At 40.1% G+C, this 72,089-nt stretch overlaps 1 protein-coding gene across 1 annotated transcript; it reads right to left on the reverse strand.

Annotated features, from left to right (window-relative positions):
- Positions 1–7,763: 7,763 nt before the first annotated feature.
- On the reverse strand, positions 7,764–46,350 carry IMPL1 (myo-inositol monophosphatase like 1). Its single transcript, XM_087664347.1, has 10 exons — positions 45,901–46,350; positions 45,106–45,173; positions 44,892–45,025; positions 44,715–44,803; positions 44,570–44,627; positions 44,345–44,397; positions 44,157–44,255; positions 43,962–44,075; positions 43,078–43,179; positions 7,764–8,305 (listed from the first exon to the last, which is right to left on the reverse strand). Exons 1-10 carry the CDS (start codon positions 46,195–46,197, stop codon positions 8,207–8,209), a joined length of 1,113 nt encoding a protein of 370 aa, XP_087520473.1. The 5' UTR covers positions 46,198–46,350; the 3' UTR covers positions 7,764–8,206.
- Between the last annotated feature and the right edge of the window lie 25,739 nt (positions 46,351–72,089).

A 72,089-nucleotide genomic window follows, 5' to 3' on the forward strand; every position in this document is an offset into this window, starting at 1 on the left:
TAAGCAAATTAATCATAGGACAAAGACCCAAGACCTAGCATGATAAAATAAACAAAACCTGTGAACGCCTATTTAAAAAAAGAGCATATTGTGTAAATAAACTCAGCACATGATACTATTACCTCAAAATCAGAATAAAAGCAAGGTACTCTCACCAGTATTAGTGGCAAAAATGAAGAACTTAGAATTCTAGTGACCCCTAGTTGCAAAAATAGAGACCCAACCATGCAACAATAGGCATCAACAAACCCACCAACCATTGCCTAAGTGCCAAAACTAGCAAGTCCAAGAAAAAGGAGAAGAGTGTTGAGGGACCATCAATGACTACCACTTTCCTGTATCTACTCAATCTTCAACAGCTACACTTTGTTGAAGTCAGAGTCCACCAAAGTGGCAATCACCAAAGGCTACTATTTTCTCCACCATAGCCTACCCTTAATAACAACAATCAATGTAGGCAGAGACCACACTCACACTAGAGGAATGAAAAGTTCAATCTCAAGCAAAACCTTTTTCGAGGTTAGGTAATCATGACCATTAAGTATGTGGCACCAAACTAGACCCACCTCCAAGATTGCATCCCTTGTATAGAAGACCCTCAATCCTAGCATTACTTGACAAATATGGCTAACAAGATAGGTGAAAGCTTCGTCACTAGCATCAAATACGTTGATAGTACTTTCAACATGTTTCTTTGCAACTATGAATGCTTAGACCTAGGCCTTCTAGATGATGACACATACTTAGACACTATGCAAAAAGACCTTAGTGTCTAAGTACTAGCCATCATTGGGTGTATCTGTAGGCACTTGTATTGCATGGAAGATTGATTTATTCAATACTTATGTATGACCTAGCACTTCAAATTTTAGTATAGCTTCAGAATTTGAATCTATTTCTCTCTATTCTTGGTCCTAAACACTTTTCATAGTGATCATTAAGCCATCAACCTTATTCATAGAACCCATGAGTACCTTAAGTAGCTTTGTGTGGACCATTTCTTTCTTCTTGATTTGTCAAACTAACTCAAATAATCTTACATCAGCCCCTCAAGGTATTAGAATACCTTACCTACCCTCTGAGTATTAGAAAGATGAATACCTTGAGGGCTTGTAGTCCCACTTTTGGCCACCTCTAAGTCCAACCATGCACTCCATTAACTTGAGATTGTCACGGAGCCTCCATAATATTTTGGATGTAAAGAAACTTGCCTTGCTTAAAGGAAGCTATAAGCTACTTGCACAAGGATCCTTGAGGTATTGAGAATTGGGAATACCTTAAGACCTCGTATAACTTTTTATACCAAAGAGACCCAACAAACCACTCATGCTATAATGTAAAATAGAGTGCTTACTTGCTCCAATGAAAAGAGACCCCCTACAAGCCTTGAAACCCCTAATGTATTAGCATTTGGAATACCTTGAGGGTATATCTTGCATGCTATACCACCTCCTAGAGCTTTGACAATAAAACTAAGGCTTTATTTAAACCTCATAAAGCTCCACTAGCAACATCCTTGAAAGTCTATGTGCTTATTCTTGCAAAGAGAGGCCTTGTAAGCTTGAAAGAATGTTCATAGTATAATGAATAGGATAGTACCTTGATTCCTTTTATTGGTAGCTAGAAGTACCTTAAACATCACAAATTGAGCATGATGTGACCTAGACTTGTGGACTAGTGAAGCAACTTGCCTTCAAGACCTAGTCGATTGTTTTGGAGAAACTAAATATATATTTTTACCTTGACCAATACCCTTGTTGGAATATAGATCAATTGCCAAAAGTTGAGTAGGAACCCCTTGTGCTAGTACACATTGTACAATCATATACAAGGGAAGGTAATGAAGAATAGTAGTGATATAAGTACCCATCAAATCTCTCTCTCTCTCTCTCTCTCTCTCTCTCTCTCTCTCTCTCTCTCTCTCTCTCTCTCTCTCTCTCTCTCTCTCTCTCTCTCTCTCTCTCTCTCTCTCTCTCTCTCTCTCTCTCTCTCTCTCTCTCTCTCTCTCTCTCTCTCTCTCTCTCTCTCTCTCTCTCTCTCTCTCTCTCTCTCTCTCTCTCTCTCTCTCTCTCTCTCTCTCTCAATTGACTTTGCATCCCACTATCTTATCCTCTCAACTAACTTCAAAGTGGCATGTAATAAGCAAGCTTGGAATCTAGTGTTAATCGAAGTACTACTACAATATGCCCTTGAAAAATGACCAATTCAAGTTAATTCAAAGGCCTAGGATGTTTAAGCCATTTTTCTAGATGGCTACCAGTTCTAGAGGCTATTAAGACTATTAGTCTAATTAAAAACTCCTCCTCTTCACCTCACTACTAGGGTTTCAACCATCCTCAACTATTTTCACACTAAGCATAGGAAAAACAAGTTACTTGAAGGCTATCTTTCTTGAGATAAATATCCAAAATTTTGCATGAAAACTTGACAAAAAGATTGGGATGCATTGAAGAGTGCTTGGGCAAATTGTAGTCATGTTTATCTTATTGGCCTTGTAGTTGATTGTATCTTGGTTAATTGTTCTTTGACATATATTGCAATGCTTACACCTTCTTCTTTTGCTTTAGAAAATTCATTTTTAAACTTTGAGAAATTGGATGTGAAATTTATCTCATATTGGAAAGAACATATTTGCATGGTATTGGTATAAAGGAAGCAAGTTAAGCCTATAAAAATGCAAAGAGGAAAGGCTCGAAGGCATGGAAATAGATGTGTAGGATGAGATGGATGACCTTGCTCTACCATTATATTGGCTCTTTCTAAATCTATCAATTCAATGTAAAGCATAACAAGGGTGGTGCATATGGAGTTTGGAAGAAATAATGCAACCTCTATGAGAAGTAAAACATTGCATGATAGACTTATTGGCTAAAGAAATTCATTGACCTTTGTATAAAGAAGGGGACTTCTATATAAAATCATTTGAGTGAGTTAAACACTACCTTTAGCCCATTGTCAACATAGAAGACTACATTTGAGGACTAAGTTTGATGATGCCTCAAGTTGCGATACTTTCAAAACTTCACTCAATAAATTGTTACGTACTAGTGGATTGACTAGTGCTAATATGGAAGAGGTGAATACGAAGAACAACACAAGTCTCAAGAGATCCATTGCATTTACAGCTATAGGGAAGTCAAGTGCAAGGGGTAAATCCCATGATAAAGGAAATTCAAGGAGTAAGTCCCACATAAGGAAGGACATGGAATGTTTTTACTATAAAAAAACCAGTCATATCAAGGAAGATGATTTCAAGTGAAAAACAAGAATAAAGGAAATCAAAAGAATGATGGGATGGCAAGAAAGAGAAGAAATAGAAAGAAAATATAGAAGATCTCAATACTATAAGTAGTGATTATTGTGATGTTCTATGTATCTCTATAGTTAGAGATGATGGTATTCATGTTGATTAGATTCTTGATTCAAGGATATTATTTCATGTTACTTCTCATAGAGGGTGGTTTGCTACATATGATGCTAGTAGAAAGGGATGTGTCTAGGAATTGGCTTTTCTTGTAGTATTGTTGAAGTGGGAGACATGGGCTTATCACTTGTTAATGGTTCCTCCTTCGTACTTAAAGCATATCCATCACATACTAAATTGGAAGAAAAGTTTGATAAATGCTAGATTGTTGGATGATTGTGGTTACTATATTGTATTCGCTCATCATGCTTTGAAGTTATGCAAAGTGTAATATGCAATCACTAAAAGGCTAAAACCTGGCACTTTGTCCTCTTTTGTGTATCTAGTACGAAGGATCACATTGTAGTTGTTCACAGAAAAACCATTTGTAGTATGAATTTGGCATTACCATTTTTTAAAAGTCACTACAATAAAAGTTTTTTCTTATTTACAATATTCATTTTAACATTTTTTATTTTGAAATGTGTGAGCACTATATGTATTGCAAATAGGCTATAAAAGTGGTGTTAGTACTAGAAAATATGAGTTTTTGAAATTGGTACATAGTGATGTATATGGGCTTACACCTATGGTTTCTTTGGGTGGATTATCGTGTGTAGTAACTTTTATGAAGATGCTACTATGAAACTATGGCCATTTTCTATTCATAAGAAGAGTGATGTTTTGATACATTCCAAAGGTTCCTTGATTATTCTGCAGAAAATCAGTTAAGAGATAAGCTAAAATACTTGACAACCAATAATGGTGAAGAGTATACCTCACATTTTTCAAAAAAATTGTGACAAAGCATGGTAATCAAAAGAGAGTCGATTGCTCCTAAATCTCGATTCAAAATGGATATGGAGATTCAGATGAGATGGATTACCATCTTTGGGATCTTAAGCTAAGAAGATAGGTCACAACCATTGTGTTACTTTCAATGAGGAGAACATCAATGGGTTACCATTTTGAGATCCTAAATCCAAGAAGATAGGCCAAAACCATTATGTTTCTTTCAATGAGGAGAAGATGCATAAACAATCCATCAAGATAGTTGAGATATGTAGGGTAGTATTACAACCACCATATGACTAGCATGTATGACCTATATCACATGATGCAATGGTTGGATGGCTAAGAAATGTTGATGTGGGAGTGCCACAATCAAGTGAGTAGCCTCATATTGGGTAGGATAAAACAATTGGGACAACCAAAGGCTCAAGTTGATCCAATGTTGAGATGATCTACAAGAGTCTCTAAACCACCAAAGAGATTTTTACCATCTCTAGAATATGTCATAGTTACATATTGCAAAGAGCCTTAATTTTATGTTGATGCTATGATGAGGTATGATATCCATAAGTGAAAGAAGGCTATGTAGTCAAGGATGGACTCTTTGGTTAAGAATGCCATTTGGGAATTGGTTCCTTTCCCTAAGGGCAAGCATGCATTACCATATAGATGGGTCTACAAGTTGAAAGCATGTAGTCAAAGATGGACTCTTTGGTTAAGAATGCTACTTGGGAATTCATTCCTTTCCCTAAATGCAAGCATGTGTTACCATATAGATGGGTCTACAAGTTGAAAACACCTCCATTTGATGCATTACCTAAGTTTAAAAAAAGATCCGTGGACAAGGGCTTTAAGCAAGAGAAGGGCATATGCTTTGATGAGATCTTCTCACCAATAGTCAAGATGACCATGCTCCGGACGGTGGTCACATTAGTTGCCAAGGAGGACATGAAGCTTATTCAAATGGATATCAAGATAGCTTTCTTGCATAGGAATTTACATGAGGATTTCTACATGCATCAAACAAAAGAGTTTTTTGTGCAAGGAAAGGAGCAATTTGTAATTCCACAAGAGCTTATATGGAGTAGAAGCGGCTCCCAAGAAATGATATCATAAGTTGATACCTTTATAAGGTCTCAATGATACACTAGGAGTGAGATTGATTATATCTTCTATAGACACAAGGCTATGGATGGTAACCTTATGATCTTGATCCTTTATGTGAATGGCATGCTCATTGTTGCTAGGAAGTCAATCATGGATGTGGATGCATTGAGGAAGGATTGTGTCAAATCTTTAACATGAAGGACTTGGCATGAAGGATTATGTGAATGACATGCTCAGTGTCGCTGGGAAATCAATCATGAATGTGGATGCATTGAGAAAGGATTGTGTGAAATCTTTAACATGAAGGACTTGAAAATGCATATCACATTCTTGGCATGAGAATAATGAAACACAAAGACAAGAAGATTCTCTATTTGTCTCAAAAGAAGTACATTAGTGAGGTGCTTGAGTGTTTCAATATGGAGAGGAGGAAGGCTATCAGCTTGATATACGCTATGGTCACTACATATCCAAACATTGCTTATAAAGTGGGAGTGATTAGTAGGTTTACAAAAACCCTAGCAAGACACATTGAGAAGCAATCAAGAATATCATGAGTTACTTGAATGGCACTAGAGCTATATGCATATGCCTTGGCAAGATGGGCACATCTATCCTTGGGTATGTAGATATTGATTTTGTAGAGTTTATGGACTCTAGGAAGTCTATGATAGGTTTTGTCTTCACCTTCATAGGAGGTATAACCTCATGGGTTTCTTGATTGAGACCATGTACATCTTTATCTGCCACCAAGGCACGCAAGGAAGCTCTATGGCTTACTTGTCTAGTGGGAGATTTTGGTATTACAAGAGAGATGCCCATTTTGCAGTGTGATAGTCACACGATCTTATCTTTTGCGCAAAGACAAAGCACATTGAGGTGAAGTATCACTTCACCAAAGGAGTTCTTGAGGATGAGAGGATTGAGCTTGTTCAGGTTCATATGGATGATATCCCTAAAAAACTTCTCAGCATTTTGCACATTGCAAAGTATTGATGCGCATTGGATAGTATCTTCACTAGTTATTCTCCCTAAAGGCACATTGTCCTTTGACTAGGAGGTTTTTAGGGCAAAGGTTGAGTAGGCACCCCTTGTACTGATACACATTGTACACACCTCTCTCTCTCTCTCTCTCTCTCTCTCTCTCTCTCTCTCTCTCTCTGTGTGCATTGGCTTCGCCTCTTGCCATCACTTTTCTCAACCCCTTGTGGTATTGGGGAGCCTCAAGGCTTTAGTTTGTACACCCTACACGACTTTAGACCCAAGCAACTACCTTTAGACATTGCCATTGTATCCTAGAGACCACCCACTCTTGTTATACCTTGTGAGCACTAATCTTGAGTTGGATAGAGACCACCAAGGACCTAAGAGAGCATACTCTCAGGTATTTTTAGCTTAAATGCCTCAAGGACTCACATCTTGACACTGTGGACCTTCTACAAGAAATAGCCAATAATTCCTTGAATTTTCCTTAAAGACCAAGACAACACTCAACTAGTCATAGTCTAAGGCTATATCTCTCTTTAGAGTTAAAAAAGACCTACACCTTGCAAGAGTTCCATTGAGTATAGTTGACAAACCACACTCACTCACAATCATCCAAGTGGGTCATGAACATTTGCTGCAACCTTATTGATATACTCTTCGTTGGCTACAAGTTCATGCTCACCTCACTCCCAATGGCATCACAATCTCAAATTTTCTTAATGATATGATAATAAATCCAATTTCTTCTATGAGAAGCAAGATGATTGCTATTTGCCCGTAAACTTCGAAACATTCCTACCTAAACGCATTACATGTAGAGTTTTTATCAAAGGAACATGCATTATGCAAATTCAACCATTGAATCATTCAAACAAGCACCTCTTAGAATGTTTAAATGTATGTCTTCCATACTCTCTTGATATGGAGAACTCCATGGAAATCGACCTCAAGCAAATGCAATTGCACAAGTAGCTTCCAGCAAAGATTAAGGTGTGATAGAGCCAAGGATTGTATCAATCTTCTTTAATGGATAGCACTAATTAATCCATGTATGTCCTTGGTTTTCTACTCATTTGATTCCTTCGAGCTTGACACTCTATAGGCAATGAAATTCCACAAGGTTTCAAGACAACTTTTTAAAGGACATACCTTTCCCTATTGAGCAGTCCAGCTTTTTGTGTTCGACTATACCTTTCAAAACGAAAGCTTGCAATAGCCAATTTCAGCCCGAAACAGGATGGTGTTTTTGTCTTGACCATATGATTGCCTTTTGAAACTAAAAGCTTGCCATTGCTTATTTATGTAGCAATGCTCAACTTAGGAGTTTGAAAGGGATTGAAAAATATTAGCATATAGAAGGTTGACTTGGGACCTAGAGCAAAATTGTGAAGTGGCTTTAGAGTTTGTAAAGAGAACTCTCTCGAGATTCCATTAAAAGCATCTTATCAAAAGAGTTATATTCATGACACATTGATAGTGTTAATCTAGATAAATGGCGCATTATGCACAAGAAATTGATGAGTTTTATGCTTGATGCAACACAAATGCTACAAGTAATGACTATAACATGCCATGAAGCAAAATTGAGGCCTGATATTCAAGCCGTGATTGTACTCCAAAGGAAAACTGAGATGGTGAAGGATACCAATACCTTGGGACCACAATCTAAATGGAGTTTCAAAGCATGCAATATGATGCTTGGCATTAGCAATCAGTTTGCCATGTGCGCTTCAATGTGTGTGTATGAGATATCTGTTAAGATGATCCAGATCAGGTGCACAGTTTAAGGGATTCAGTATGCAAATGGTTCAATAGTAACCCACTTCCCTCTTCCACAAGAATGAAAAATTTTCATCGTATGCATGGTGATGAAAACTGTGCTGAAGCCTGCATACATGCGCTCCATTTGCAACATGCTCACACATCTGATTTATAACCATTGGGTTTCAACCACTGGGAAAAATCATACCCTTTTTTAATCAAATTCTTGCTCGGAGGTGCAATTATGTCAAGCACCTACATCACATACAACAAAAATAAGTAAATGATACAGACAATAGCTATGATCTCTAGTAACAAAAATTGAGAAGCACCTTTTATTAGCATGTAGCAAGTACACATAAAATGCTAATTTCCAACAAGATTTATGGACTCAGAGCTGACAATATCGGCCATTTACATGGTGGAAAGCCCACAAGCAGCAGATGGCTAAACTGCTGACAAGATTTATGGACTCGAGAGTTAACAATGTTGATAGATTTTTGGAGTCCTGGTTATGGTCAAGTTACGACCAGTTACACCATCTTTAGAGTTCAGACTTTAAGCAACTTGCTCTAGGTAGCAAAATAAGTGGTCATTCAAGGGAGCCTGAATGCCATCGTGCCCATTGGGTGTAATTGAACCTTGAAGCTCAGCTTGTGCCCCAGGATCTCTACTCTACTTTTGTGTTTCTTCTCAAGTTTAGACTCTTACAAACAAGCAACTAAAGGAAACCAAGGTGACCCCAAGAGGTTCCTCTACAACTACATTTAAGCAGCCAACAAGCTGAAAACTTTTTGAGGTCCCTAGGAGCTAAGAAGCAGCAGCATGGGCTGCCTCAAAAAGCAGTCTTAAGGCAAAAGAGGCATATCTCCAGACAGTCTTTGTTCAGCTTGTTTTTCACTAATGACCACCTCCTTCAGTTGTGCTTCAATGTGATCTACAGCTGCAGAACAATCTCAACTGACACAAACAGCAGGTGAATGACCACCATAAACTATGATAGCTGGGTATTTGCAGCAGGAGGGCAGCCTCTGTTAGCTGCAATTTTGCAGGGGGGGGCAGGATCTCCTAGCTGCATTTTCTACAGCAAGAGGGAATCAGCTTTTTCAGGAGATTTTTGAGGTGTATTCTCACTTGTCATATTTCCACACCATGTGAAAATAGCTCTCAACTAGGAGATCATTGGACAAGATGTTATGGATTACTTGGAAAGCCAGGAGGGAGATGACAGAGACCAAAATCCAGGGTATATTGCACTAGGTCGAGATCTTTTCTACAGAAATACAAAAGTATTTGAAAAATGCAAAGATACTTCAATTTTCTCTTTTAGGAGGTCCAAAATATCATAGGACAAATTGATCCACTTTGAAAAAAGATTGGGGTGTTTCTTGATGCCTAAATAAGGTAAAATTTTGAGAATACCCAGAATTGGTGACAACTTGGATCGGTTTTAGAAGCTTGTGTGCCCAGCACAAGTGACTTGAAATTGGATAAAATTGAATCAAAATTACAACTCGGATTGATGACAACTTGGATCAGTTGTAGAAGCTTGTGTGCCCAGCACAAGCAGCTTGAAAATTACTTTCAGATTATATAAGAATTTGATGCTGCCTTTGAACTCACAAATGCTCTGTAGTAATCGATACAAACTTTCAGCCACATTGCAAGTATGCAAATTGCAAACCCACACTGCATATTTTGAGTGATTTTGAATGGCCAAGTGGCCTAGTCTTAAAAACGACATCAAGGCCCTTGTGATACACTAATGACTTGGCAATGCTCCAAAATTACTAGCAGCCGTTTTCAATGCCATCTGAACCTTTGAAAGATATTGCACTTCAGATTTGATTATGAAAGTGCCAAAGTCAACAAACAGGAATCATGTCATATGGATAGGTCAACAAAATGGATACTTTATTCAAATAAAGAAAACCATCAAAGCTTCACGTATGGAAAAACTCTGTGGCCTGGATCTTTGAACTGTATGAACTTACAAACTCAATGATTGGAGGCATACATCCTGAAGACTATCACTTTGTTCTGGTAAGCATTGTATGATCATTTGGTCGAAGACTCAAATTTTGCCTCCATAGCATCCAATAAAAATTTTACAATGTCAAACAACAAATCTTTGAATAGTTAGCAGTCAAATGTTATTGACAGTTAAAGGACAGGTCAAGAACTGTCAATTAGAGGTCTCAGATGAGACAAATAGAAGTTGCAGAGAAACATCAAGAGGGAGATCAGGTTTTGCTTATATTTGAGCGAACCCACTTAAGAATACAGACAGAAAAAGGAACGCCTTTGTAAAGATTTTCAATGAATATTATAGACTTTCTAGGATCCCACAAAAAATGAGATCACTTACAAATTTGTTGGGGCAAACAATTAGAAGATTCACAAAGCTTTCCATGTGACTCTATTAAAGAAATATGTCAGCAAAACATTAGATGAACTAGTGGTTGAAGATCCACCACAAGTGGACCAACCATAAGTTCTAGAGCTAGAACAAGTTGTTGTTATAAAGACCAGGAGAGAGTTGCAAAAGCCAAGATTTCTAGGAGATACTTAGTGAAGGTCAAGAATTATTCTACCAAGTGATTCTAACTGGATGAGAACCCTACTTCCAACTTCCAAGGATTATCCTCATTTGCTGCAGACTTATAAACATGGTTTTCACTTGTAAGTAGAAGACGAAGATGAGGACCAAGTTACTGCAATTGAGCCATAACAACTAACAGATTGATCTACAAAATACTTGAGTATTAATTCATAAGTATCATGTTGCAATTTGGTTTACTTTGGACACAATCCTATTTGTGATGGGAGTTTGAAAGATACACGACCATGTCGGTGATTGAACCCAACAGGAAAACATCATATCAATGATTCAAACTGAGGTAAGACATGTAAAGGGACAAATATCAACTACATTGTGCATTCCATAATAGATCTTAACATTGTGAAAGACATGTAAAGGGACAAATATCAGCTACATTGTGCATTCCATGATAAAGTTTGGGGCTTTTCCCAGATTTGACATCGTTTATGGCTATCAATGATTTTCGAGTCAGAAATTACAGACATTGCGAGTGGTGACCTCAATTAATTTGGGGATTTTTCCAAATTAGTCAAAATTTTGCTCTTTTGAGCAAATTTAATTGACACTAGATCCCAGAAATTTGGGTTTTTTCATGTATTGGCAAAGTTTTGCTCAGCTGGGTCAAATTGGCTAACATTTATGCAATCTTGGATTTGAAATTTTGGGGATTTGCACATATTTTGATAAATTTCTGCATTTTTGCCCGTGTGGTGGCTGTTTCATGTACAAACAGCAGAGATTTATTTCTAGTTGAGAAAGAACAGTTGTGTATTTTGCTATTTCAGCTTGTACTTCTGCAGTTTAGTGCATTTACTCGTGTTCGTGATAAAATGGCTGCAACTTCTTCCAGTTCAAACATCAAGAGTTTGATGGAGATCAAACAATTTGATGGTCATGGCTTTGACCTTTGGAAAGATCGTATGCAGGGCATTTTGTTCCTAAAGGATTGTGAGAATGCTTTGTAGGAAGATAAACCCGCACTAATATCTGATGCAGATTGGGCCAGAGTAAACAAAAAGGTTGTGGCTTACATTAAGATCGGTGTCACTGATGACATCTAGGGTTTAGATACAGGTTATGCAATATGGGAGAAGCTGAAAACTACCTATGAGATCACCGCACCTGTTAATCAGGTGCATTTAATGCGCAAGTTGATGAATATGGGACTGGATGAGTCAAAGCTTGTAACTGAGAACTTGAGTGCATTTATAGGGATTCTAAATCAGCTCAAAGATGCAAATTTGGACTTTGATGATAAGTTGAGGACGATCTTTTTGATCATGACATTGCCTGCTCTTGGGAGACCTTAGTGGTTTCACTCAGCAATAACCCCAATCTCTCATATGATGGGGTGAGGGGTTCTATCTTGAATGAAGAAATTAGACGTATGTCTAGTGGGGAAGGCAGCAACTCAGCTTATAATGTAAGAGGCAGGGCTGAAAAGAAAAATGCAAATGCAGGACAGAGGAACAGGAGTAAGAGCAAAGGAAAGGAAAAGAGTGACATTACTTGCTATCATTATGGTCCGAAGGGCCACAAGAAACCTGATTGCAGGTATTACAAGAAGGAACAAGAGAGAAAGAAGAATACAGCAGATAAAAAGAAGAAAGAATATAAGACAGATGCATCTGAGGCAACCAAAGGCAAAGAAAAGCCCAATGTGGCCACTAGTGTGGTCATAGAGGAGCTTTCAGATACAGAGGCTGATGTATTATGTGCGGTTGATTATGATGCCCTTGTATGTCACATGCAAGATATGCAGATTACCAAGGCTAATGTGATTGATGCACTCTTGTCAGTTGATGATGGTGTCACTCAGACTTTGATTGTAGACTCTAGTGTCTCTTTCCATGTGACTCCTTGCTTGGAGTGTTTTGCTATGTTCAATGTAGACAGTTATGGAAAGGTATATCTTGGAAATAACCATGCTCGCAGCATTGATGGGATTGGCACTCTACACTTGTCTTTAGACAATGGTCAAGAGCTTGTGTTGAAAGATGTCAGATATGTGTCTGGCATTAAAAAGAGTTTACTATCTGTTGGTCAGCTTGACTTGCATGGCTACACCACACTGATTGGTGGTGGTTTGTGGAAAGTAAAAAAGGGTTCCATGCTGATTGCAAAAGGAACCAAGAAGGGCACTTTGTATTGTTTGCACTGTAAAGCCTTGAATGGCAACTTTCTTGTAGTTGCTGAAATTTGCAGCCACTTGGGAGTTATGGCATAAGAGATTAGGCCATATGAGCCAAAAAGGACTTGATGTCCTTACCTCTCTGAAGAGGGTTGATGGAAAAGGTTCTAACCTTGACTTTTGTAATGAGTGTCAGTTTGGAAAGCAAATAAAAATTTCATTTTACTCTAGTGTCTCTCTTAAGTCCAATGTCTCGGACTTAGTGCATTCTGATGTATGTAGTATGCCCGTGAAATCGTTGGGTAGTGCTGCATATTTTGACTCCTTTATTGATGACTGTTCCAAGAAGATTTGGGTATACTTGCTGAAAAAGAAAAGTGAAGTGTTTGCTGTTTTTAAAACTTTTCATGATTTGTGACCACTCAAACAGGTAGAAAGCTGAAATTCTTGAGAGCTGATAATGGGGGTGAGTTCACATCTACTAAATTCAAGTCCTTTTGTGACTTGCATGGTATTAAGAGGGAGCTTACAGCTCCTTATAGCCCTTCTTCAAATGGGGTGGCTGAAAGATATAACAGGACTTTATGTGAAAGAGTGCAGTGCATGTTGTCCACTGCTAATCTCCCTCGTGAATTTTGGGGAGAGGCACTCCAAACCGTAGTTCACATTTGCAACCACTCTCCAAACAAGTCCTTAAATAATGGCATCCCTGAGGAGGTTTGGTCTGGCAAATCAGCCTTATATGACCATTTACGCATATTTGGCTGTGATGCTTTTGTGCATGTTGGGGATGAGTTGAAGAACAAATTTTACGCATATCCACCAAAGGCATTTTCATGGGCTATGGTGATAAGGGTGAATTTGGCTACAGAGTGTGGTTACCTCAGTCCAAGAAAATTATTTGCAGCCGTAATGTTGTGTTTAATGAGGCAAAATTGCTGAAAGGTACTTTAGCCTCTAATGAAGATATGAAAAAGGTGAAATTTCAGAGTTTGCAGCCACCTATTACTTCAGAAAATGAGCCTCATGGTGCTGTACCACAGGCTGAAACTGATAATCAGCCAGTTATTTTTTAGCCAGATGATGATGGACAGCAAATAGGAGCACAAGGAGGTCACGGACAGCAAGATAGGCTTGCTGATTATGAAAATGCAGGTGCTGGAAATGAAAATGAAGGTGTTGTACAGCGTGAACAACATGCTGAAAATGACTTACATCAGCCAATAAATGCTGAAAATAATATACCTCCAGATGTAGACCCAATGTAGGGCAAGGTTAGGTACGGAGATCGAGGTAGACAGTCATTACGCGCAGTGAGAGAGACAGAGAGAATGCGAGAGAGCAAAGTAGAGGGTGAACACGTTTTCCAGTACAATGATGAGTGTACCACTTTAGGTTTTTAGATAGATATATATATATGAAAGTACAATGTGATAAGGATGTGTTCACACCTGTGCACATATAAAAGGCATGATGGACCTTTATTCCCAACAACCTCCCACCTAAAGGCAATGTACCTTAAGAGGAGAAAAGAATCAACTAAGTCTAGGTATGTACAAAGCTGAAATAAATATATCTATCCAACTCCCATCATCTGTCGGCAATGAGCAAACCGCTCTGCTAGAAGACCCTTCGTGAGAAGGTCTGCAGGGTTATCATCTGTATGCACTTTGACAAGCTCAATGCTCTTGCTGTCAAGTACATCTCTAATGAAGTGATATTTCACCTGTATGTGCTTTGTCTTTGCATGAAAGACAAGATTCCGTGCTAGCATGATAGCACTCTGACTATCACAATGGAGAACAGGTAACTCTGTGATGCCAAGCTCTCCCACCAGACGCGAAAGCCATAAAGCCTCCTTGCATGCCTCAGTGGCAGCTACATACTCTGCCTCTGTAGTAGACAATGCAACACACTTTTGTAGCCTGGAGATCCAAGAGATTGCTCCTCCTGTGAAAGTAAACACATATCCAGAAGTGGACTTCCTGCAGTCCACATGACCAGCATAGTCTGCATCTGTAAAGCCAACAATAGATGCCTTCTGCTTTCCAAAGCAGATGCACAACTCCCTTGTGCCTTTGAGGTATCTCATAATACCTTTCACTGCATCCCAATGCTTGTTGCCAAGGGTTGCCATGTATCTGCTAACCACTCCCACTGCAAAAGCAATGTTAAGACATGTAGCAACCATAGCATACATCAAACTGCCAACAGCTGAAGCATATGGTATCTTGGCCATTTCAGCCTTCTCATCATCAAATGTAGGGCTATCCTCTGCACTGAGTTTCACATATAGAGGCAATGAAACCCCAATGGTTTCCCCCCCCCCCCCCCCCTCCTCCATATTGAAACGTTGCAAAACTTTGGAGATATACTCCTGCTGAGATAGATAGAGTAAGCCTTTAGATCTATCTCTGAGTATTCGCATGCCAAGAATGTGATTTGCATCACCCAGATCCTTCATATCAAAGCTGCCATGAAGACTTTGCTTCAATGAATCCAAGGCATGAGTATCCTTGCCAGCAATCAGCATGTCATCAACATACAAAACCAAGATAATCAGGCTGTCATCTGCTGTCTTCTTGGTGTACAAGCAGCGATCCACTTGACTTCTATGAAAGCCTTGGGATTGCATGAATGTATCAAACTTATGATACCATTCTCTTGGTGCTTGTTTCAGCCTATACAAACTCCTTTTAAGTTTACATACCATTTTTTCTTTCCCTTGTTCAACAAACCCTTCAGGCTACTGCATATATATGTCTTCATGCAGATCACCATGTAAAAACACAATCTTTACATCCATCTGTATGAGCTCCATATCCTCAAGTGCAACCAAACCCAAAATGGTTCTTAATGTAGTCATCTTGACTACAAGAGAGAAAATCTCATCAAAGTCAATTCCATGCTCTTGCTTGTACCCCTTTGCAACCAATCTTGCTTTGTACTTGGGTGAGGAACCAGAAGTGACCTTCATCTTGTAAACCCATTTGCATGGAAGGGTTTTCTGCCCTTTAGGCACCTGCACCAAGTCCCAAGTGCCAATTTTTTCAAGAGATTCCATCTCTGACAGTATGGCTTTATACCATTTCTTGCTGTCCTGTCTGTCCATTGCTTCCTTGAAGCAAGACGGTTCACCACAGTCTGTCAACATGACATACTCAGCCACATTAATTGCACCAGGAACAAATCTGTCAGGTTGTCTAGTAGCCCTAGACGATCTCCTAACCCAATGGTCATTGTTTGCTAGCTGTTCCTGCAAATTTCCATTTTCAACATGCTGTCCTGGCATTTCAGCCTGCAAATCAGCATTAACAGCTTGCTGTCCTGGCTGTTCTTGCACATGTAATGGCTCATTTTCATGGGCAATAGCTGGCTGATCATTTCCAGCATCATTTCCTGCATTTAGAAGTTCATTTACAAAAAATATTTGCTACTGTACAACGGGCACATTTTGCTGTCCAAAAGGTATTTATTCCCGGAATACAACCCTACGGACCTCCTCAGTCTTTTCGGACTGTTTGTGCATGTGATCTTCTCGGAAGATAATGTCATTGCTGCATACTATTTTTCTTTTCTCGGGATCCCATAATTTATACCCCATTTCACCCTCGTCACCATATCCTAGGAAAATGCATTTATAGGACTTTGGCTCAAGTTTGCTGTGTTTTTCTTTACGAATGTGCACAAAAGCCTCGCAGCCAAACACTTTCAGATGAGCATATGAAGGTGGCTTGCCCGACCATGCTTCTTGGGGAACTCCCCCCCCCCCCCAAAGACCTATTTGGTGACCGATTAATCAAGTGAACGGCTATCATAACAGCCTCTGCCAAAAAACCATGGGGTAATGCAGCATGAGACAGCATCGTACGGACCTTATCCTGTATGGTCCGATTCATATGCTTTGCAACTCCATTTTGGGGTGGATTATGAGGGGCAGTGAGCTCCCTCTTTATCCCTTTACTGTCACGAAATGCCTGAAAGGCTTTGGATACATATTCCCCACCATTGTCAGAGCGAAGACACTTAAGTGTCTTATCTGTCTGATTTTCAGCCAATGCCAAGAATTTTTTAAACTTGTCAAGCACTTCATCCTTGCTACGAATAGGGTAAACCCATTTCCATGTAGCATCATCGACAAAGGTGACAAAATATTTCTTTCCCCCTGAAGATAATCCTGGCACTTAACATACATCCGAATGTACTAACTCTAGAGAAGAAGATTTCAAAGAAAGAGACTTTTTGTAAGACGTTTGTACATGTTTGCCATAAATGCAATGACCACAATGCTCAAAATCAGCATAACGAAGACAAGGCAAGTAACCCAAACATGAAAGCACTTTCATTCCTATTTGACTCATGTGTCCCAACCGGCCATGCCACAAAGAAATACTTGGCTGCTCGGTCACGGCAACAACATGGTCATACACACTAGATACATAAAGTGGATACAACGTATCACTCTTGCAACCTCTGGCAATAACCCTAGATCCCTTACAGATCTTCCATTTTCCATCACCAAAGGTGGTATGAAAACCATCATCATCTAGCTGCCCTGTGCTAATCAAGCTCTTCTTAAGCTGAGGTACATGCCGTGCATGGTGAAGTGTAAAGACAGAGCCATGCTGAAACTATAACTGCACACTGCCAATACCTGCAATCTCACATGCATAGTTGTTCCCAAGATGGACAACACCGTGTCGACCCCCTGTATAGGCGGAAAACCACTCACGATGAGAGTGTGTTCACACCCGTGCATATATAAAAGGCACGATGGCCCTTTATTTCCAACATCCAATTCTTGAAAATGTTGATCATTGGATACGCAGGTCTACATGCGTAAGAAGGCAACCACATAGGTTTGACCCCTCCTTGCATTATGTGATGCTTACAGATGAGGGTGAGCCTCTTATATACAAAGAGGCCAAGTCATGTGAATTTAGCAATAAGTGGGAGCTTGCTAAGCAGAAAGAGATTAAATCTCTATATGCAAATGATACTTGGGATCTTGTGTCATTGCCCAAGGGAAGGAAGCCGCTTCCAAACAAATGGGTGTACAAAGTAAAGACAGTTGATGGGAAACCCAAGTACAAGGCAAGATTAGTTGCCAAAGGGTATGCACAAAAGGAAGGGATTGACTTCCAAGAGGTCTTTTCACATGTTGTGAAGATGACCACTCTATGTGTGCTTTTTGCTCTCACTGCTGTTTTAGATTTAGAGCTGTATCAAATGGATGTAAAAACAACTTTCTTGCATGGTGACGTTGATGAGGAAATCTACATGAAACAGCCCGAGGGCTTTGTAGTTCTTGGAAAAGAGCAAATGGTGTGTAAACTAAAACGCAGCCTGTATGGGCTGAAGCAAGCACCACGGCAGTGGTACAAAAAGTTTGACACCTTTATGCTCTCTCATGAGTTTACACGCAGCCATGCAAATCATTGCTTGTACATGAAAAAGGATACAGAAGGCAGCCCCATCATACTTGTTTTGTATGTGGATGATATATTGCTAGCTGGGAAAAGAAAGACTAGCTTGGATACTCTCAAAAATTAGCTGAAATCAACCTTCTCCATGAAAGATTTGGGGAATGCATAGCATATTTTGGGCATGAGGATTCATAGAGATAGAATGCAGAAATTGTTGTTTTTATCTCAAAAAAAGTACATTGAAAAGGTACTAGACAGATTTAACATGGTTGAAGCTAAGCCTTTTGGGGTACCCTTATCTCCTTAACTAAAGCTTGCAAAGCACATTGGGAGGCTGTCAAGTGTATTCTTCGATACCTTAAAGATACACAAAGAAAGTGTATTTGCTATAGATAGGGTGCACTTAGTTTGCAAGGTTATTGTGATGTAGACATGGCAAGTGACTTGAATACTCGTAGGTCCACCAACGGGTATGTCTTCACAGTTGCTAGTGGAGCTATTTCTTGGTGTTCCAGGTTGCACAACATCGTTGCACTGAGTACCACTGAATCTGAATGCATATCAACTACTAAAGCTTCTAAGGAAGCTATATGGTTAAGCAGACTTGCAGAAGATCTTGGCATGTCTATATGGGTACTGCAGTTTTGGGATGTGATAGCCACAGTGCTGTGTATCTGGCTAAGGATGCCATGTATCATTCACGCACAAAGCATATAGATGTGCGATATCACTTCTTCAGACAGATTTCGGAAGATGGTCAACTCACATTGACCAAAATCAAAACACAAGATAACCCTGCAGATGTTCTCACTAAAAGTCTAAGCAAAGCTCAACATGAGCATTGCATACGACTAGTGGGAGTTGGTTAGTTACACATCGGACCTTTAAGTGGAAGCTTGTTGGGATAAAGGCCCAGTTTAACCTCCCGTGTATAGTACACCCACATTGTACATGTGAATCCACCCTTACATGCCCTAAGTATAAATACATTTTATTCTTTGTGTACCAACACATTGTTGGTACACTCTAATAGAATCATACTTGACTTTGCTCTCACTCTCTCTCCAGCCGTCACACTCTCACACTCACTCCTCTCGAACTTTTGTCACTCTCAACTGAACTCCAACAGGCAGGAGAAGATGACCTGCCTCAATTGGCATCATCCTCTGGAGATCATGATGCCAATTGAGGATGCAACGCCAAGTGGAGCAACAGACAGGGAGCCAAACACAAGCTCCAACTGCCTATGATGCATACACCAGCCGATGGAAAAAGACACCAGCTAAGGAGGAAGCTATTGCTACGTAAACACAAATTTAGAAGGAGATGATTGATGTCTGGCAACATCAGATGGAGATGGTGGAAGAATAGGAGAGATGATGGTATCATGAATGAACAAAAGAAGTGTGTAATGGGGTGATGAATGAATGGGTGGTGCCATATATATAGGCACAGACAGTCTTGAGTCTTGCCCACCAAAGTCCTTGAGTGGTGTTCCAACTCTCTTGGGAGGCACCTAGAAAACCTTTTTTGGGCTGGAAATGGAAACCAAAAATGGGAATGAAGAAGGGAACTGATCTGAATGATGTGGTTTCTCAACACATCAGCTGTCCAACACGGCTACTACAGCTCCACTTGGCAACCTGATTTCTGTTGCTGCCAGCGACCTACCAACCCTAGGACAACAGGCTGCAAATTGCTACAAATTTTGCCATATCAGCAGAGTCACTTGTCTCCTCAATTTGCTGCCTGTGTTTATCACCTATGCAGACCACTCAAAAGTGAAGTCCACAAGTCATTGACTTGCGCATGGAAGCTGAACTAACTTTAGCTAGAACTCAAACATACAAGTCGATGGTAGGTCCTAGCTCTATGTTTTAGTCATGATCATACATTTTGTGTTTTCTCAATGCAAACCCTAGCATATCTTCACACCACTATAGTCTCTCAAGACTCAAGAGACTGCCTCTATTAAGCTAAAAAAGATTCATTTCACATTAAATCTTCACTCTCTCTTTAAAACAGCCCCAAAACTCATTTTTTGCCAAAGTTTCTATGTCCATAAGCCAAAACCCTATCTTTGCAAGGATCCACATCTATAAATAGGAGGTTTCCCAACCACTTTGTTTATCCATTCTTTTGCAGTTCAGCCATCAGCTCATTGCTGCCACACCATCATGAGTCCAAGGCACCCTGTTTTCAGCTGCTGTCTATTCTAGCTGCTGCCCTACAGTTAGGCAACCTCTCCCTTAGCTGATGCCTTCACTCTGTTGCTGCTCCTGGAACCAGTCCATTACTCACATAAAGCAGTAGTTCCTTCAATTAACATCTACTCTTTTCACACACACACACAAACAGAGACCTCACTCCCTCGCTCAACACCAAATTGGCCCCGAAGACCGGCGCCCCTCTCGGTATTTCTTTATCAATTAAAAGATGGAAAGTTACAAAAATGAAATGTTCCAAAATACATAACCTATGAACAGTTGGTTTTCATCTTTTTTGAGTAAATCCCAGCCACATAAGGACAGTACAACATGACCAAAACAACATCCCTTTTAGGAAAGCATTTTCTGTGACCATAACTCAATAATTCATGTGCAGAATTGCAGTTTGCAGAACTCTGTATTTACTGTTCTTAGTGTCCAGCATATCCAGAACAACATCCCTTTGAGGAAAGCATTTTCAATGACCATAGCTCAATGATTCATGTGCAGAATTGCAGTCTGCAGAACTCTGTATTTACTGTTCTTACTGTCCAACATATCCAGAACAACATCCCTTTTACCCTCGCATCATTCCAGCAATAAAACAGTCCCACAAACAGCACTAAATCAGAGCTGAAAATGTTCTTGTGTGGCATGGTCATCACTTTCTTTAGTTCCTGCATTGGAGAAGCCAACAGCTGCTCCTAAACCTAGACAGTGAGGCTCTTGCCTCAGCAGAAGTGCAAAGAAAACACAGAACAGTACCTTTGATGGAATCAGCCCATCATGCAGAGCATTTCCTCTGAGAATAGAGAGAGAGTTGACCAAAGGGAGCAAGTTCTACCTCAGTACATGAGTCAAAGACGAAGAGGTACTCTCCATAGCTGATGAACTTACAGCAATCTACCCTCACCTCCTCAAAACTTCATTCTCAGTTCTGTCCCTCATGCCTATATGTTTTTTTTAAAATGCTCTCTCTCTCTCTCTCTCTCTCTCTCTCTCTCTCTCTCTCTCTCTCTCTCTCTCTCTCTCTCTCTATATATATATATATATATATATATATATATATATATATATGATGTTCCTGGCCAAGAGCCTATGCCACTCCCCTCAACCTCAAGACCAGCAAATTGCAGATCTTTCATAGAAAAAAAAGTGAGGAATGCCATATGGAAATTGAAAAATGGAAAAGCCCAAGATCATGATGGTTTAGTGGCTGAACACTTCGCGCATGCCTGTGATATTTTGGCACCAACGCTAGCTCACATCTTTAATAGGGCAGTTTGTGAGGGATTTCCAACTTGCTGGTCAGACCATATTATTGTGCCACTCTTTAAGAGTGGAGACCCCACGCTACCTAGTAACTACCGAACTATCATGATTGGACACATGCTGGCCAAGATATATGGCTCTATCGTGGAACAAGCATTGAGTGAATGGGCCGAGATACATGGCCTGAGATCAAAAGGCCAGGCTGGCTTCAAGAGGGGATATACAACTCTAGACCATATCTTTACATTGAGGGCAATCATTGAAGAAGGCAAGGCATTCAAGAAAAAGATCTACTGCTGTTTTGTGGACTTTCGCAAGGCCTTTGACACAGTGCCACGTGCTAGACTCATGAGAAGAATGCAAAACATTAATGTGCCTGTAGAGATACAGTGAAGTATCTATGCCTTGTATGAGACAGTGACCGGGCAGAGTACGAACACCTGAGGGCATCTCAGATACAATCAATAGCACCATTGGGGTGAAACAAGGCTGTTCACTTTCACCGACACTATTTGGGCTATATATAGATGAAATTTCAGAATATGTGGACAGGACTGGTGGGGCCGGAGCCAGCCTAGCTGGAGTGCTGATATCATTACTGCTTTATGCCGATGATATTGTACTTATATCTGACTCACCTGAGGGACTAAATAGACACTTGGATGCATTATCAGCTTTTTGTAGAGATAGAGATCTTAAGGTGAACCTTGGGAAAACTAAAGTTATGGTATTTAACACTTCAGCTGCTTGGGTGACAAGAGCTTAGCACCAGTTTACTTTTGATGGAGAGCCAGTGAAGATGGTTAGGCAGTATGTCTATTTGGGGGTCACATTGAAGGGACCACAGTTCTCTTGGAGAGAGACATCAGAGGCTCGTTTGGCAAAAGCATATGCAGCCTTAGGTGCATTGGAGAGGCAATGTGCTCACATACAATTTCATGAACCGCGCACCAAATTGTGGCTTTTTGACACCCTGGTTACACCCACACTCCTATATGGGGCAGCTATTTGGGGTCTGAGTCTCTTTCACACGAGGAGACAGCCTTTGGGAGACCAGGATGGACCAGAGAAGGATTACTATGACGGGTGGGAGCATATGGAAAGACCACTGGTCATGATGATCTCACGTATGATACGAGCGAAGAGCTCAACCCCACATGAGATTATCAGAGCTGAGTTGAAAGCATCACCCATGGTGACTGAGGCCTTGGTCCAAGCAGTGACTTTCATACATAGAGTATGGGAGCTCCCCCAAGATAGATACCCACGGCTAGCCCTGGCCTCTTCTAGACAACTAGTAGCAGATGGTGACAGACATTGTTGGTATGCTCAAATGAGTACATGGATGAGTCTACATGGGCTGCAGATTGACAGACTACCCCCCTTTGACTATAGCCTGGATTTCCCTACACTTGACCTAAGCCGATCAGAGCTAAACCATGTGATCAAAGCAAACATACTGAAGTTAGATACAGAGAAGACCTGGATCCGACCCCCCTCCCCATGGCACGAGGATGGTGGCACACTACCAGACCCACTTCCTTCAGGTATCTGAATATGGTTTCATCACCCGACCCAATTACATGGACACACGGCTGCCTCATAGACTACGCACAGTTATTGGTCAGATCCGCACCTCATTCCACCACCTGAGGATTGAGACAGGCAGATGGGAGGATATACAGACAGAAGAACGCATATGCCCACTATGCGACAAAGAGCCAGAGACAGAGGAACACTACATATGCCGATGCACTGTATATTATGGCATACGAGGTAGATACCACTGTCTGTTTCGAGAGGGTTTTGGACCCCTGAGACGGATCGTGCAGTTTGAGGATCAGAGATGCTTGGGATTCTTCCTCTTGGAGCTCCAGAGGCGTAGAGCAACAATTCTACGGAGTAGGAGGTCCCCACAGCTCGGCTCACATAGACAGAGAGCAGTCACTGACTTTTTCATTGATAGACGACAGAGTATGGCAGATACCACTACTACTGCCACACAACCTACAAGAGTGCATCATCATTGGACCTCATCTTCTGTAGGTGTCCCTTTGGATAGAGCAGTGGCACTTAGCCGGTCTAGGCGCCCACGTCCACCCGGACGAAGGCCTAGACATCCACACCACAGACAAATTAAAGTCATCATTGAGCACCACAGGAGATAGATGCCGAGACGCCTCAGCCATGCAGAGATACATCTCCTTAGAGAACAGACATATCGTTGATGGAGAGTTTTCCTTTTTCTACTCTCACTTTTAGATCATTGACATGTTTCCCTTTTATAGGACACTATTTTATTTTTTCAGTCTTATAGGCATGTTTTTCATCTTTTTCTCGTTCCAGATGAGAAACACACCACCATTGTATGTATTGCTTTGGTCTCATAGGCCACATTGGCCTTTTAGAGACGTTAATATACTCTCTCTCTCTCTCTCTCTCTCTCTCTCTCTCTCTCTCTCTCTCTCTCTCGGGAATTTGTGCCACATGGCATACATGTAACAATTTTCCCGTTTAAACCTTCCGGTCTAAAATTCTCCATGATTGGTGCAAAATTTGACCTCAGCACAAACCAGAGAATTAATCCTCGTGCAAAAACAAAGATAATGACGTGAGCAAATTCTGGGGTCCAAAAATAGTAACTCCCTAAATTTTAGGGATGGTGACCCTTGCATTCCTCAAGTTGTTCTGAGCAACCTTTATCATTGCAACCACATCAAAAAGTGTAATGTGACTCAATTACAGTGACTTTTATTCCGTGAGCATTCTTACATGTGCATCTTCTGTCTTGGCCAGGCTCATTGTCCTGCACCATCTCCAGTGGCTAAGCACACAGTCCCAAACCACTAGCATCTATTCTTCAATACCCATTCAATATGGAACCAGTCCTAAGGCTTAGACAAACCATTAGTCCAATTTGTCCCAATGGCTGCCTCTTCTGGCCATGCAAAGATCCCGGCTTAATCCAAGAAAAATCGGGGGGTAAAAAGCAACAACAACTAAAGAAAATAAAAATAAAATATTTATATAAGTAAATAAGGAAAGCAACTGCTAAAAGTATCACCACCTGGTGACATACCCCCCTCTTGAAAGAAGCAAGCGACCTTGATTGCATGCCACACATGCTAATGGATGACACAGGATGATAACAAGATTCTCCATGTTATTAGTGTCATCACATGTATCACTTACTAACAAATGACATGGGGTGATGGTAGGAGTTTTTCCCACTATCATTTGTGTCATGGCAAGTTCAAGTCTCACATAGGTGGAGGATCACATCCTGTATTCAACTATGATTACTAGGAGCCTTTCTAATATACATGTTTCTGGATGCAACATAGGTCGATAGCACGTATCCTCGAACTATTAGTGTCACTACATGTATAATCATTCAAGTAAAGTGTAACAAATACAACTTCAAAGCACTGAGATTTCATTCAATGATACACATGTTAATGCTAAGTGTAAACCATACATTGTGCATTATTCAATGAGATGCAGTATTCAACTGTACAATAGAGAATGTACATTGCTTCAAAAAGCATTCTAAGTCATTGTAGATTCTAGTAAGAAAGCTTCTCGATAAAGTTGCAATAACTAAGGCGAATCTACCAATTCAGCCTCTTCCATCCATTTAGCATCCATTGGTGAATAGTTCTTGAACTTCACCAAAAATCTTCTTATAACTCTACCTTTCACTTTCCTATCCTTATGTGCCAGGATCTGCTCAAGAACTAGAATCTCATCTAATTCCTCTACTTCAGGTTGTTCCTCTTGAACCATATCTTCTGGCACTTCACCAATAAAAGGCCTCAATAGGCTCACATGGAATGCATTATGAATTTTCCAATTCTCTGGCAATTTCAACCTATATGCCACGTCATTGATCTTCTTTGAGACTTGAAAAGGGCCATAGTAACACATACTCAGCTTTGGAAACAAACGTTCCGTGCCCTTCTATTTTCTCAAACATACCTTTTTAAAACGCAATAAGACCCAATTATCCTTTTTGAACAAGAGTTCCCGACGATGACTATCAACAGCTCTTTTCTGTTTAGCTTGTGACTTTTCTAAAGCATACTTGAACATTTTATATGCTTCTTCCCAATCTTTTACATAATGATCTGCTTCAAAAATGTTATCTTTTGTTTGCAAAATGGGAGGCAGTTTTTTTCCACCTTCCACAATCTCAAAAGGTGCTTTGCCAGTAGATGAGTACAGTATATTATTGTATGCATACTCAACCAATGGCAAGTAGTGTTCCCAAGAAGTCTTATGATCTGAAACATAACACTTCAGTAGATCTAAAACAGTTGAATTTGCTTCTTCAGACTGTCCATCAGTTTGTGGATGGAAAGAATATGAAAATTTCAGCGTAGTGCCCATGTTTTCAAACAATGCTTTCCAAAACAAGCTAGTCATTCTTGGGTCCCTATCACTGACAATTGACCGCGGCATTCCATGGTACTTGAAGATATTATGCATAAATATCTTTACCATGTGTTCTGACTTAACCTTTTTCCTTACAGGAATGAAATGTGCCTGTTTACTGAATCTGCAAATGATAGTCCACATTCCATCATTCCCTGAAGAAGTTCTTGGAAGATCAAAAATGAAATCCATGGCAATACTTTTCCATGGCCTTTCTAGAATAGACAGTGGTTGCAATAACCCTAGTGCCTTCTATCTATCAAATTTGACCTTTTGCCATACAAGGCAAGATCTAACATATGCATCAACATTAGATCTCAAGGCTGGCCAATAAAAGAAAGTCTCTACCGCTTTGGCTGTAGCATCAATGCCACGATGTCCTGCATACAGTGGAGCATGGCTTTCTAATAAAACTTTTGGCCTTAGCTGTTCTATAATGCAATCTTCCATGCATCATGATAAAGCCTTCTTTGAATACATAATGATCATGATGTTAGCCATTGATCAACTGTTCATAGATTTCAGAGAAATCTTCGTTATCAGCATACTGCTCTTTTATATCATCCAATTCATGGTGATAAGAAATGGAAACAACTGACACCTATGGTTTGCGAGATAAAGCATCTGCAACTACATTCTTCTTACCTTCCACATGCACTATCTGAAAATGAAACATAGATAGGAAATTTGCCCAACGCATGTGTTTCTCTGACAATTTAGCTTGTGTTAGAAAGTATCTAAGTATTTGATGATCTGTTTGCACTACAAAATCAACACCAAGCAAATAGTGCTTCCAACTAGAAAGTGCATGGATCACAGCCAATAACTCTTTCTCATAAATTTGGTAAGTCCTTTCAATGACAAAGAGTACTCTACTCTCGTATGCCACAACTCGGCCATTCTGCATTAATACACCACCAATGCTATTTTCACATGTATCACACTGCACTACGAATGGCCTAGATAGATCTAACAAAATAAGTATTGGATCTGTAGTCATTTTTCCCTTCAAACATCTAAATGTTGATTTCTCTTTGTCAATCCATTGCCATTTGACATCCTTCTTTTCAAGCACATGTAAAGGAGAAGCAATCTCTGCAAAGTGTCTTACAAATCTTCTGTAGTAAGAGCATAGGCCAAGAAAACTGTGAACATCATGAACGGTTTTCAAGTCTGGCCAAGAGACAATTGCTTCTATCTTTGCAAGATCCATCTTCACACCATCTTTAGAAACTATGTGCCAAAGAAAGTGAATCTCTTCCAAAAAGATTTCACTCTTCTTGCCATTAATGAGCAATCTGTTATGCTTAAGCTCATTAAAGACAGTAACTAAGTGTTTTCTATGCTCCTCTTCATTCTTTGAAAAGATAATCATATCATCAAAGAATATGCCAACGAAACTTCGATAAGGGCGGAAAATCCTATCCATCATCCTGTTAAATGTAGGAGGAGCATTGGTCAATCCAAACAGCATGACTAAAAATTCATAGAGACCAAATGTCGTTCTAAAAGCAGTCTTATGGATATCCTCTGGCCTGATTCCAATCTGATGGTACCCACTTTTCAAATCTATCCTGCTAAACATTCTTGCTCCCTATAATCGATCAAGAATGTCATCTATCCTCAAAATCGAAAACCTATTCTTGATCGTATTCTTCTTCAAGGCTCTGTAGTCAATACGCATTCCCCAAGAGCCGTCCTTTTTCTGAACTAGCAACACAGGTGAACAAAACAGAGAACTACTCGGCTGAATTAGTCCCTCCTCTAAAAGCTCATTAACCTGTGTCATAATCTCTTTTTGCTGCGCTGCACTGACCCTGTATAGTGGCCTATTGGGCAGACTAGTCCCTGGAATAAGATCTATGGTATGATCTTCAAGCCTCTCAAGGGGTAACTCTTCTCGTAACAAATCTTAGAAACATTCACTGAATTTATCCAAGAAAGCTCTTCTACTTTCATCTAGTACAGACACATTACTGTCAACTTCATTAACTTGCTTTGCAAAAACCAAGTACGCAGAAATATGATTTTTCATTACAGAAGTAATTGCAGAAGCAAAAACAACTGGGACAAACTCTCCTTTAAGCTTCACATCTAACACACGAGTCTTTCCCCTATGTATAAGAGTAATCATTCTGTTGTAAGTATCCAAGATAGCATGCTTCCTGTGGCACCATGGAATACCCAACAGAACATCACAGCCCTCTAAAGGCATAATATGGAACTCCTCTGTGTCCACATAGCTCTGAATATGCATACGGAGTTTGCCAAGAATGGGGGTGATAGGCTCAGTATGTCTTGGGCATGCCAAATCAGCCTGTCCAACTAGTCCCATCTCCTCAGGATGTATACCCAGTTTAGCTCCCAATGCTAGTGAGATAAAGTTTGCACGAGCTCTAGGATCAAAGAAAATAAGCACTGTGGAATCTCTGATCTTTCCCCAAGCTCTGCAAAATTCTTTAGCATCATCAGCTGATTGATATCCCACCATATCAAACACTAAGTCAATGTTGAGCTTCTTTTTACTTGGCACATCTTTATCCTCCGCATCTTTAGAAGATTGCTGTGGGCACTTAGAAGCAATATGGCATTTTTGTTCACATATAAAGGATTTCCCAACCATCATTAAAGCCTTTCTTTCTTCAAATGATTTGCCAAAAAGTGGCCTCTTCTGTCCTTTGCCCTGTTTAAAAGAAGTTTGAGGTTGCTGCTGAAATCTTTTCTTCCAAATAGACTTCTTTGTAAAATTGGTCTTTTTTGGAAATTGCTTCTTCTTCTTGCCAGGATCCTTCTTAAACTAAGAATCCTTCTTTTCAGTGCCTTTAAAGCTATCATCTTTATCTTTCAACAATGCATTTGCCACACCAGCATTTTCAATTAACTGTATCATATTTGTAACCCTGGTCTTGGTAAAATAATCCTTGGTGGCTTCGGGCAAACCACAACAGTACTTTTCAATTTGTTCTGACAGGGGCGCTGTCCTATAAGAACTCGTGGGGAAAAGTGCTTCCCAAAATTTCTTATTGTACTCTTCTGAATCCGCACAATTTGCAACGTCCAATTTATGCCATGCAGTCATGACATCTACTTCAAACGTGTTAGTTAACCATGAGGCTGCAAACAACTATTTAAAATGGACCCGAGTGGCAGGTGCATATCCTTGCATCAACAATATGTTCCACCACTACAAAGCATTACTTTTCAAAAAAGTTACAGCCTTCTGCACCATAGAAGTCTCAGTAAAATTTCCTCCAGTGTAGGCTGCATCAAACTGCTGTATAAATGTCAAAGCTTTCAACTTATCTTGCATACCACTGAAGGTTTCAAACTTTAATGCATGATCACCCTCTTTATAGTCTTTAGGCTTTGCACTTTTTGGTGTCAGGTTGTCATAGACAGGTGGCTGTAAAAAGGGGAGTCCCTTAGGTGCATTATCAGCATTAATTTCACCTGTCTTAGGTGCCATATGCCCACTAGGCTAGAAAAAACCACCTGCTGCATTTTGTACTCCAGGCATCAAATAAGGACTCTGCAAAGTTTGATAACTGGGCTGTAGACCAATATTAGTATGAAGTGGGTTCACTACCTCAATCGGCATCATTCCTGGTGGCCCTCTGGGCAAGTATCCCTAATAACCAATGGGTAATCCAATCATTGCTTGAAAAACTAACCCACCACCAAAGTAACCAGGATAAGTAGCAAACTGAGGAGGAATAGTTTGTTATGTCACTTGTGCATAACTGCCTTGACCATTCACTCCTTGGTCCTGTGCTTGCTTCTTGTTGCACTGGACCTATCTCCATGTTTGGCGTCTTTTCCACATACTCACGCACTTTAGAGGTTTGCTTTGTTAGCACTTCATGGTTTGATGTGATGACTCAGCCTGAGAATCCTCATTATGTGACTACAAAATTTTTTGCATCCGAGGATTCTTTACAAGCTATTCGAAAGAGCCAACCATACTAAGAAGTTGTGCCATAAACAAGTCCTCATGTTCTTGCTCCTCATCCTGTGGTTCAATCTCGGTTTTAGAAGGTGCTAACACCTGTGCACCAATACTCTCTCTTCAGTGCCTATGAGTAGAAGAAGAACTCTCTTCTTCATGGTGGAGTTTTCCTTTGCCTTTATCCATGTCTACCATCTCTAGTCATGTATCCAGCAAATACTGTATCCAAGAAAAATCTCGTAGTCTTTCTCACCTATAATCTTTGTAAAATACTCTGTGTATGGCCTTTTCAACCAAAACTGTCCGAGATTAAATTCTTATAGAAAAGAATTCAAATCCCCGGGATGGAACCATGGAACCGGTCTATGACTCACATAAAGCGATAGTTCCTTCCATTAACACCTAGTCTTTTCACACACACACACAAACAGAGACCTCACTCCCTCGCTCAGCACCAGATTGGCCCCGAAGACCGACGCCCCTCTCGATATTTCTTTATCAATTAAAAGATGGAAAGTTATAAAAATGAAATGTTCCAAAATACATAACCTGTGAACAATTGGTTTTCATCTTTTCTGAGTAAATCTCAGCTGCATAAGGACAGTACAACATGACCAGAACAACATCCCTTTTAGGAAAGCATTTTCTGTGACCATAACTCAATAATTCATGTGCAGAATTGTAGTCTGCAAAACTCTGTATTTACTGTTCTTACTATCCAGCATATCCAGAACAACATCCCTTTTAGGAAAGCATTTTCTATGACCATAACTCAATGATTCATGTGCAGAATTGCAATCTGCAGAACTCTTTATTCACTGTTCTTACTGTCCAGCATATCCAGAACAACATCCCTTTTACCTTGGTATCATTCCAACAGTAAAACAGTTCCACAAACAGCAATAAATCAGAGCTGAAAAACCCTGTTCCTGTGTGGCATGGTCATCACTTTCTTTAGTTCCTGCATTGGAGAAGCCAACAACTGCTCCTGAACCTGCACAGTGAGGCTCTTGCCTCAGCAGAAGTGCAAAGAAAACACAGAACTATACCTTTGATGGAATTAGCCCATCATGCAAAGCATTTCCTCTGAGAATAGAGAGACAGTTGACCAGAGGGAGCAAGCTCTACGTCCGTACATGAGTCAGAGACGAAGAAGTACTCTCCATAGCTGATGAACTTGCAGCAATCTGCCCTCAGCTCCTCAAAACTTCATTGTCAGATCTGCCTCTCATGTCTATTACGTTTGTTTTCTAATGCTCTCTCTCTTTTGGGAATTTGTGCCACATGGCATACATGTAACAATTTTCATGTTTACACCTTCCGGTCTAAAATTCTCCATGATCGGTGCAAAATTTGACCTCGGCACAAACCAGAGAATTAATCCTCATGCAAAAACGAAGATAATGACGTGAGTAGATTCTGGGGTCCAAAAATAGTAACTTCCTAAATTTTAGGGATGGTGACCCCTGCATTCCTCAAGTTGTTCTGAGCAACCTTTATCATTGCAACTACATCAAAAAGTGTAATGTGGCTCAGTTACAGCGACTTTTATTCCGTGAGCATTCTTACATGTGCATCTTCTATCTTGGCCAGGCTCATTGTCCTGCACCATCTCCAGTGGCAAGTACACAGTCTCAAACCACTAGCATTCTATTCTTCAGTGCCCATTCAATATGGAACCGGTCCTAAGGCTCAGACAAACCATTAGTCCAATTTGTCCCAATGGCTGCCTTTTCTGGCCATGCAAAGATCCCCGCTTAATCCAAGAGAACTCCAGGGGTAAAAAGTAACAGCAACTAAAGAAAAGAAAAATAAAATGTTTATATAAGTAAACAAAGAAAGCAACTGCAAAAAGTATCACCACTTGTTGGTGACAGCTCCAAGCTGCTGCATTTACTGCTGCAGCAGGCCACCTTCTATCGAGATTCCAGCACCCTTGACGACAGTCTCCAGCCTGCATTTTGGCTGCTACACAAGTCTTCCAACATCCAACTACCCTCTCCCAGTTGTCGCCCAAGTCCATACCGGTGCATGTGATTGGCTGGGCACTCTTTAAAGCAGTACATTGCTGGATTTACTAGTTCCAGCCCTCTAGACTACTACATTTTGGTTTCCAGCCTGCTATCTTTCCATTTTCGTCATCATCATCATCTCAGCTCTAACTAGTGGTTGCAGCCTGCTGGATCCGTCTTTGGTGGACGTCACTCTCCGACTACTCCCTCAGCCCGCTCCCATGAGAGTCATCAGCTGTTGGACAACTCTGCCTTTGAGCATCTTGTGCACTCTTTCATTCGTTTACAGCATCCATTCATTTACTTCAAAGTTATCTTTCTTTTCTATTTGTGTTTTTGCATTTTGCAGTTTGTCTGAGTTATTGTGTTTTAGTCATGTTCATATGTTCTATATTTTCTCCATGCAAAACCTAGCATATCTTCACATCCCCCTATATGCCCAAATGGATCTCCCCATTCCCACTCCCCAAGGTCCCAATGGAGTCTCTCAAGAGGCCGCCTCCTATTCACCCAATACTTCTAGCTGCCCATCATACATATCTCAAGGTTTGGATCTAAGCACCAAAACCTATCATAATGAAACACAACCCTAATACTTTGCCAAGAGCATTATCCTACAAACTCCAACCGCTCCACATCCTCTCTCTTAAGTTTGCCATCCTATCAGCAGCAAAGTGCATGAGAATCGAGACATGCAATGCTACGGTTCGCATAGAGAGAGAGAGAGAGAGAGAGAGTATAGAGGAGAGAGAGAGAGAGAGAGTACAGAGAAGAGAGAAAGAGAGAGAGAGAGAGAGAGAGAGAGAGAGAGAGAGCACAAGACTTGATGTGGGTACAATCTCAAAAGTACCACTTTAGGTTTTTGATAATATATATATAGAGTACATGTGTAAGGGTGCCTACACACCCGAACACCGTAAAAGGCACGGTGACCCTTTATTCCCAACAACCTCCCACCTAAAGGCAATGTGCCTAAAGGTAGAGGAAAGAATCAACTAAGTCTATCTATGTACAAAGCTGAAATACACATATACTATCCAAACCCCACCATCTAGCGGCAATGAGTGATCCGCTCTACTGGAAGAGCTTCGTAAGAAGGTTTGTAACGTTATCATTGGTATGTACCTTGACAAGCTCAATGCTCTTGCTGTCAAGTGCATCCCTGATAAAATGATACTTCACATGTATGTGCTTTATCTTTGCATGAAAGACAAGATTCCATGCTAGGATAATTTGCACTCTAACTATCATAGTGGAGAATAGGAACCTCTGCAATGCTAAGCTTTCTCACCAGACATGAAATCCATAAAGCCTTCTTGCATGCCTCAGTGGAAGCCACATACTCTGCCTCTGTAGTAGACAATGCAACACACTTCTGCAGCAGCCTGGATATCCAAGAGACTGCTCCCCTTGTGAACGCGAACACATATCCTAAAGTAGACTTCCTACAATCAGGATAACCAGCATAGTCTACCCCGTGAACCCAACAACAGATGACTTCTCCTTCCCAAAGCATATACACAAGTCCTTTGTGCCCTTAAGGTCCTCATGATACCCTTCATTGCTTCCCAATACTTTTTACCAGGATAGGCCATGTACCTGCTAACCACTCCCTCCGCAAATGCAATGTTACAGCGTGTAGCAACCACAGCATACATCAAGCTACCAACAGTTGAAGCAAAGGAACCTTGGCCATCTCAACCTTTCCATTATCAGATGTAGGGCTATCATCTGCACTAAGTTTCACGTATGGAGGCAACGGTACACCAATGGCTCCTCCCCCCCCCCCTATATTAAAACACTGCAAAACCTTAGTAACATAGTCTTGCTGTGACAAATAGAGAAAACCCTGCAATCTGTCCTTGAGTATATGCATGCCAAGAATACGATTGGTCTCACCAAGATCCGTCATATCAAAGCTATTGTGTAGGCTTTGTTTCTAAGGAGTCCAAAGCATGAACATCCCTGTTTGCAATCAGTATGTCATCCATATACAAAACCAAGAAAATAAGGTTGTTGTCTAAGGAGTCCAAAGCATGAACATCCCTGTTTGCAGTCAATATATCATCCATATACAAAACCAAGAGAATAAGGTTGTTGTCTGCTACCTTCTTGGTGTATAAGCAATGATCAACTTGAGATCTATGGAATCCCTGAGATTGCATAAATGTATCAAATTTATGATACCATTCTCGTGGTGCCTGTTTCAACCCATACAAACTCTTGTTGAGTTTACATACCATATGCTCCCTCCCCTTCACAACAAAACCCTCATGCTGCTGCAGATAGATCTCCTCATGCAAATCACCATGTAAGAAAGTTGGTTATACATCCATCTGTATAAGTTTCATATCTTCACATACAACCAAGCCCAAAATGGTTCGCAAAGTAGTATTTTCTGTACATTTCTTTCTTGAAGCATGACGGCTCACCACAATCCTTGCATTTTCATGGCCATTTACAACAGGTATTTGCTATTATCCAGCAAGCATTCTTTGTTGTCCTATCGGTACATCTTCTCGGAATACAACCCTTCTGACTTTCTCAATCTTTTCAGGCTGTTTGTCCATGCGATCTTCTCGAAAGATAACATCATTGCTATATACAATTTTTCTTTTTTCAGGATCCCATAATCTATACCCCATTTCACCCTCATCACCATATCCTAGGAAAATACATTTGCAGAACTTTGGCTCAAGTTTGTTGTATTCTTCCTTGCGAATGTGCACAAATGCCTTGAAGCCAAACACTCTAAAGTGAGCATACAAAGGTGGCTTACCCGGCCATGCTTCTTGTGGGACTCTTCCCTCCCCCCCCCATAACACATGTTTGGTGACCGATTAATCAAGTGTACGGCTGTCATAACAGCCTTTGCTCAAAATCCATAAGGTAAAACAACATGTGACAGCATTGTATGGACCTTGTCTTGAATGGTCCTATTCATACGCTCTGCAACACCATTTTGGGGTGGATTGTGAGGGGTAGTGAGCTCCCTTTTAATCTCTTTGTTGTCACAAAAGTCCTAAAAGGCTTTGGACACATATTTTCCACCATTGTCATAGTGAAGACACTTTAATGTCTTGTTGGTCTGATTTTCAGCAAGTGCCATGAATTTTTTAAATTTATCCAAGGCCTCATCTTTACAACGGATTGGATAAACCCGTACCGTACTTTACGTGTGGCATCATCAACAAAAGTAATGAAATACTTCTTTTCCCCTAGAGATAACCCTGGCATCTCACATACATCTGAATGTACCAACTCTAAGGGTGAAGTCTTTAGAGAAAGAGATTTTTTATGTAACATTTGAGCATGCTTATCATAAATACAATGATCACATTGTTTAAAATCAGCATATCTCCAATACGGCAAATAACCCAAACGAGAAAGCACTTTCATTCCAGTTTGACTCGTGTCCCAACCGGCTATGCCACAAAGAAACACTTGGCTACTCGGTTATGGCAACTACAAGGTCATGCATGCTAGATACATACAAAGCATACAAAGTATCACTTTTAGAGCCCTTGGCAACAATGCGAGAGCCCTTACTAATTTTCCATTTGCTATCCCCAAAGGTTGTATAATAGCCTTCATCATCTAGTTACCTTGTGCTTATTAAGCTCTTCTTGAGCTGAGGTACATGCCTTAACACAAAGCCATACTAAAATTCCAATTTCACACTGCTAATACCTGCAATTTGACATGCATAGTTATCTCCCAAGTGGACAATACCACGTGCACCACCATTGTAGTCAAAAAACCACTCATGATGTGGTATAACATGAGACACACCTAAGCCAAGTATCCAAGTGTGCATCTCATCAAAACCTGCAATCAATGCATGTGCACTCAAAAAAGAAGCAAGGAGTACGTCACCGTCACTGTCATTCTCATGAGTGACTACATTTACCTCCTCTATCTTCACACTGCTTTTCTTTGTAGGTTAGTTGTCCTCTTTCTCAGCCTTGTTGTCTTCAATGTTTTTGCTTTTGCCTCTCTTTCTTCAATTGAAAATAGTCCCGTTTGTAGTGCCCTTTCCTACCACAATGATGACATTCCACATTTTTGCTACGAGACTTGTTGCATGCTCTATTTTCAGAACTGCCCTTTTGCTAAAATCGACCCCTAGTATGCAATGCATTAGAAGACTTGTTTGCTGAATTATTTTTCTTGTTGAGTTATTCCATTAGCAAAGAACTCTCCACATCAGAATATAACATCTAAGCATTTGAGTTACTCAAAGATGTCCTGAAAGTATCCCAACTTTCAAGCAAAGTGCATAGCAAAAAAGTAGCCTTGAACTCATCATCAATGTGGAAATCCAAAGCAATCAGCTGACTAAAAATTGAGTTGAACTCATTCAAATGTACAGACATGACTATGCCTTCCTTCATGCGAAGGTCCATCAATTTTTTCAGCCAATAAATCTTGTTGGCTGTGCTTTTCTGAGCACACAATTCCTCAAGTCTTTGCCACATTTCATATGTAGGATTCAGATTCTCAATGTCAAAGAGCAAGTTCATGCAAGCTCATCCAAATCATCCCACTCTTCTTGTTCCATACCTGTTGGTCATATTCCCTTCGCTTTGATGGGCTTCACTTGTTTCTTCTGCACCAAGACATTGTAGCACTATTTTTGCCATATTGCAAAATTGTGTGCACCCTCAAGCTTCTTGATGTGCAAAAGGTTGCTGCTGTCACTATTTCCATCCATGATTTCTAGCACTAAGTTGACTCAAACATCAACAAATGCAAGCCCAAATGTCACACAAATAACCATGGTATGCTGCAAGTACCAAGTACCAACCAGCACTGAAAATCAAGAAATTGCAGAAATTTTAGATCTGCAAATTGATTTCCAGAATTAGAGAATGTCTGCTACTGCACTCGACAATCAATTATAGCCAGATTTATAGGCCGATGCACCAATTGCATGTGTAATCCCCAAAATTTTGCTGCAATTTCTGTTCCAAATACATTCTTGGGCACAAATTTGACGATTGCGGTCAAAAGCCCCCAAATTTTCAAAGGCAAATCCGCCCAAATTACATCAATACATGTACCCAAGTGCATATACCAAGCAATTCTTGCACAATTTGATGAAATTCTGCAAAAGCCCCAATTTTCTGGGTCGCGTGTGCACAAATTTCAGTGAAATTTAAAAATTTCACTAAAATATGAAAAGCCTCAAATTTCCCAGGCAAATGTGCACCAAATTTGCAATTTTTGAATCAAATTGTCCTGTTCTGCATCAAAATCCCCAAATCCACGAAAAGCCCCAATTTTTCGGCTCAAAATTTCACACTGTGCTTACGCATGCAAACACCTGTCAATGAGTCAAAGGTTTAATTTAGAAAACCTGTCCTGACGCACTCCTATGATGACTATCCTGACATAGTCCTAACGCAATTTTGACTACTGTCTTGATGCAACCTTGACGCAGCTCTAGCAACCTAAGCTCTGATACCAGTTTGTCAGCAGAGTGCACGAGGATCGAGACGTGATGTTGTGGTTCGCATAGTGAGAGAGTACACATGTAGAGTAGAGAGAGAGAGAGAGAGAGAAAGAAAGAAAGAAAGAAAGATATATTAACGTCTACATAAGGCCAATGTAGCCTATGAGACAAAATCCAGAGTACATCCATGTCTAATGTCATCCCATTAGTAAGGAAAAGATAACATTACAAATAAGTGGGTGACCTATGAAACAATACTGAAAATAACTATACGATAGGATTATACTAGGGTTGAACCATGTGTAGTGTTGTTCCATCGAGAGAAAAGAAAAGGAAAGGAAAGGAGAACCGAATCTGATAGAACCATGTACAAAAGTGTGGTGGGGACTATGGGCTGTGGATGATCTCAATATCTGCACATGATCTCAGCTATGATGCAGTCCCTAGCTGCTTCACTGATATGCTTGGTGGTGAGTCTGCGATGTCTCGTGATAATGGCTCTAATGAACTGTGGTGTGGCCTCCTCGGACGTGGTCCTGGTAGACGGAGTCATCGTGCTCGACGGAGGGAAATGGCTCTATCCAATGTGACTCCACGGTGTGGCCTGTAAGGTGTTTGGCGGGGTGGCTCTGTCTCTACTAGGCTGGTAGTGTCAGTAGGATCGTCTCTATAGAAGAAGTCTGTCACTGCTCTTTGTGTGTGTCCCTCTGGGTGAGCTGACCTCCTGTCTTGCAGTAGTGTAGTCCTCTCGAGCTCCAAGAGGATGAGACCTAGGCATCTCTGGTCCTCGTACTCCATGACGCGACGAAGGGGTCCAAATCCATCACAGAAGAGGCAGTGGTATCGTCCTCGTATGTCATAGTATATTGCTCATCTGCATATGTAGTGCTCCTCTGTCTCAGGATCTCAACCGCAAAGCTGGCAAGTCCTATCCTCTGATAGGGTATTTGTCCATCTGCCTGTCTCCATCTGAAGCCTATATGAGGAGGTGCAAATCTATCCGATAGCAACCCGTACGCTATGGGAGAGATGGGTGTCCATATATGTTGGCCGAATAGTGAAACCATCATCAGAGAGAGACAAGAAATGACTCCTGTAGAACTCCATCCTCGATCCTAGAGGGAGTGGTGGATGGATCCATGTCCTTGCTGTCTCAATCCTCAAGATATCAGCTCTGATCACCTGGTTCAACTCTGATCGGCTCAGAGAAAGTGTAGGGCAGTCAAGGCTATAATCCAAAGGTGGAAGACAATCAATATCCAAACCATGTAGGCTCATCCAAATAGTCATCTGTGAAAACCAACAATTCTTCTCGCCTCCTACTACTAATTGTCTAGATGAGGTTAGTGCCAATCTAGAGTATCTATGGCGTGGAAGTTCCCATAGTCTGTGCCAAAAGGTCACTGCCCTGAAGAGTGCCTCCGTAACAATAGGTGCTGCCCCTAGCTCTGCTCTGACAATGGGATGTGGGGTGGAGGGCTTACTCCTAATCATACGTGCTATCATCATGATCAATGGCCTTTCCATGCTATCCCAACCATCATAATAATCCCTCTCTACTCCAATCTGATCAGTGAATGGGCTAAGACGCCTGTGGTACAAGCTGCAACCCCATACCTCTGCTCCATATAGTAATGTAGGTGCGACTAGAGTGTCAAACAACCAGAGTTTGGTCACTGGCTCCTGGAACTGTATGTGAGCCATCCCAAATAGACATATTCCTTCACATGCTCCAGTATGTCTCCCCCAAATGTGAACTGGTACATAGATCTAGTCAACCATGCTGCTAAAGTATCGAAAACCATGGTTTTGGTCTTCCCAAGGTTCATTGTGAGGTCTTTCTCTCTACAGAAGATGAGCAAAGCATCTAGATGACACTGCAATCCCTCCGGTGAATCTAAAATGAGAACAATATCATCTGCATACAGTAATATCGGTATCAGCACCCCTGCCAGGCTGGCTCCTGCTCCTCCTCAATCTATGTAATCAAACACTTCATCTATGTATAGACCAAACAATGTGGGTAAAAGTGGACATCCTTGTTTCACTCCTATGGTACTGTCAATCCTCTCTGATAGGCCCCTAGGTGCTCGTACATGACTTGTCACTGCCTCATATAATGCAGACACCCCATCGTATACCCTCTCGTACTCCAATGTCCTGCAATCTCTACATGATGCGTGTACGAGGCACTGTATCAAAAGCTTTGCGAAAGTCTACAAAGCAACAATAGATCCTTTTGTCTCGGGTTCTGTCTCCGGTGCGACCCTCCTCAATAATGGCTCTTAAGTGTGAGAATATGGTCCAGTGTGATATATCCTCGTCTAAAACCTGTCTGTCCTTGTGCTCTCTTGCCTTGTATTTCAGCCCACTCACTCATGTTCCAATATAGAACCATATATCTTGGCCAGAGTATGACCAATCATGATAGTCTTGTAGTTGCTAGGAATCAGGGGATCACCACTTTTAAATAGTGGAATTATAGTATTGTCTGACCAACTACTAGGGAAACCTTCACATATTGCTCTATTGAATATATGTGCTAATATGGGTGCTAATATGTCACAAGCATGTGAGAAATGTTCTGCTACTAGTCCATCTTCATCTTGTGCCCTCCCATTTTGTAATCTATAAATTGCATCCCTAGCCATTTTCCATGTGAAGAATGACCACTGTGTTGCCCTACAAGCTTGTGGGGGCTACATAGGTGGCTGTCCTAGCAGGTCATACAGTTGTCTCCCATAGTCAAGCCAAGCATCTGATGATGTAATCTTTATGGGGGGCTGTCTTTCATGAAACATCTTCCATGCGCTTTTGCTATCCCGCCCCAAAAATAGCTGATACATCTCTGCTTTTGCTTTCGCTAAGTAGTCTCGTTTCTTCTTCCACACAAGGCATTTGAAGAACGCCTTTGCTTGGTGATGTATCTAAGTGCCTAGCTCCACTTCCCTCTGTAAGCGAGCTCGAGTAACTCTACACTACTCATCATACCAGCTATTTTGGGGAGTAGTAGATCGTGTGGGTCTATATCAGGGCAAGGTGTGTGGGAATGCATACATGGCTAATCCATGTATGGCCTCTGCTAAATCCCTTGTACATTCTTCCAACGATCCACTGAAGTCCAATGTATGTAAACTGGTCTATAGAGAACCACTATAGATGTGTGAGATGTCTTCTGTAAAGAAGTATTTGGGGTGTTTAGGGAGGCATGGTGTTTCATGTTTCATATGTACACAAGAGAGCATGAGTGTCAAAATAGCATGATCTGCTACTATGCCAATTGGTCTCTTAGATATCTTTAAGTTTTGGATGTCTGGTATCAATGCTAGTGAGCCTATCAAGTAGTCCACAATACTTGCCCCTCCTTTCTGATTCCAACATGTCAAATTGTCAGATCCTGACCATTGTGGCAAACCATTAAAAATGGCTAGTCTATGTGCACTTCCCAAAGTCAATAGGTGTGTCCCATAGGTACTCACTTCTTTATCCTTGGCTCTCCTGCATAGGCCTATTTCATCTGTGTCGATCTCTTTGAACATGGCATTATCATGCATATAACAGCCACTCTATCTATCTCTAGTGCATGCATTGAAATCTCCTACAAATAGTATGTTCCTAATGCTAGCATATTTCATGATATCCTCATAAAGTACATCAAAGGGAGATCCATCTCGTGTGGCATAAGTAGAATTTGCAGGAGGAAAATTGCGATGAATATATCCCATGGTCTTCCTGCATGTATCCTAATCCATAAATATCATGCATCATCATCTCTTTTCATTACTTGCACTATTCCTTTGAGGTCTTCCCAGTATAGTATGGCCACACCTCCAAAACCCCTAGTGCTTCCTGGTTTTCTAGCTGCTGGACGAAATGCACTTTCCCACCTGTATCCCCGCACATTGGGTAGTCGACTACCTTTACATTGGTGTGTTTCCGTGTACATTGCTATATCTATGTTTCAGAAGCTATCTTCAAAGTAACCAGCATCCAAATGTAGGGCTCCATTACAATTTCATATTGACATCCGAAGTGTCTCATAGGCCTCGTACCGTCATGAAGTCCTTTTGTCAGTGATGATGACTCATCAATCCCTATAAACAGCCCACTTTCCCTCTTTGGGAGCCTCCAATACCTTGGGCATGTGTTCTTTGCAATGCGCTATTTGCGTTGGGGTAAGGTCCTCATCCAAATAAATCTTCTCACCCTTGAGGGCTCTCCTCTTGGAGAGGAAGGCCTTTTTTTTCTCTCTGTCTCCAAAGCGAAGAATTAGAGCCTCTTTCCCCACTCTCCAAGCACTGACAATAGGTACGTCTGAAGCCCCAATTTTGTCAGCAAGTGTCTTAGCATCTTCCTGTGGGTTGCTCTTCTCCTCCCATCCTACTACCCGTACCTGTAAAACCCTAGCCCGTCTCCTAGCCTCTTCTTCCAAGGTAGCATTCATTACTTCAGTTTTATTCACTGATGTTTCCTTATTCTTTTTTACTACCTCAATCCATGGGCTGGCTTCTTCTATTTGCTTCTGTGTTATCTTTGCCACGTCTGCCCATGAGTGAACCTCCCTTTCACATGCCTTCAAAGTCTCTTTCTCTTAGAAGGGGTGTTGAACATTGCTTTCATGGACGGTTGTGTTAGTTCTTGATCAGATTCATCTCCCAGATATTCATTTTCCACGGTTTGATGCTTGCATTTGTCTACATTATCCATCTCTCACACACTGTGAGCAAAGCCACTCAACTTGTACTTTGTACTGTCAAATCAGAGTAATTTCTGTGATTCCTGCAAATTTCCATGGTTTCCCTAACCCCTCACTAAATTTTTTGTAAGCCCAATAATCTTTTACGAGCCCAAATGCCTTCGCACTGTTTACAATCACTGCAAAAATACAGATTGTAGGCCTAGTTAGTGCATTACTGCATACTCCAGGACATGATCAAAATCAAAGTCAAAGCATCATTGCCTAGTCCACAAGCCAGTGCATCAGTACATTCACCCAGGTCTGTATTCATGTCATTCTGAGTGCATTCGTATCATATCAATCTGATTACATCTGCAATCTCAGTACATTGGCATCTAGGTCTGTGTCAGTACCTTGCTGTGTCAGTACATTACTGCATACAGTACGCCTGCGTCAATGCATTCCGTACATCTCTGCAACACTATAGTGCTAACGACAGGTCTGCCTCGCTCCCTCCACAGAGCGACTCTTTTCCTTGTCATCAACACCTTTGCCCCTAAGGACTGCATTTCACACTTCTCACAATGCAGATTCCTTCCAAGTACTGCCACCTGATTAGCCAGGACAATGCACTCATCTCTGAGGTGGTCAGCTCCATTGTATCAGCATCATTCAAAGTTCATTATTCTTCATTCTCCTTTTGTATTTTTGAGTTTTCTTTGTCACAGTGTTTGCTGTATACTTTGGGTTTCTCCCTGCAAACTCTACTATTTCTCAACAACCAGGTTACTAATTAAACAGTAAAGCCCTGCTTATCTATACAATCTAATGCCTATTTTAAGAAACCAAAACTGTCATCCCAACCTTGTCATGCAAAGAGCCATTTGAGACAAGAACAGATCTGTCAAACACACTGAAGTCCCCTCCATCCATACACGTAACTCTTCCTCCTGCTTCCTCAACCATCTGCAAACAAGATCAGCAAACAATCAGAAAAAAATTATCTGAGATTCAAGCAAAGAAAGTGCTTTTCAAGATTTATGTTCATTGCATGTTGACTGCACATATACGATTTCAAGTATCTTTTTCTTGAGTTCTTGACTCGAAAAATATGCAGTCTTGTCTTCAAGTACATAAGTCATTCATCAATAGAGAAGTTTTGATACTTGAGCTTAAGTTTAGGGTCTATTTCTTTATCTAGGATCTTCTTTAGGATCTTTTGATACTTTAGATCCTTAGCCGCTTCCTCTTTGATCATCTCTATGATTGGGTTACTCAGCATCGATACCATGGCAGCCAAAGATCTTGCTTTAGAGGGTTCCTCTAAGATGAGAGCATTAAGAAATGCTTTGCAACTTAGGGCATCTATAACTACATTTTCTTTGCCTTGAAATGACGGTCTCGTGTTTAGGTCTAGTCGAGTAAAGATCCATTTAAGACTTTTATGGTCAGTTGACTAGAGACAATTTGTTTCCAAGAAAATAGTATCTCCATAGCTTGAGAGCATGGATCACAACAGTAGATCTACATCATGAGTAGCATAATTCTTCTCACATTCTTGAGTTTTCTAGAAGAATAGGCTACTGATATCCTTCTTACATGAGTGCACAACCTAACACAAGAGAGCTAGCATCTATCACAACTTCAAACTCTTGGTTTAAGTCATGTAGTTTTAGGATAGGAGCTGTTGCGTGTGATGGCTATGTCCTGTACTTTACAGTACACTGTATGCAAAAAGAATTACATACCAGTACACCCGCAGCCATATCCCAAGGTTTCAAGAAATACTCCCAATAGGCTTCAACAATGCCAAGAGCAACATGGCACATATCTACAGAGGCCGCTCCAAGTCGTCTCACACCCTGACAGCATTATTTAAAGGTGGGATCACCGAGTATAGCAAATGACAAAAATTTATAAACCATGAAAATCAAGATCCATACTCGGCTTATATCTGTAAACTTTCTAAACATTTCCATGTTTGTACTCCAAGGCTCATCATGTTCATAGCCAAACCCTGTTACAAATAGTGATTTCTCCACCTGTTTGGAAGACAACACCAGATGGATAAGATCATACTGGCAATTAAAATGAATAAACCTGCACGATATCAAGTGGTAACAAGCCAAACCTCATCTGCAGTGCTGACATGGATCCTGTTCCCATTGCAGTAAGCTCCACCACCTATAACAAAAAGTCTCATTTGCTCAAAATGAAAGACAACAGCAGAATATAACTCACCTTCAATGGTACATTGAAACGGAAGAAAGAAGTTGGAAACTGGGGCTAGAATGGATTGCCAAAAGATTCTAAATGTTAAGACCAACTTTGATGAATGGGTTGGTTTTAGAGTTGCCTGCAGACGCAGTGAACGTTCTTGTCACCCAGCAATACGGTCCACCAGCAAATTCTACCTGTGCAAACCATCGAAAAGCATCAAAAGCTTTTATAGGGAATCAAAGCAGGACAAAACCTACCACTTCACATTACTCACAGCATACCACATTAGCTACTAGGGGCTTTCCCCTGTAAAGGACTGCTATAGAGACTGCAAATGATGGATAGCCATGTGCAAAGTTTGTGGTTCCATCTGGACATAAAAGCATCATCTGAATAAGATCAAAACAGAGATATGAGCATACACCACTTAAAGAAAAAGGAGGTAAGTATATACAGACCAAGAGGATCGATACACCACAGAAATGGTGAGGAAGGATCGCCACTAACACCCCCTTCTTCGCCCAGAATCAAATGACCAGGACACTTTGCATTCACAATCTCTAGTATCGCCAATTCACAGCGTTTATCAGTGCTGTAGGACCAACTACAAATTAACCAATATCCAAAAACCTTGAGTCATAATTGAGGAAGATAAATTATCAAAATGCTTACTCTGTAACGAGATCGGTCTTTCCCTTATAATCTATATTTCGGGGTTTATCAACTGCTGCCATAACCACCTAAACAGTTTGCCAAGCTTCCATAGAATGATTTTTGCGAAAACTAAAATGCAGTAGAATTCTGAAGGAGAAGATTCTACACTGTACATGTAGCAACTTATTATACCTTAAAAATGCAGAACACATTAAGGGAATCCTCATTCACATCCAAGATGCATGTACAATCACATGCTGCCCCAAACACCGATGCACATTTTACAAAAGGCCACATGCATACTCAAAGCGTATTGGCATTCGTGTTATAGCTGGACCGAGATGCATTACACACATGTATCAACCTTTTATACCTTAAAAAAGCAAACAAACACATCAAGGGAATCCTCATTCACATCCAAGATGCATGTACAACATATGCTCCGCTCCCCCAAATGCCGATGCACATTTTACAAACAGCCACATGCATAGTCAAGGGTATTTGCATTTGTGTTACGGCAGCACCAAGATACATTACCCACATGCATGATGGGTACTTCTAACATTATTGGCATTCTCATTGTGTGCGAATACATGAATGTGTAATTAACATCTGCATCTGCATTCTCATCATGACGAATAACATACAGGCAAGCATAGTCCCAGCATGCAAATTGCGAACAGAGACTTCTCATGAACCTCAAATTTGAAGTTCTTCACGTCGGCAGGCAACAGCCTCAGAAAATGGTATGATCCCAAACTCCAACGAAAACCAAGACGAAACCAATTCAGAAGAAAATAAAAAAGGTGTCACCTCGGCCCCTCTCTGGGCTGCAGCTTGAACAACTTCTAGCAGGCTATCAATTGACTCGCGGGAGAGCGAATTTCCGTCAGGGTCAGCACCGATGCGCACATAATGAGCTTCAGCAGGGGCAGCATTGGAGATGGCAGAAAGGGGGGCGAATCCAGCACGAATAGCGTGGGGGAGGGGCCAATTGAGGCGGGGGAGAGACAGGCGAGAGGCATTGGAAGCAGTCGGGGTCAATAGAGACTTGCTGTCGACGGACAGGAGGGAAGAAGAAGGAGGAGAAGAACAAGACGCCATCGCCATCTCCTCTCCGCCTCTGCGCTCTCTCTCTCTCTCTCTCTCTCTCTCTCTCTCTCTCTCTCAAGGTCTGAAGAGAATCTCCTTGGAGAATCTCTCGATTCACACCGGTGTCTACTAACCAGGTTGACCAATGCAGTCAGGTAGAGTAGTACGAAGTTCGATATGCAATTCTTGCATGTTTCTTATGTCTTGCATGTTTGTTATGTAACACTTTTTCTGATGTTGTTTACATATGTGACGTGTTTTAAAGCAATCTACAATCGTAGATATTTTTTAGCATTGTTTAAATGTATGGAGATTTTTTTAATGAGAATATGTATAATTATATAGTTCAAGTCAATGATCATGATTTTGAATATGTTTTTTTTTTGCTTTGTTAAATGAAGTTTCTTCTCTTCAAAAAATAATATTTTTTACATTGTGTTGGATGTCTGTATAGGTTGTTGTACCCTATCACGGTTGCATTTTTCTTTTGGATGGTGGCTTGCTCAAAATTTCTAACCTTGTCTATGATATCAACTATTGTTTCTATGTTAACCTCGAAGTTATCCTCGAACGGCTGGAGTGTTTCTATGTCTTTCTTCATTTTCTCGACGGGATTTCTTTGGTGTTGTTAGATTCCTTTCTCGATGTTCTTCATTTGTCCTACGTACTCCTTGTTGTTTTTCTTACATCTTTTGTTGTAGATGAAGTACTTGCTTTTGTGCCTCTATGTTGACGCTTCAGGACTGTCTCATGGATTTTGGTTGCGGACATTGTCGGATGATATAGAAGTACTTGAGCTAGTAGCAGGACTTGTAGTGGTTGAGGCTACAAGCTTGGTGCTGGTGGTAGAAGTTTCATTTCTTCTTGGTTTGCTTTTGTCTGCATTTCTATGAGAAAAGTTTATATTGTTGGTTTTTTCTTTTATGCTTGAGAAGAAGTCATATTTGAGAACTTGCTTGTTATGTAGATTATGTTGTTGAATGGATCAGAGTTGGAACCTTGTTTCTAGGTGTAGACCTCTCTACTCAGTAGGTATGTGACCTCGATTGTTATTACAAGATTGTCACGACCATGATTATAGTGGTTATTTCTCATGTAATCCTTACATTCTTTTTTCGTGACTTCTACCAACAAGTTGAACGAGATGTTAAATTCGTAGTACAGTAGCTCAATTGGGTACTTTTCGATGCCATTTGTTCTTGTGTCCAAAAGTGCTTGGGCTGTGCTTGGGCTATGCTTGTTCGTAATGGATTGTTAATCGTGTCTTCGTACTCAAGTTCGAGTGTGTCGAGTATGTCTTTGAGGAATCCTACATGTTGAGTGCATATTATCAGTTAGCATTGTTGTTTCAAGAAAAAAATTACAATTGCAAAGTTTGTAAGAGATTGTGTACCAGTTGCAAGCTTGTCATTTGATGTCAGACGACATTCATTGTCAAGAATTTGTGTGCATTTGGCCATTAGTTTTTAGAGGTTGTTGTACGTTGCAAAGCCGTTGACATATGTTGATGGCTTTTGCCTAGCAACGTTTGCCATTCTCATCTAGTTTGTCCCTACGTACTTTCGATTTTGTGTATTTGCAAGATGATTCTCGATATGGCATAAGGTGTTCCTGTGGTTTTGAATGTATAGTTGGAACATTTGCATGAATAGGTCAATGTGGTTAGGTGAAGTAATATATTAGTATTTTTATATATACTTGGTATCATTTTGTTTGTGCATACCACATCCGGAGTCATCTTTGCCTTGACAGCAAGTTTTGTGTACCTGTAAAGGAGAAAATGAGGAATACACATTAGAATGTTAATGAATCTATTAGTTAGAGAAGAAAAATAGGAAAATACATTAGTATATTAACAAACAACGTTTGAAAAAATGTCTGCAAGATTGATTTGTTACTTGCTACAAGAAGCGTATGAGATTGTTGTGTGATAGAATGTGTTGTGTTTAGTCTTTCTTTGTTTTTTGTTGAGTTGTGTTGTTTCTCTACTTAAATCATGGTGTCAACGAAGGTGTCAGAGCAAATGCATATGGATCTAGAAGGCCAATGATACACAAATTTATTGTTTTGATTGCGTACAAGAGCATTACATAGACTAGTCCCTCCAAGCATGTACACGCTTCTAATGTGTAGAACTGCTTCTAATGTCAAAGAGAATGTGGATTTATGGTACAACTTACTATTCAATGCCTTGCATTGGTGCTTGTTGTGCCACAAGGTGAGCTGTTGGTTTGTTAATTGGATCGTGACCAGGATTCCTGATATCATTTTGTCGTTTGATTTGTCCATACGGTTGATCTTACACATCGCACCATTTGCTACACCTATGGTGAGGTCAATGTTCTCTATTATCATTGCAGTTGTGCCAATTGCTATCTCATCTATCTCATGGAAGTTCTTATAATGTAGCTGGTCTGCAATGTTAGCTCGTCATTTACATTCATTTGAACTTTGATGATCTGGATCTATTCCACTGTGTAGTATTTGTGTAGAATCAGCTTGTTGTACTTGCAAACATCTTCCTTGTGTGTACATATGATTGTTGTTTTTTGTTTGAAAAATATAAGATGTCATTCTCGTCAATCATGCACTGACGTAAGCATTCATGTATCTCTTGCTTTGTTGGACATTGATGCCTGATCACTTGTAGGAACTATAGGAATGGCAAGTCAAGTGCATGTCGAACTAAGGTTTGGAGAGTGTGTTGCTTTCCATGTGCCCAATACGAGGAGAAGCTAATGTGACATTGTTTATAGAACTTGGTTTGATGCATTAGGGCCAAAAACGCTTCAAAAAATGCACTTTTGTTAATCACGGGATTAAGGAAAGGGCCAAAGAGAGTTCGCCACGTGTGCAAGAATATGGTATTCTTGTCTCCTCTTTTTTAGAGATAGTGGAGTCCATTTCGTGATTCTCTCTTCTTTTTTAGCCAAAACCCCTAAAGTCTGACATGTTTTGGAGTCCCAAAGACGTTATTTACTTACAAATCTGACAAAATACATGACAGAGATGTGATGAAATTAATAATGAGTTTTTTGAAAGTCGGGAGATCTTTCAATATTGTTTTTGGCGCCCAATACATACTCATTTGGGTTCTTGGCGCTACTTTTTAGTTCATTCACCTCTTTCATTCTTTTCATGGCTTCCTCCAGGCGCCCTTCTCGTTTAATACACTCTTGCACAGTCTATAGCCAGGGAGTAGATGGAAATTTTGAGCCCAAAACCTTTGCTGTAAATGATTGGGTTACCATGCTGCCATCTTGCAAGGGCTCCCATAAGGTGAAAAGAAGAAAACGAGAAGATATAAAACATCACTGGAAGGGGCGTATCATTGCCTTCAAAATTATGCCCGAAGGCTGGTTTGTCAAGGTGCAACATGTTTACATGGCCAAGGATATGCACTTGCCTCCAAACGAACGTGTTTCCCAACAAACACATTGTAAGTTATAAGTTGAATAACGTATATAATTCTTTTCCATTTATGCAAGTTCTAACAAACGGTTCGTCATTGTAGATATCTTTCCGTCAACAAGTATTGAATGGCAACCTGTGGAAAGCCTAAGTGGGACTTTCCATGCCATTCATAAGGTATTGGCAGACATTATTTATGCCGATCAAACTGTGTCTTTTTATAGTGAATGCAAGGTTTTTATATATTATGCACAGTATGTGGTTCCCTCTAAAGCGGATAGGTATGGGAATATCGAAGATTTGCCATTGCCAAGTCTTTCATCTCTAAATTGGGAGATTCCTGACAAGGTAACAGTGCAGAGTTTCAAATTCAAAATATCTCAGGATATTAAAAAGTCCATGACAGCTGGAAGGATCTCAAGAAGAATACGGTTATCATGGTTTGTACCCCTCCATATCTTCGTGGCTTGCTTCAAAACAGCTAATTTACAAAGAACGAAGGTATCCTGGTTAAGTAGAAACTTTTCGGAAGAGGATTTGGACAACACTATAGGGACGCATTGGAAATCTAGAGAGTGCGATCATAAAGGTGATATCTTGAGGTGCAGTGCATGCCCTCAATCCTTGGCTTTGGCTTACAGTATCCCTCGCCAAAATCTTGCTTTGGCCTTTGATTACAGGCGATACAAACGAAGATTGGGTATTTGGGTTCCCTTGGATTCTGATACAGAGAACACAACATATAAACTTGTGGTGCACGTTTTTCCGCATGAAGAAGTAAAGAAGGTGAGTGTTACTTCCAATTGGAGTCTGAAAGATGTGAGGGATACCTTGGAATTGCTAGACAATACATCCCCTAGATATAAGTTCAAAGTGAATGGTGTAACAATTGGTAAAAGAGCCGAGCGCTCTTTCTTTTGTACGAGTTGTTTGTCTCCTACAATTGTGAGTTTGGGGCCTTAAGAATGAAAACTTGGCAGGAATTTATCTTAACAGACTGTCCTTAAGATATTTTTTAATGGGAACTTCATAAGCTATCGTGAAGCAAGTCGCCTTTCGAATGTGTATAAATAAAATGTACATTGCATCCGATTTACAAGTGAAAATTTTCATTACACAATGAGGTACAAAAATTGCATGAAAATGTACAAGGCCAAAATAATAAGGCTCGTGTATAAAATGTACATTACATTCGATTTACAAGTGAAAATTTTCATTACACAATGAGGTACAAAAATTGCATAAAAATGTACAAAGCCAAAATAAAATGGCTCGTGTATGCTTATGTTTGCTATTTTCATTCTTTATCGATTTCTTCAAAGATATTTTTCCTCACAGGGCCTTTCTTTGATTGTTGAAAAAATTTGACCTTTACAGGTAGTCTCCTTTCTTGGGGCTTAAGAGGGGATGGATCAAATTTAAGAGGAGAGAGCACTGGCATTCCTTTTTTCTTAGACTCTGCAGCAGTGGTCCCATTGCCTTTTCCCTTGCCCTTGTCTTTACCATTGCCATTGTCCTTACCCTTTCCCTTGACCTTTCCCTTGCTTGTGCCCTTTGCCATTGAAGTTTTGGGAGGAAGAGGGGAGTCAGGATCATACGGTGTGATTGCTTTGTCTAGAATCAGCTCGATGCATCTCTCCCTTATCCACCAAACATATGATTCAGGATAGTCTCTACACTGTAAGAATAAATGTTATAAGTTAGTGAAAAGACATCATGATAAGGGTTACACAAACATCAAATGAAATAAACTTACATTCACTCCTTCTATTTGTAACAGCTTTGAATCCACTGTTCTGCAAATGTTTGAGATAACTCTCCATCCACAAGAATGCGCATCGCTTTGCAATGGAACTTGTGGAAGAAAAGTATACGGCCTTTGAGGATCAGCAAGATCCTCGTATGTTGTATCCAAAAATGTAGAAACGAGTCTACCAGCACTGCAAAAGGAAGCTTTGTAAGTTCAAAATATTATTTATAAAAGAAATCAAAGTAAGTAATTTTCTTCCAACATACATTCGTGCTTGACCGTGAACACCGCTGAGAGAATTCATAAAGATAATTTCCCTTGAAAGACAATTAATGTAGATGAGACTCCAATGCCCTCTGCAAATTCATAAAAGAGGTGAGTAGAAGGTTGAAAGCAAATGAACATAAATTCTCCTCTACAGTAAAAGAAAAATACATTTCTACATAAGGGAAAAAGATGTGGTAATTTCTCACACTATCGAAGCTACGAAAAAATGGTGAAATATTAGAACCAGATTTTGCAAAAAGTCCCACAGAGAGAAGTGGATCAACAATGTAGATGGTTCTTCGGATATCGAGAGTGAGAGAGGACACCAATGCCCTGCAGATAATAGCAAAAGCTATTCAATACCAATTTCATCCAAAATATAATTGAAAAGACTTAACTTATGCAACAAAAAACCTTACCTTATGCAACAAAATACCACGGAGTCAGATAGTTGGAGATCCCTTTTTTCCAACATGGGCTTGTCCTCGGGAGATATACTAAGATATTCCTCCTCAGATTCCCCAGCAACATTCACAAGAATCTGCCCATACACTTTGCCCATCCTCTCGCTGTTGACGGGAGCAAGTGATGCGGCTTTCCTCTTGTAAACATCGTCTTCAGTTTCAAACACCTCCTGATTTTTTTCACTCAAGAGAGCCTCTTGCTGGGTGGCACCCCTTGTAGGGTAAAGGTCACTAACATCTTCAACATTTAGCTTTTTCTCTCTCCTGGACAATTTTGGGGGAACGTTAAGGATTTCAAAGGCTTTTTGATCATTGGAAGGCAAGGGCCTCAGGACTTTGTCAAACCTATACCTCACTCTGCTAATGATGCTGAAATCTTTATTCATAAGGGTGATCCTATGAGCATGGGCGGCAGCAATGTAAGTGTCGTTCATGAAATCAATAACAAAATCTTCTGCGGCCTCTTGCAGGGCAAGAATGGCTGAGAGTTGCCACTTCTTATTTAGACCAGAGACAGTTGCCACTTGAGACAATCTATCAGAGATCTCTTTAACCACCCTTATAAAAGCAGCTTTTGGAATGACATGCTGTGTAGCTCTCTGGGCTCTCCTGATCTCACTGAAACATCTTTGCATGTAGAAGAACCTGGACTTCCTCTTCCTCTTCTGTGGCTTGGGGTGTTCAGTGGCTTCAGCAGATGTGGGCTCAGGTACCATTGTAGGGAATGAATCTTTCACAGGGTTAGCCTCATCCTTTGCTTCCTCAACTTCAGGTGAAGAAACATTTATGGAAGATGTAAGGACAACACCTGGTGTAGGAGGGATTTCTGTTGTAAAATGCTCTGGAGCCTGTGATGGACCAGCTTCTTCTACCCCCTTAGATTTATCAAATTTTAACTTTCTTCTACCCCCACTGTCCTTCCCATCTATATACACTCTTCTTGCAGTTTGCTTTGTCCTTGCCATCCAGAAAAGGTAAAATAACAACCAGAAGGACAATAACTGAAAGACAAACTGGCGAGGAAAGTGACGAAATGAGCAATTCCGATACAGCGCGATATGAACAAAGCGAGCTGAATGGAACAACGTCCTCGCTCCGTATTGGAGATGAGAAGCCGATACGGCGCGATTAGGAGAAAACGACCACAACGTTTGCACGCCCTCGCTCCGTATCGGAGATGACAAGCCGATACGGCGCGATTAGGAGAAAAGGACCACAACGTTTGCACGCCCTCGCTCCGTATCGGAGATGACAAGCCGATACGGCGCGATTAGGAGAAAAGGACCACAACGTTTGCACGCCCTCGCTCCGTATTGGAGATGACAAGCCGATACGGCGCGATTAGGAGAAAACGACCACAACGTTTGCACGCCCTCGCTCCGTATCGGAGATGCGAAGACGATACGGCGCGATTAGGAGAAAACGAGCTCACCGTTTGGACGCCCTCGCTCCGTATCGGCACACCTCTTTTTGCTAGCGAAGAGCTCGAGAATTGAAAAGTGTACACGTCGGACAAATGACCACTTATATACCCAGGTAAATAATGACACGTGTCAGACACGTGTCCGATACTGATTGTGCCACGTATCTGCATTTATGGTCCGTATGCTACGTGTCAAGTAATGACCGGTCCACTTGTTCGCCACGTGGTTTTCGGCCACGTGTTGCCCAACGGCTACTGCCACGTGTATGACACTAACGGATACTGCCAGGTGGCATAATACGCGCCTACATAAGGGTGTGTTTCTTATTTGTACGGCTTTTTTTGGTTTCTGACCTTTGTTTCTATCGCTGATACGGCGCGAGGGCGACTGTTGGTTTTCTTCGCTTTCCTCTCTTCGCTTCGTTTTGGAGGTTCTGTAGATCTAGTCTTTTTTCAGCGTTCCTGAAGCTCGTGTGACCACCTTTGTTGTGGCTCTTGCGCTTCTTACTGGGATCACCGATACGGCGCGAGGGGGCCTTTCCGTCTGAATCGTTTCTCTCTTATCGCGCCGTATCGTCAGAAGTTGGAAACATGTCTGAACCCATACAATCCAAGGTTTCTTCAGGAACTGGTAAAAGAAGAAGGCTTTCAAAAGGCTCAAGTGCATCGACAGCTGATCAGCCTGTGCATTCTTTTTCCTCTCCATCCTCTGCCACCAGTGTGAGAAAGCCAAGTACATCTCCAGGGAAGCGAACGCCAGTAGTGAGAGGTCAAGGAGTATCAGAGCTCATTGATATCACTCCATCAGAGAGGCTACTTGATTTTATGCTTCAGAATGGAATGGATCTCTCATTCTATGGAGTTGTGAAAAATATTTTTAATCCTGATTGGGAACTTGACAAAGTTCTGAAATCTTGTGAAAAATATATTGTGGAGGACTTTTTGGAGTTTGAAACTCTTGCAGGTCCTTCTGTTGAAGTTGGCACAATTCACTATGTCCATATTCCCATTGGGTCAACAGGAAATGAAAAGGCAGTATTTACTAGGAAGTGTTGGACCCACTCTATGGAGAGGTTTCATTCAACAGACATATTTTGCTGCACTCATTCCAAAAACTGCAAGATGATGAGAAAATCTGCTGCTTTTATTATATTCATCCTTGTCAAATACCCTATGAAAGCTGAGGAGCAACACTTGGAAGGAGCAAAGAGTGCCAGCTTTTGCATGTTGGATGATCTGGCAGATGAAAGGGAAACAGAGGAGGTTGTAGATACAGATTTTGAGGCTTCCATTGCTGAGAATTTGGATGTTGCTCACTTCAAAGCTGAGACTATCATTGAGGAGAGCCAAGGAGATACAAACCCTCAACCTGATGAGAGTTCTCACCATATTGTTTCTTCCCTGCCATGTATACCTTTCAAGGACAAGGAGTACATTTTACTATCAGATATTCAAAAACTTTTTAATCTCAGGGAAGATTATTGTCTTGCAATTATTGCAGAGGCATCTGATGCTGCTAATGGGATAATTGACACAGAAAATGAATCAAAGGAAGAGATTCTGAAACTTGATAAAGAAACTCTAGATGATAAGTTTATTGATGCTGGTGAGGCATTCTCTCTTTGTTTTGAAAAGGCCAAAGAAGCTGAAAAGGAGTTGAGTATTACTGATGAGGACTTCGATCGCATTCAAAGCGAGCTCGGTATTTCCAATTTTGGAAGAGAGGAGTCTGAATATGTTAAAGAATTGACTAACACCAATGAGACAGCATCATCAATTAATTTATGGAATCCGTTTAAATTGGAGTACGATGAAAATCAAGTGGTAAGATAATTTTGAATTTGCTTTTACACATTGGTAGGTTTACATTTCATGCTCATTCAGTATGGCTTTTATTTGCAGTTGGAGATTGCCGATACAGATAACTTCTTGGGGCGCGGCAAAGGATCGAGAGCTGCTAGTAACACCACCAAAGACATTGCACTCGGCCACTACTTGGCTAGGATTGACCCTGAATCCTTTTTTGTACTTCATGGTAGTTTCTCAGAGGACGCAGCATGGCCGATACTTTGTATTAAAGCTCTTACAAGGCTTCTAGGTTTCTCAGGATTACAATATAATGCCCACAAAATAATGTTTTTGGAAAAGACTGCAGCAATTAGGATTTTTGGCTACGGTCCAGGTTACTCTGCTTCTAGAGCAGGATACTTTTTGGCGTTTTCATCCTACGCCTTAGCTGCAGACAGAACTGATGTAAAATCTATAGCTGGCTACAAGAGAAAAAAATTTCTACGTTATAGAGGAAAGATTCCTGAGGAGGAAGAGAATGTGAGAGTTTTGGAAAACTAGCTTTGTATATATTCTTTCTTATATATAAAAGTGCGATTGCTCATGTGTCATTGCCGTCTTTTATTTGCATTCTTTGAAGTTACCGTCGAAAAAACCAGTTGAATAGCTCCTCCAAAGCATTGCTTTTTGTAACTCCTCCCCCATGCCTTGTGCTTCGAAAATAACTTGTGCGTGCTTGATAGTGGGATTTTTCCATGCCTTGGTTGCTATAAGTTGCTAAGGGGCCATGCTCCTCCACAAAGAAAGGTCCATGAATATGAAGAATATGCTGCAATACAAAGTAACACAAATTTTATACCAATTGAAAAACCTGTCAAAATAAGCCGATATTAAATAATTATTACTTTACCAGATAAAAAGTGATATCTTTTTCTCCCCATGCCTCTTTTATCGCCTGAACAAGCTTTGTGATTGATCTTTTGAACTCTTCCGCATATGTATATGTTGTCTTATGTTGCCTGAGGAGTTTCAGAAAAACATCAAGGTGTATCCAGACCTCCATTCTAAGAAACGCAAGCCTCGGCGTGCTTGCAACATTTGTTGTGATCTCACATAGCTCTCTCCAACACTCCCAAGCCGCATTCACCTGCTTTCCTGAATGATTTCCTAAGAATCGTCTAGCTTTTGAGCCTCCCATAGAGACATCGGCCAAGATATCTCTTGTTTTTCCTGAAAGTATTGGATCCTTTCTTAAGTGAACTTGGCCCCCATGAAATCCCATTTTCGATAGCAATGCCTCACATTTATCAATACACTCATCTGATAAAGATAATGGCTTAATGGAATATGCGTAGTCGAGATGCAACCTGAGAAGCTTATCGATTATTCTAATCTCTGCATGCAAAGTACAAATATGAACATTCTTAAGAGAGATGGAAAGAATGGGATCCCAGATGTCTTCTATGTTTTTAAATTTACTCAAATCTATAGAGTCTCTATTTGGGGCTCTTCTTACTGGTCGCAAACTACTCCAATCTTTGGATCCAATACTTTCCATGCAATAAATGCAAGGATATTTTGCATTTGCACCATTACATATTCCAAGCATACATTTGATAGTTTTCAAATCAGCACTCATATGCCATTCCACATTAAATTTACCAACCCCATCAACTACCAACATTTCGCCTTCACTTTGAGACTTAATGATATTTGGAATACCTGTATGATTGAACAACCATTTCAACGTTTGATGATTTTCAATTGGTACCTGGGCTGCACCAATCCACCAAATCTCCATCTCGGATTGGATCTTATGCAATGGAGCTTTGCCCTCGCCATTGCCATGGTCCAATGCCATGTTCATGAGGCAAATGCTAATTCTTTCCATCTTCTGTCCCTTTTGAATCTGTGCTTCATCCAACTTCAAGGCAAACTTTAGAACACCATAACTTTCTTCTACTGTGATTTTATACATGTGAACCATTGCAATTTGCACCTTTTTTAGATCAACCCATATATTGTTAAACTCATTGTAATAAAAAATTGCCTGTTTTTTTTGTTTTTCATAGGACATAGACCTTTCGATGTGAAAGTAATCTCCAAAAACATGTGGAATCTTGCGATTCATGGAAATTCTTGCAGTGGAAACTGCAAGGGCTCGGGGCAATCCAAATATAGTTACCCTATTGCGTTTAAGATTTTTAAACCATAATCCAGAGATAGCACGGTAACCTTTTCGACTTATACCCACAGTATCGCATGTCTCTACGATTTCATTTGCTTTCACTGTGCCTTTTAAATCCTTCACTAACTCTCTCAGAGTTGGACCTCTCAAATCCACATTTTCTGGTGACTTAAGAATCCTCAAAATGTCTTTCTTATTCATGGTTTCCTTCAAAAGTTTGATTCTTTCCTCATTCTCTCGGATATTTATGCCTAATATGTTAGAGACATATTTCTTTGTGAGATTTAGTCTCCTTTTCTTTGCTCTCTCACACAAGCTGGTTATATTTTTTAACGGTCTCTTCCTCTCTCTAAATCCTACTGGAGTTTCTCTCAAGCGTATTAGCTTATTCTGCAATGAATTATTAACATTTTTCAAAATATCAATCTGACTTGTCAACTCTAAAATTTTTGTTTGTGTAGTTTCTAGTGCTTTTTTCATTTCGTGCACTTGGGCTATATATGTGTAAGATGCAGAGTATAACCTCATACAGTAGCCAAGCATTCCATTATAACCTTCTCCAGCATATCTTATATAGTCATGGACATTTAAAAAAGGAGGTGGTTTACCTGTAGAAGGATCCCTGGGATAGATATTTCCATCCACCCACAAATCTATATGCTTCATTCCTTGTGTTCGCAACCTATTGGCTTCAATCTCATCTATCAATACTCGATGATGTATACTTCTCCAAGATGTGTAAGTCGGATCTAGCTGAATAGATAGCTTGTATTTACGTGTGCTTGCGCCTGTGTTATTTGAAGTAGTATTGCTAGACATTCTAGCAAACGAACCGAGCAAGAATCTCACAGTGATAGAAAGCAAGTGCAGCAAAAGGAATGGTAAAAGAGAATAGTGTATAGAAAGAAAACGCGGGAGCAAACAAATGCGAAGTTCGTACGAAAATCTCGAAAATACAAAATCTCTTGAGTTCCAAGACAATAAACGGCCGAAAAGGTGACCCCTGACCTGGATTAAAAGATGAGGGCAATTAATGGCCGACCTCTTCAATGAACCAAATATTCTCTCATTAATCACATCTGGACAATCAAATTTAGAGGTTTTATTCTTCCTAAACCTCAACTAATTAGCAACTTAATCACTTTCTTACAAGTGCCATTTTTGAAGCGTTTTTGGCCCTAATGGGTTGCAAATAGGCAGTAACTGTGCAAGATCACCAAATAGTGTCATGAGCTTGTTACTGAATGGATTGAGCAGTGAGCCTTAGTAGACGCTCATTACATCAAACATTGTCCTTATTAACATGGATATCTCATCAATGATGATTGCATCAACCTCTTGTATTGCAATGTAGCATTTCTCCGTCTCTTACAATTGTACTAGATATTGCTATGTATATATTGGTATCTTGAATTGGTAATGGACCATGGTGGATATGCTGCATAGTCTAGTTGCAGCTACTCTTGTGGTTGCTGTCAATAATTCACTCTTATTCCTAGCAATGAGGTTGTAACTTGGTAACGTACGAGAAATCTCTTTCCACTGCTTGGTGTTCCGCTAACAATGTGTAGGCCGTATGTTGCATCGATGAGGTAGTTGTAGACAGCATGTTGTTCTCTTGTTAGAGTACTGTCAGAAATTGTTCGAAACTCTTTCGTGAGTTGTAACATCTTTATCCTTATTGATGCAACGCTTCTTTTGCAGTCAGAAGCTACTAGAGGTACAGTGAATGTTGTTGGGTTGTCTTTGATGAAAGGGATCTTTTAAATGATCATATTCATTGGTGGGTTTGGTCTAAGGCAAGCAAGTTTCTTTGTGTGTAGTCATCAGTGATGAACATTTCGAGGTCTTCCTCATCGGCCATGATACTTCGAGGTTGGCACTTGATGTAGTATGATTGTGTCGAGTTCTCCATGCTTATTAGTTCTGTCTCTGACCTAAAGCTTGTTCGTTGCAATAATGTGTTAAAGAAGAAACCTTCAGTTTGGTGGCTTGGGTGAAAATCAGTGAATCATACCAGTCTCATATGCTCCTCCATAGTATTGCCATAAGTGTCACGGAGAGTGGGTTTGTGATCAGATGCATTGGTGGTTTTCCTGCAGTTTTTGTGGTAGTGACAGAATATTACATGCTCTAAGCTCGATGTGGCTGGCGGGCACAGTAAAGGTCTACAGGGTACATGATGATATTTCATGTCCTTGTGTGAACTTCCACTATTGTATTTGTGCAGGAGAGCTATCGATGTACTCAACGGACTCGCTTCATGTGACTGTCAGGACTTGTAAGCAATTTAGCATCCCTTTGGTGGGTGACGTTGTCTTGCACAATATTGCAGCGAAAATCAAAGTTCTTCTTGTTTAAGTCCAAGTCGTGCAATCCCAATCTATTGGCATCTTCTATCTAGATGTTTGACTTTCCAATCAGCTCCGCCTTCATTGCGTACTTGAGCAAGTAGTAAGAGATGGAAGAGTTTGTTACTCATTGAATATTCATGTGAGGTCCCTAGAGGAGCAATAGCATTGGGTGATATGGCACAATATTTCAATGCTCATCTCTATGACAATAATAGATGTATTGTTGAGTTTCAAGGTCTATTATTGGTTTCAGATTGTCACATGAGGAATATAGAAATCTATACTTGCATTTACCTTGTCCATTACTTTTGCTTATATAGCAAGCACGACGGCACCTATGAATTTTATTTGCCATGACGAGACCTCTTAGTTTTCTTGTCAAATTGCACCGATCATCATTGGATGGAATGTACACGTATATCTCGTTTATCATATTTGCAACATCTGCTTGATATAACCATAGGATGACATGTGCATGTAAGGAGGCCCTGTGTTAGATCTCATACCTAATGGCATGGTGTTGGATGTGCCCAATACAAGCAGGTTTACCAAGGATGTACTAGTTGAAGAAAAGGTGGAACCTGGTGTGGAAGAGGATGGCACACTCGACAGGGCAATCTTTCCACCATGAGAATTCAAGATTGAACTCCTTTGCAATGCATTCCAACTTGTTGATCTTAGCCCACCTTGTATTGGTGACCTCGTCTGTAATGAGAATGTAAGGAAGAAATGAGGCATGCCCCATACATCAACCATTGTGATAAGGTCCTTCAAGTTATGTCAGTGCCAAGATGGGGATCTCAGTTTTGAAGCGGGAACACCGTATCGAAGGATGTGCCTGACAACCACCTCATTGGAACTATGCTTGTTTGTGAGCCTGTAGTTGTCCATGTCCCTTTGTAGGTAAGTCGTGCTTGTGCTATTCATGATCATGAAAGCTTGTTTTAGCTGGTATTGAATCAGAACGTTAGGCTTTTGTAAGGTGTACATAGAGAATAGGGTTGATGCTTGCATCTTGATGTATTCACTAAGATAGATGTTGCCATTGTAGGCACCATGGCCAAGTGGGAATAAGAACGGAAACACTGTATTTTCCAAGGTGATATCTAAGTAGTGTGAGATTCTTGCAAGTAAGCCGCCTGTCTTGAATGTCATTGTTCTTTCTACGAGATGATTATTATTCTGTAATATGATGCATGCGAACTTGTGTTGATCGACAATTTTGAATTCTTGTCATCAGCTTGGCTCGACTACATTATCAAGCAAATTGTAACCTCTTTCATTCTTGTGTTCTACTTGGAGCATTGGTTTGAATGGTGAGCTTTCACGATGAAGCTCTATGATCATTTCAATGGACTACTTGCCGAGGATGCAAAGCCCTATCCTTGGATGTGGATGTTCTGCTATAGCTATGTACTTTTGTATCAGTGGGTTATGTAGCATGTTGAAAGGAAACATATCCACAATATCAAATGTAGTCAAGTCAATTCTAATAGATGGCCATTGAAGGGATCCATCATTCCAAGAGACTAGAGGGTTGTCAAGAATAGATCGACCAGTCCAAGGTTCCTTTCACAATTGCTCATGTCGTTTTGCAAACCAAGATGGATGTATCAATTATGCTCAATAGTTGAAGCTGTAACGGCTTTGTGTTGAGAATTCATTTTGTGTAGTTTGGTAACAATGACACCACATATTTTTTTCTATCTTTCTTCACAAGACATGGTCAACATTTAGTTATCATCATGTTGACTCCGTGTTGTTGGCATGCAAGGATGAGAATAATGCTTGACAAAGCTGTTGTTACTTGTATTTCTTATGTAGTAGATGGATAGTTCTTTTGTGAGATAACAACATGATGTTGTTGTGACTATACCACAATATGCATACATTGTTAGACTTCCAATGATGCTTTCACATTCTATTGCCCAAGATGATTCGAATTTGTGTATGTTGTACCAAGTTGCAGCAAAGAGTTTTAATGATGTTTTTCTACACACCATAGTTTTTCTTTTTCTAGAAGTCCTGAAGGATGCCCTGTGAATTTATTTTTGTATAGCATCCATTGATGCTAATGAGAACAATATATTTTAATCATACAACTGCACTACACTTGTTCATGAAAATAACATGCTTTACTTTGTAAATACATATATATTTTTTAAAGATAGTTTATCCCTTTGACATGCAAGGATGATGATTTTTTTTTTCTTCTTAATAGTAATTCTAATAAATAAATAAAATCAATAAACAATAACAATACTTCAAAAACTAAATGAAATGAGAAAACATGCTATATAGCATGTTGAAGAGTTGGCACAAATCTCTTCGTAATTAAATAATTATGGGAGTGCCATTCCCCCATCCATTCAAAATATCATGTTTGTTGAAGCTTTACGGTTTCATTTTTTTAGTACATTCGAAAGATTGTTATGCTTTCATTTTTGCCATATGTTCAAAAGATTGTTTTCTTTCCCTTTCGTTTCATTACTATTTAACTATTAACTAGAACAAATACTATTGATACTACATAAGTCTATCTAATTTACTAATAATTCTACAACTACTAATGGTACTAATAAGTCTAACTAACATAAGTCTATCTACTAATACTGCGACTATTAATTACCTATTAACTATTACAAATACTATTGATACTACATAAATCTAACTAATTAATTAATTATACTACAACTATTAATACTACTAATATGTCTAACTAATTAAATGCTACTAATATTACTAATAAGTTTAATTACTAACACTGCAACTACTAATGAAATATTAACTACAACAACTACTACTAGTACTACATAAGTCTATCGAATTAACTATTACCAATGCTACATAAGTCTAACTAATTAACTAATAATAGTGCAATCTCTCTCTCTCTCTCTCTCTCTCTCTCTCTCTCTCTCTCGTCTTGCCCTACTAACTAATTTATATTTAATTGTTTGCCTCTAGTAGTCCCTAAGCACCTTGCTAGCTCCCAAGCCATCTGTTAGCTTCACCTTGCTTTGCCTTAACTCATCTTTTGCAAGCCCTACACTCCACCTTAGCTTGCCCAAGTCATCAACCTATTGCTCTGCCTTTGCATGTGCAAGTATTCAATCTGTCCAACTTTCCCTGGTGGTGGTGATAAATCTAGTGGCGGCTTTGATGTATTGATAATCAAGTGTAGCTATGGCGGGTCTATCATGGCATGCCAACTATTAACGGTAGCCCTAAGGGTTTGCTTTTCTAGGACTTAGAAGCCTTTGCAATCACTAATTGTGATCCATTATGATCAATTAATTTGTTTTGATTGCTTACGGTAGATATTCCATGATCATTTACAAACTATAGCTTATGAACTAACTATTGCATATGAAATAACATGATTGTGTATCATGATTGAGACAAAATAAATGACAAACCTTGGCACTTACTTTGACTAAGTCTAACAAATTAACTACTACAAATAAGTCTAACTAACATAAGTGTAACTACTAATACTACTAATAAGTCTAACTAACTAATTAATGCTACTAATAGTACATATGTTAACAGTAACTAATATATTAATTACTAACTATAATAATATAATCTAATCGTTAAAACTAGTTGTTTGAACCATGACAAAACTAACTATTCTAAGGACGGACAAAGACTAACTAATAATGTTGATTAATCTCTCTCTCTCTCTCTCTCTCTCTCTCTCTCTCTCTCTCTCTCTCTCTCTCTCTCTCTCTCTCTCTGGTCTTGCCCTACTAACTAATTTATTTTTAATTTTTTGCCTCTAGTAGTCCCTGAGCACCTTGTTAGCTCCCAAGCTATTCGCTAGCTTCGTCTTGCTTTGCCTCAACTCGTCTTTTGCAAGCCCTACACTCCACATTAAATCATCAACCTGCTGCTTTGCCCCTACATGCGCGAGTATTCAATCTATCCATCTCTGCCTAGTGGTGGTGCTAAACCTAATGACGGCTTTGATGTAGTGATAATCAAGTGTAGTTATGGTGGCGAGTCTATCATGGCATGCCATCTATTAACAGTGGCACTGAGGATTTGCTTTGCTAGGACTCAGCATGGCCAGGTCATTAGCCTTTGCAATCACTAATTGTGATTCCTTATGATCAATTAATTAGTTCCGATTGCTTGCAATAGATATTCCATGATCATTTATGAGCTATAGCTTATGAACTAACTATTGCATATGAAGTAACGTGATTGTGTATCATGGTTGAGACAAACTAAATGACGAACCTTGACACTTACTTTGATTATGTGTAACTAATTAACTAATACTCCTAATAGTACATAAGTTAGTAGTAACTAATATATTGACTAATTATAATAATATAATCTAATAATTAAAACTAATGGTTTAAACTAAGACGACGGAATCTAGTCTAATCATTAAAACTACTCGTTTGAACTATGACAAAACTAACTATTCGAAGGAAGGATGAAGACCAACTAATCATGTTTTCTAATTACAATAAACTAATCGTTAAAAATTATCATTAAAAGAAAGAAGAAAGGGCAAAGACAAAGGACAAAATTGTTTAAACTAATCCTAAAAAGAACGAAGGATGAAGATTTGAATCTAACATTTTGTCTTGCAAACATGATGTGACTGATGAACTGATGTATGCATCTCCACACACTTATTTATGGCCTTGCTCTCTCCTGATATAAGAGACAAATTTTGTAATCAACCAAAAAGATGATTATGCTGATATTGAGAAGGATCTTGGTGAGTTGCAGAGTCCCAAAGGTGAAATCATGGATTGTAGGTGCCTGTTTGGCGGCAAGGACACTTTTGGGTAGTCCTTGAAGATCATGTACCTTCACACTAGTTATTAATGATAAATTTGATGAAGGTTTTGATGCTGAATAGGGCTTGTAGGTTGCTCCTTTAATGTAGATAGAGATGGATATGTCTCCCATGCTGAATCATGAGCAACAGGACTAATTACGATAGCATGGACAAGTAGGACAACTAGCCCATTCTTGACCCTTGATGGTTTGTGGGCCGTTAGGAGAATATATCATGCGTGTGTGTGTGTGTGCATGTGTATAATGAAAATGTAAACAATTAACAAAAAAAAAAGAAAACAAAACGTCAAAAATGCATTATTTAAACGCATTAACGTATTTTAGTGTGTTGTCACATCGAACTGTTGCATTATTACGTTGAAACACGTTATTTACGCATTGCAAAAACATAAAAATGCAAAGCAAACATTGAAATAAACGTGTTATTTATGCATTATGAAAACGCAAAGCAGATGTGTAAATCACATGGATACGAAATTATGCTCAAAATTACGCGAAATTATGCCCAAAATTACACCGACACGACGTGTTGTGAAGACACAAAATTACTCCAACTGACGCATTGTGAAAAAGAAAAAACGCAAAATGAACGCCGACTTAACACTTTAACACTCGAAATTACACCGACACATTGAAAATTACACCGACATGAACGTTTTAACGATTCAATGTATTCACTAGCGTTCCTTGCGCAAGGAACGCTATCCCGCTTCGTGGCAGCTTCGCTACCGCAAAGCGAGGTGCAAGGGAAGTGAAACTGCCGCACGGGAGCTTCACTTCCCTGTCGCACAGTATAATGCTATCACAAAAACATCACATGCTTTACTCTCCTCTACTCATAACCCCTCTATCTCTCACCCCATTTACACCTCCCCCCTCTGTATCCGCCCTCACTCACTTAATCACTCTCGTCCTCTCTCTCTCTCTCTCTTACACACATGTATAAAAGGCCAAATATGCATTTGCATCAAGGAGTATATAGACTCATATATACATGCAATGACCATGCACCAAACTTGTAAACTTGTATCTATACTTGCTCTGCACAACAATTAGAAACAACTTGTATCCTTGGATGCTACAATGAGAAATAACATTGCTACGGTGAAATGAACCACAAATGAAAGATGTATGAACCACACCACAAAGTTTAAGTTTGTCCAAGCATTGCATGCAAACTCTAAGTATTAATAACCCACATAGGTGAAGCAAAGCCTGAAACCAAAGTTTCTCCTAGAGACTGTGCCAATAACCTTGCACCACAATTTCAAGTATCAACAAACCACAAAGTGTCACTCCTTGATTGTGCCTATGCATCTACATCCAAATGTTACAAATTTTTTTCTACTTCCCATAGGGTCTAACCAAAACGAAGCTTTCTTTTCTTTGAGAAATAACTGCAAAAATTTTTCACTCTCCAATATAGCATGGCTAGGTGAAGCAAGTCCGATCGCCACTCTTCGTCTTGTTGATGGTATAGGGGACATGATAGTATTTCCTCTCTTTCTTGCACCTAAAATTTTAGAAGCCCACAACGTTAATGTAAGCGCATCTAACAACCAACAAAGACTACTTAACATTAAAACAACAATACCTGGCCTAACATTCGCAAACCACTCGATAGGCTTTGTCATAGCTTGATGCAGGGTCACAAAACAATCGAGGTCTTTAGATTCATACATTGCCCACTCTCTTGGTACTCTATCAGTGTGAGATTGTCAAAACCTCTTATCATGTTCAGCTTCACCCATATGCACTTGAAAACGTTGAGTATATCCACAATGTATTCCTCCCTCCCCTAGTCTATGCCTCTCCTTTGTTTGCGACCCCTTTCCCACACAAATTTTACATCTCTCCCTATATTTTCACACACACACACACTCTCTCTCTCTCTCTCTCTCTCTCTCTCTCTCTCTCTCATGTACACACATGCATAAAAGGATAGATATGCATTTGCATCTAGGTGTATAGAGACTCACATATGTATACAACACCTTTTATACACCAAAATAGTAAACTTTACCCATACGTACTTTGCATGATACCTAGAAGTAGCTCTATACGATCCTTGGATGTTGCAATTGGAAATAACATTGCACCAAACCATAAACAAAAGACATACAAAATACATATTTTGTATCCTTGAGTGCAAGAAACTATATGCTTGCTTACCATATTCTCTCTATCCCGAATCTCTCTCACTATTTTTTGCCTCTTCCTCCCTCTCCCTACCTATCTTCACCCCCCTCCATTTGTACGGTGAAGTGTCCACTGTGAGAGACTTTGGAGCATATTTCAGTGAGCATGCTATACTTGCAGCGCGGAATACAGAGGTGGCTTCTTTGAATCATTGTGCATTGCAATCGAAGTTATACAGTACTATAGTGCGGATTCAATTGCAGAGATGGGTGATAGCTCATTTTTATACTCTGTAGAGTATTTAAATACACTAGATCTTGGAGGTGGATTTCCTCCCCATCTATTGCTGCTAAAGATGAATGCACCTATTATTCTGCTTAGGAACTTAAATCCAGCAAAAGGTTTGTGTAATGGTACATGGTTGATATGTAAGGCATTCAGTAAAAAGGTGATAGATGCTGAGATAATAATAGGGACAAATGTAGGGGAATGAGTTTTTATTCCTAGGATGCAATTTCCATTTGCTATGAGGTGGAGGCAATTTCCTATTCGAATGGCGTTTGCTATGATGATCAATAAGTCACAAGGCCAGACATTGTATGTTGTTGGTCTTTACTTAAAGACACCAGTATTTACACATGGACAGTTGTATGTTGCATTTTCAAGGGTGAAATCCTCATGCGGTGTGAGGGTCTTATTGGATGAGGATGGAAGCAATGTGAATGTCACCCTCTCCCTTTCTTTCTCTTTCTCTCCCTCTCTCATTTCCTCCCCCTCCCTCTCCCTCTCCCTCTCTTTCTCTTTCTCTCCCTCTCTCTCCCTCTCCCTCTCTTTCTCTCTTTCTCTCTCATTTCCTCTCCTAAACAAGCAAAAAAGAAACGATCTCATTGGCAAGCTCATTGTGGATCATGGAGATGGAATCAATGATTCCAATTCCATGAGGCTATTATTATAATGGTGGTATAGGATATTAGAGATACAATATGAGGAAAAAAAGAAGAAGTCCAAAATCTCTCAAGAAGAAACTATAAGTAGGGCAATGACTCTTCTCTTGTATATTTGTTACCCATCTCTCTTTCTCACATCTATCATCCTCGTTCCCTCCCTCCTCCCTTGTTATCTTTCTTCTCCCTCCACAACCTCTATCTCTTCCTCCCTCCCCCCTTGTCATCTCTCACTCCCTCCCCTCTTTTACCCCTCTCCTCTACTCTATCTCTCACCCCTTTTACACCTCTCCCCTCCTCTATTCACACTCATTCACTCATGCTCTCCCTCCCTCCCTTCCCCCCCTCCCTCTCTCTCTCTCTCTCTCTCTCTCTCTCTCTCTCTCTCTCTCTCTCTCTCTCTCTCTCTCTCTCTCTTACACGCATGTACAAAAGGCCAAACATGCATCTAGGAGTACATAGACTTATATATATACATGCAATGACCATGTACCAATATTGTAGTTGCATCCATACTTGCTATGCACAATAGCTAGAAGTAGCTCTACATGATCATTCGATGTTACAATCAGAAATAACATTGCTACACTGAAATGAACCACAAAGTGTAAGCATATCCAAGCATCAAATACAGACTCTCAATATATTAACAATCCACACAGGTGAAGCAAAGCCCAAAACCAAATCTTGCTCCAAAGCCGATAACTTTGTACCATAAATCTAAGTATCGACAAACCACAAAGTGTCACTTCTTGATTACACCTATACATCTACATCCAAATGCTACAAAAATGTTGAAACTTTCCATGGGGCCTAACCAAAATGAAGCTTTCCTTTCTTTGAGGAATCACTGGGAAAAATTCAATTCTCCAACACAACATGCTTAGGTTAACCAAAATTTCAATAGAGTGCCCTTTCAATACCATGCTAGATGGAATATGTAACTTATCACAATTCTCCGTAATACCCACTCCGTCCCCTATCCCTTGAATCCAACCAACAAATCCATTATCCATTATACCACTAGCGGTTGACATCCTCATATTCCCAGACAGCCTTAGCACCTTAACATACTACCATAGATGAGAGTAACATAGTGCTGCATTAACAATATCTTCACTAGAGCCCTTCATCACGATGGGCAGGATTTGCCTAAAATCACCCCCAAGCAAAGTAACCTTTCCACCAAATGGTTTATCACAGCTCATAATATCTCTTAAAGTTCTATCAACAGCTTCAAATGCAAACCTGTGCATCATGGGAGCCTCATCCCACAAAATAAGGCTCAACTGTCTAAACAGTTGAGCAAGATCGCTCTGACTAGGAATATTACAAGTGGATCGATTAGATCCAATGGAATTTTAAACCTCGAGTGAGCAGTACAACCACCCTGTAGAAGCAAAGCAGCAATGCCAGAGGATGCCGTTGCTAATGCTATATGACGATCACTGCGCAACCTAGTAAGCAAACACTTGTAAATAAATGTCTTTCTAGTCCCACCGGGACCATCCAAAAAAAAAATCCGCAGAGTTTCCACCAATGGCACCTATAACTGCATTATATGCAACTCTTTGTCCGTCATTCAACATTGCCTCCATACAAACACAAACTCTACGTTGCTCTAGTATATCATATGCATATTCATATTCTAAAAGAGGGTTAGCACACAACCGAGAATCTGTTCGACGAGGTTCTTGCAATACATCAAAGTCAGACAATCTTCACCCATGCTGTCGTAAAAGATCCTGAAGATGCAATAAAGCCCTCTTTGATGCCTCTTGTTGTAGAACTGCAGAAGATATATGCATATGCTCTAGCTGTAACTTATACAAAATATCCTCCACCATTGGTGACATAAACCTATCCCAAAGCTGACCAAGCTGTGCAGGCTCACAAAAGACCAAATTGCAGCAAACAAAGCACGCAACTAGGCACCAATTTGTACAGATGCAGCCTCTTCCAAGAGCACAACACACTCATCATCACCCTCTAACATGCCCTTTGCAATGCAGGCTTCCTTAAAGGAGTTGTACACCACGTTGCCAACAGTAGGCAAATCATCAAAAGACATACATCCTTGAGACACTGTCAAGAGCATTCACAAGTAATAACGCTCACCAGATGTGGGCGGCACAAAGTATATTCGACCACATGTATTTCTACGCTTTCTCTTCGTCCATACCTTTTGTTGTGCATTCCACACCCAATACACCGAGAAGTCTTGATAGCGAATAGCTCGAGCCTCTGGATGAATACGATTGCACACAAACCATTCCATAAGAGTACTTTTCTTGATATCTTCATTTTGCATAACATCTAATATATTGTATGTATCTTGCAACACCACATAATTCTCATCAGGTAAGTGCAGCTGCAACCGTTGTATATTAGGCTTCTCATTGTGCAATGCATAGTCATATATTCACCAACACGCTTCTGAAGCAGAAACATACCGTGCATCTAAATAACTCTCGATCTCATCCACTTCACGAAAGGTCATACCATTTAACCCTTAGTTTCCAGCAAAAAAATTAATGGTTGCACAATCATGTCCCTTGTATATATACTTATACAAATACTTAATAGCTGCCACCGTTGAGCATACCTCAACATTTATATATGCATTGTATTTTTTACTCAAGTAAGGATTGTATGGAACAATCCATCGATTATCAATAGTATTACCCTTTATTGTGACCATCTTTCCATCATCTCGTCTTCTATAAACAGAATAGCCAGAGCTATCAACAGTTGTTACATTCACAAACCTTCGAGGGAATTTTTTAGTGCATCGACCATTGCACATGCAAGGGCTCTTGGGATTCATTGCACCGCAAGGACCATGGATATTACATTTTGAGATAGTTTCAAACAAAGCTGAAAACTTTGCTTTATCAAGAAACTCAACATAAACAAATCTATCATAATGGCATGCTTCAAAGGGTTTAAAAGGGTGCTCCAAAATTAGCAAAGTATGGAATGTGGTAGCCCTTGCTTTTGAAACTCAATCACACTAACATAGCTTGCAATATTCCCAAATAGATTCCTTTTCAACAATGTATGAATCATATCAGCATGTTTTTTATGGAATACCCAAGTAGTCAAATCAAGACGATCATAAGCAGTCTGTCCAGGCAACAAAGCATTAGTTATCTCTAACCACTTTGGATTACATGTCATCGTTATAAACAGATCAGGTTTTCCCTTACTCCACACTATAGCCATGGCATCCTGATACAACTGATACATGTGTCTTGGCCCATCAGTAAAAGAAGATGGAAAAACCACCCTTTTACTAATAGAGGCATCAATAATCCCCACTAGTCCATCATCCATCACTCCCATCATATTTGCTAAGCCCTTGTAAACTTCCGAGCATAAAACTGATTGATTTTGACCACACCAAGCCAACCTACATTGCTTTATACTATAGTAAGCATCAACAATAAATTTTTGCAACAATCGACCACCCCGCAACATGCACACCTCAGTGTCCTCACACACTTATAGTCAAAATGCATAAAATTGCATTTGAGTAACACAGTCCTTATTAGACAATCCATGTATATTAATTGGAACATTAACACCACTATAAGGTACCTTTACATGCCAACCATCATCACCCATAGGAAAAAGAAGAATGTATAGCATTGGCATATATGCCCTATGCAAGTTTGAAATAGTAATACATCGTCCATCTCGACTATAAACATGTATGTCTTGACGATCAAGAGTATTCTCATCGCCTTGTCCTAGCATGATATCCACAACCTCAGTTGCCACTGGAGGTGAGTATTGTCTATTAGCATGTTGAGCCCCAAAAACAACCATTCTCAAATCATGCAAGGGATTGTTTTGCAATTGCATACCCATGGATCTAAAAGCTTGTGCATATGCATTGTGTTGATGCATCATAGACTGAAGCTCCCCAAGCAAATTTGGCAATAAATTAGGCATAACATCCAACCGATTAGATAACTCATGCTCAGTATCATAAACATAAAGTTGTGCAAATCTTGGCCTTTCCTGTCATTGCACATTAGGAATCAGAGGGCCTATACGATGATAAATGGAGCCATGCACTCTAAAGGTATAAGAATTTTCTGCAACAGAAAAAAGCTCATCAACATTGTCACCAAGTGACAAAATGCAAGAGCACTATTATATTCTCGTATATTATTTTTAAATACTCTACTTTGAGGATGCATACCATGCAACAAATCATGCAATAGCTATGGTAGATATTGCAACTGTGGCAACATTACTTTTCCATTTCGACAACAATGTTTACCAAACAAAACTGGCCCTTGCACTTGAGCCTCACATCTCCACAATTTAGTCGAACATCACTCAGACATCTCAGA

The sequence above is a fragment of the Lygodium microphyllum genome, chromosome 23 (assembly GCF_053477565.2).
Source record: "Lygodium microphyllum isolate KBCC chromosome 23, Lygodium_microphyllum_v1.1.10, whole genome shotgun sequence".
NCBI classification, from domain to species: Eukaryota; Viridiplantae; Streptophyta; class Polypodiopsida; order Schizaeales; family Lygodiaceae; genus Lygodium; species Lygodium microphyllum.

Bases quoted from the DNA above. Each gene is read 5' to 3' on its own strand.
- IMPL1 (XM_087664347.1), bottom strand. From the start codon at position 46,197: ATGGCGATGGCGTCTTGTTCTTCTCCTCCTTCTTCTTCCCTCCTGTCC. The intron at 44,804-44,891 runs GTCTGTATATAC...TTTTATGTCCAG, and splicing joins GTGGTGTATCGATCCTCTTG to ATGGAACCACAAACTTTGCA. The intron at 43,180-43,961 runs GTATGTAATTCT...TCTTGTTTGCAG, and splicing joins ATATGGCTGCGGGTGTACTG to ATGGTTGAGGAAGCAGGAGG.